Below are 72089 nucleotides of genomic sequence, written 5' to 3'. Positions count from 1 at the left end.
CCATTTCACCAGAAACATGAGTAAACACAAAGCTAAATTCTTAAGAGAATAAAAATACCAGTACTCTAAAAATAGGGCTATGTTTTTCTAGAACTCTGTAGGCTAAAGATTTGAGTTTCAACATTATTTGTCATTAAAAGTTTCTATTATTTTTTTTCAGAAATACTATGCTTGAATTACCACATCAACTTTCACTAAAAATTAGCATAGAAACAATGTTTTTCACAGAAAGTTTTCTTGTCTTCCAGAAATGTGCACAGAAAGGAGGTAGAAAACAAATATAATCACAGAACAAATGGGTGAAAAGGTCACTTGAATTAAACTGACTGAAAATATACATATACAAACTGTACAAAATATAGCTATACACTGGTACACAATTAGGATTTTTCATTGCAGCAAAACTTATCAAGTTATCATTTCTGCAATATTACAAATCACCAGCTTATTGAGCACCTGTTACATTAAGCACTTCAGGGACCATAAGAAAACATAAGGCGCTATCCTTGCCTATAAAAAATTTACAAGTTAGCTAGCAAAATAAGTTTATATACACCTGAAAAGTCAACTAGCAATGCAAGTAGTATATATAATTAAGTACCCAATGAACTGCACAGAAAATGAATATAAGAGTTCAGTGAAGGAAGAGACTGGATGTGATGAGAAAAGGCTTCTAGGTGTGGACCTTAGGTTTTAATTTGAAAGAAAGGTAGAATTCTGATAAACAGGTAATGGGGATGGAGTGAATGTTCCAGGAAGGGAAAATTATAAACATACAAGTGAAAATAGAATGTGAAAAACAATAGTAACAAAGGGAAAGAAATGGAATACACAGGCAGGCACATGGGAGGCAAAGAGTAAACCAGACTGGTTTATATAAATTAGAAGAACTGTAGCAGATAGATTTAAAATATAATTGTTAGGCCACAATGAGACACTAAATTTTCTGAGTATGAAAGTGGCTGTTAAAAATTATGTTTGTTGTGAAGATTAATCTAGAAACAGTACATAAAGTGAATTAGATGGGGTAAGAGGTAAAAGCCAGGAAGCATGATGACAGTAATGGGAAAACAGAAGAACGGGAGATACCAAATATAACTTTAGAATCAGTCACAGTTGGTGATGAATATATACAGGAGATCAGGAAAGAATGGTTAACCAAGAGGACTAGATATATGGCTTGGGTCAAATTATTTAACTTCCTGTGCCTCAGTTTCCTTATCTATATAATGAGAAGATTCTATAGAGTTCACCCAAATCCAAAGATTCCATGATTTGATAGCTTCAAGATTTCAAGACTGGGTGACTAGAAGAATGATGGTACTAATGGAAGAAATTGTTTTATTTAGAATACTGGTTCTCAAATTTAGCTTGAGTCAGAATCACATGGAAGGTTTCTTAAAACACAGATTGCTGACCCCACCCCCAGAATTTCTGATTGGGAAGGTTGAAGCGGCATCAGAGAATGAGCATTTCCAACTTTCTAGGTGATGCTGATACTGCTAGTCCAGGGGCCATACCTTGAGAATCCCTGGTTTAGAAAAAGAGGAGAAATCCATCAACATGGAATAAAGACACAGACATAGAGAATGGACTTGAGAACACGGGGAGGGGGAAGGGTAAGCTGGGATGAAGTGAGGGAGTGATATGGGCATATATCCACTACCAAATGTAAAATAGAGAGGGTCATTTGCAGAGAAGTGGATGGACCTAGAGAGGAAATTCGTTCCTTTTTATGGCTAATATTCCACTGTATATATGTACCAGATCTTCTTTATCCATTCATCTGTCGATAGGCATTTAGGTTGCTTCCATGACCTGGCTATTATAAATAGTGCTGCAATGAACAGTGGGGGGCATGTGTCTTTTTGAATTATGGCTTTCTCTGGGTATATGCTCAGTAGTGGGATTGCTGGGTCATATGGTAACTCTAGTTTTAGTTTTTGAAGGAACCTCCATACTGTTCTCCATAGTGGCTGTATCAATTTATATTCCCACCAACAGTGCAGGAGGGTTCCCTTTCCTCCACACCCTCTCCAGCATTTGCTGTTTGTAGATTTTCTGATCATGCCCATTCTAACTGGTGTGACGTGATACCTCATTGTAGTTTTGATTTGCATTTCTCTAATAATTAGTGATGCTGAGCAGCTTTTCATGTGCCTCTTAGCCATCTGTATGTCTTCTTTGGAGAAATGTCTATTTAGGTCTTCTGCCCATTTTTTTATTGGGTTGTTTGTTTTTTGGATATTGAGCTGCATGAGCTGTTTGTAGATTTTGGAGATTAATCTTTTGTGTTTTGATTCATTTGCAAATATTTTCTCCCTTTCTGAGGGTTGTCTTTTCATCTTGTTTATAGTTTCCTTTGCTGTGCAAAAGCTTTTAAGTTTCATTAGGTCCCATAAGGAGGCAAGGATATACAATGGAGAAAAGACAGTCTCTTCAATAAGTGGTGCTGGGAAAAGTGGACAGCCACATGTAAAAGAATGAAATTAGAACACTCCCTAACACCATACACAAAAAAAACTCAAAATGGATTTAAGACCTAAATATAGGACCAGACATTATAAAACTCTTAGAGGAAAATATGGGAAGAACACTCTTTGACATAAATCACAACAAGATCTTTTTTGATCCACCCCTAGTGTAATGGAAATAAAAACAAACATAAACAAATGAGAACATTTGTATTTGTTGTGAAACATTTCTTTCCTTTTAGTCATAACATAGAATGAATCATGTTCATACCATGAAAAACTTCCTTTTTAAGCTTCCGAAAACAGCATTCAAATAAAATAGGACACTACTTGAAAAGTCCAAGCCCTCCAAATCACTCATATCTAATATTATGAGATAACTGGAGCAGAATCATCACTGTGTATACAGAAGGGGAAGTCCATATACCTTTTATATCTCTGGGTTCCCTCAATAGCACCTAGTGAAAGGTCTGGCAAAAAATAAGAGCTCAATTAACACTGACTGAAATAGCATAGCTATAATAAATATTTAATTATTACCATTCATTAGTGCCAGTAACTGGTCTTTTACGAAAAAGAGGTTAATATAAAGAGTAAGTTCTGAAACTGAGTTATTTGTAGTGAGGTGGATGGACCTAGAGCCTGTCATACAGAGTGAAGTAAGTCAGAAAGAGAAAGACAAATACCGTATGCGAACACATATATATGGAATCTAAGAAAAAAAATGTCATGAAGAACCTCGGGGCAAGACAGGAATAAAAACACAGACCTACTAGAGAATGGACTTGAGGATATGGGGAGGGGGAAAGGTAAGCTGTGACAAAGTGAGAGAGAGGCATGGACATATATACACTACCAAACGTACAATAGATAGCTAGTGGGAAGCAGCCGCATAGCACAGGGAGATCAGCTCGGTGCTTTGTGACCACCTAGAGGGGTGGGATAGGGAGGGTGGGAGGGAGAAAGACGCAAGAGGGAAGAGATATGGGAACATATGTATATGTATAACTGATTCACTTTGTTACAAAGCAGAAACTAACACACCATTGTAAAGCAATTATACTCTAATAAAGATGTAAAAAAAAAAAAGAGTAAGTTCCAGCTTTCCATGATTTACAATACAAGATAATAGTCCCCCAAGCTTCTGAGTATGAAGACACCTTTTTTTTTTTTCTTTTTTTTTGTGGTACGCGAGCCTCTCACTGTTGTGGCCTCTCCCGTTGCGGAGCACAGGCTCCGGACGTGCAGGCTCAGCGGCCATGGCTCATGGGCCCAGCCACTCCGCGGCATGTGGGATCTTTCCGGACCGGGGCACGAACCCGTGTCCCCTGCATTGGCAGGCGGACTCTCAACCACTGCGCCACCACGGAAGCCCAAGACCCCTTTTTAATACTGAAAATATTCCCAGAATCCCACATGACAGTAGTTGTCATGTTCAATGTCACTAACTGAATAACTATATAATAATAATAATTTTGAAAAATTCAATAACACTTTTAAGTAATTGTGTATTTAAATTAAATGCACAATTTAAAAATTGTGTATTTAAACATTGTGTATTTAAAAAATTGTGTATTTAAAAAAAACTATGTCAGTTTTTTTTTGTTTTTTTTGCAAATAAAGACAGAGATCACCTGCAATGACTCAAAGCTCTTGATTCCTTAGGGAATCACTGCCCAAAGGTATAGCTTTGGCAAAGATAAAAGCAGCTACGTAGCATAGGGATAACAGCTCGGTTCTTTGTGACCACCTAGAAGGGTGGAATAGGGAGGGTGGGAGGGAGGCACAAGAGGGATTGGGTATGGGGATATCCGTATACATATAGCTGATTCACTTTGTTATATAGCAGAAACTAACACAACATTGTAAAGCAATTATACTCCAATAAAAATGTTTTAGAAAATTAAATAAAAAACCAAACACACACACACACACACACACAATAAATCAATTGACTACAATAAATATTTTTGAAGTACCACCTAGAGAAGTACCACTAGGTGGTACTTCAAATGAATTATTATAACAGGCTCAGATAAATAAAAGTTAAATAGAGTCACTACCTTCAAAAAGTTCAATATAGTGGGAAGCACTAACCAAAAAATATAAATCAATCTGTCTGTACAAAGAATGCTATAATTATACAAGGAGGTAGTGAGGTGGCCATGAAAAGGTTTCTAGGGATGACATCTGAGCCGAGTCTTAAACTCTGGTTTTAGAGAAGATGGAATTCCAGGCTGAATAAAGTCCAAAGCAAATCCACAGAAGTGATAAATAGCATCATATGGATTTGGAGGCAAAGCTCTGGATTGGTATAAAACAATGTATAAAGCAAATAATTGTAGAATATAAGGCTAAAAGAGAAAGGAAGAGGCCTAATCATAATGGATCTTATGTGACTATGTTAAAGAGAGTGAATCTTATGCTGCAAATGATAGGGAACCATTAAAGGGCTTTAAGCTGAGGTGTGGCATCATAAGACTTCTGCTTCAGACAGAGCTTCCTGGTAGCTGTAGAGTAGATGTATTTGAAAGGGATAAGAATAGAGGTAAGGAAAATATTGTTGAATAAAATGACTGACTGAATGAATGAAGCTGTAATAGTTCAGACAAGAGATGGTGAGAGGCTGAACTATGTGGTAGTAGAAGTAGAAAGGGAGGAACAGATTCAAGAAATATTTATATCAAATCAGCAGGACCTAGTGACTGATTAAATGTAAAATATGAAGGAGGAGGAATAAAAGATAAATCCTGGTTTGAATAACTGGGTGTAAATGGTGTCTCTAAATGAGACTGAAAATACTGAATGAAGAGCTCTTTTGAGAGAAAAATGATGAGGTCAATTTTAGATATGCTGAAGTGCCTATGAGACAGAGATATCTAGCAAGAGTTGAATAATGGAGTGTGAAGCTAAAGTGAGAGAAATGTGAGCTAGACATATAGATTTTTGAGTCATCATTATATAGGTAACAGAAGATAAATTGTAAATTAGTTAACCCAAGGAGAGAGTGTGAAATCAGGAAAAATGTTGCATAACAGAATCCTGGGAATACCTACATTTAAATGGTGAAGAGGAGTCCAGGAAATGCATAGAGAAAATACAGTTAAATATGTACAAGGAGAGCCAATAAAAATGTTTGTTTAAGAGGGCTATGAAGTAGAAAGTTTCAAAGAGAAATCAACAGTGCAATCAACATTGTGAAATGAAGTTGTGTTATCTAGTAAAATAAGACGTTTAAAAAAATGTTCATCAGACTTGGAAGTTAGATAAATAACAACACTGATAAATAACAATAGCAATTTCTGTAGTGGAAGAGAAAATCAGAACGCAGTGGGCCATAAATTCCTTTATTCATTCAACAGATATCTTATTGAGTGCCTTCTATTTGCCAAGAATAATGCTAAAGCATAGAGTGGTGAACAAAATAGACATGCGTTTCTCTCCTTATGGAGCTTTTACCATGTGAGTAGGTGTCTATTTCATCAATGCTGTGGACAGTGGAGAAGAATAATTTGAATGAGGAATTTTTAAAAATTAAGAAAATGACTTGTGACCATTTTCCTGGTTGGTGAGAAAAAATACATTATATTATATTCTCGATTATGAGGAAGATAGATTATGTATTTACACACACACACACGCATGCACACACACACACGCACACACACACACACACTATGCCATGATCCTGAATTAGCTGAGCTCAAAGAAAACTTGCAAATAACCTGAATATTGTTTTTGCTTCCACTTCTTTTCCCCCATTTTAACAAATGACAAGAGGAAAAGAAAGAGATTTAAAATAAAGTTGTACTGTACAAAACAAAGAAAAGACTACTTGGCTGCCAAGGATATTAAACAATGTAGAAAATAATCAAGATGAAAAACTATTGCCCACAGAGTTTTGTTTTGTTGTTATACAAGATTACTGATCACATTGTAGATGAGATTGCTACTGAATTACCTAAACAATGGGCTAAATCAGAGTGCAGTTGATCCTTGAACAACACGGATTTGAACTGCTTGAGTCCACTTATACACGGATTTCTTTCAATAAATGTACTGGAAAATTTATTGGATATTTGCAACGATTTTTAAAAACTCTCAGATGAACCACATAGCCTAGAAATATCGAAAAAATAAGAAAAAGTTAGGTATATCATGAATGTATAAAATATATGTATATACTAGTTTATTTTATCATTTACTACCATAAAATATACACAAATCTATTATAAAAAGTTAAAATTTATCAAAACTTATGCACACACAGCTCATACATGATGCCATTTGCAGTCAAAAGAAATGTAAGCAAATGTAAAGGTGTAGTATTAAATCATAACTGCATAAATTAATTGTACTACATACTGTACTACTGTAATAATTTCATAGCCACCTGCTGTTGCTATTGAGGTGAGCTCAAGTGTTGCCAGTATCCACTTAAAAGGCAGTGTGACACTAATAATTTCCATGTGAGCAGCTCCTCTCTCCAGCAAATTGCATATTTCAGTAAAAAGTCATCTGTCTTGAGTCTCGAGTATTTTTCATCATGTTTAGTACAATATCGTAAACCTTGAATGACACCATGGAATCCATACAAAGTGCAGCTAGTGATGCTGGAAGTGCTCCCAAGAAGCAAAGAAAAGCCTTGTAAATGACACACAAGAAAAAGTTGAATTCTTTATATATACCATAGATTGAGGTTTGCAGCTGTGGTTGCCTGCCATTTCAAGATAAATGAATCCAATGTAAGGACCACTGTAAAAAAAAAAAAACTAATGGAAACTTGTGAAGACTTCACTGCAGCTACACTGGCAGGCATAAAAACTTTGCACTTTTTGTGAAATACCTTTTTATGTCATATGGACAGTCCAGTCTTTATGTGGTTCAGGATTGCTATAAGAAATGCATAGCTATAGACTTTAACATGATTCAAGAAAAGCCAGGTCACTATATGGCAACTTAAAGCAAAAGGAAGGTGAAGGCGCTAAAGCTGGAGAATTTAATGCCAGCAAAGGATAGTTTGATAATTTTAGAAAGAGATTTGACTTAAAACTGTCAAGATAACGGAAAAGCAGCTTCTGCTAACCAAGACGCAGTAGATGAGTTCTCAGATGCCATTAAGAAAATAATTGAGGAGAAAGGATATTTGCCTGAACAGGTTTTTAATGCAGATGAAAGTGCCCTATTCTGGAAAAAAAATGCCACAAAGGACATTTATTAGTAAGGAAGAGAAGCAAGCACCAAGATATAAGGCAGGAAGGGATAGGCTAACTCTAATGTTTTGTGCAAATGCAGTCCGGTTTATGATCAGAACTGCCCTTATCTATAAAGCTGCTAATCCCTGAGACTTGAATGGAAAAGATAAACACCAGCTGCAAGTCTTTTGGTTGTACAAGAAGGCCTGGACAATGAGAACCCTTTTTCTGGATTGGTTCCATTGATGCTTTGTCTTTGAAGTTAAGAAATACCTTGGCTGTAAGGGACTGCCTTTTAATGTTCTTCTTGATATTGAACAATGCCCCTAGTCACCCAGAACCCCACGAATTCAACACCAAAAGCATCAAAGTGGTCTACTTGCCCCCAAACACATCTCTAACAGCCTCTAAATCAGGGAGTCATAAGGACCTTTAAGGCTCATTACACATGGCACTCTATGGAATACTGTGTACAGATGTTGTGCATGGCTTCACAGAATTTGTGACAGAGCCAATCAAGGACATTTTGAAAGAGATTGTGGATATGGCAAACAAGATAGGGAGTGAAGAGTTTAAGATATGGATCTTGGAGAAATTCAAGAGCTGATAGACACCACACCAGAGGACTTAACAGAAGACAACTTGATGGAGACAAGTGCTTCAGAACCAGTGCCAGATGATGAGGAAGAATTCGTAGAAAAAGCAGTGCCGGGCTTCCCTGGTGCCGGGCTCCCCCCCCGCCAATGCAGGGAACACGGGTTCGTGCCCCTGTCTGGGAAGATCCCACATGCCGCGGAGTGGCTAGGCCTGTGAGCCATGGACGCTGAGCCTGCGCGTCTGGAGCCTGTGCTCCACAACGGGAGAGGCCGCAACAGTGAGAGGCCCGAATACCGCAAAAAAAAAAAAAAGAAAGAAAAAGCAGTGCCAGAAAACAAAGTGATTTTGACAATCTGGCAAAAAGGTTCTGATTATTCAAGACTGCTTTTGACTTACTTTACAACATGGACCCTTCTATGATACAGGCACTGAAACTAAAGCAAACGGTGGAAGGAGGATTGGTACCAAATAGAAACATTTTTAGAGAAATGGAAAAATGTCAGACAGAAATTACGATGTATTTCCATAATTACACCACTAAATGTGCCTGCCTCTCCTGCCTCCCTTTCCACCTTCTCCACCTCTTTCCCTTCTGCCATCCCTGAGACAGCAAGACCAACCTTTCCTCTACCTCCTCCTCAGCCTACTCAACATGAAGACTATGAGAATGAAGACCTCTGTGATGATACACTTCCACTTAATAAATAGTAAATAATCATCATTTCATACAGGTAATAAATTTATCTGTTGTGTATGTGTGTCTGTGAAAATCTAATAACTGTATGGCAAGAACTGTATGAGATATCTTTGTGTCACCATCAACATCATCATTGCCTAAGCATTCATCATGTGGAACATCATGTGCATGATGTGTATTGAAGTAGATAGCCTATCATTACATAGGCATAAAGTGAGTGATATTTAATATAACATTAATAATGTGTTAGTTTCCTTACTGATTTTTAACTTAGCCTTAGGCTACAGTATGCCTCTCTCTCTCAATGGTAGAAACTGCATATCAGCCTATAATCATGGTTAAGTGGTTCTTAAAAAAAATGTAACAATGTTCCTAATACTGTATTATGAATATGTCTGTAATACTGTATGCCATAAAAACTTTATAATGATTCATTCCTTAGTGTACAGGCTAGGCTACTGTAAAGCAATTGTATTATTAGGCTAACCATAAATCAATCATATTGCTGCTTCTTCATTATCAATGCATGAACTGTTATACCTATAAATAAATATGAATTTGTTTCACATTATCTTTTCACTTTTGATGCCTTGTGTTAGTAATATGTAAAACATCTACAGTGTTTTCTATCATATAAGACAACATTGATGTGGGTACTAACAAACAGATGATTCATCTTGTAAATAGACAACTTAAACTTTGGTATTGATAAATACAGTACAGTACTGTAAATGTATTTTCTTTACGATTTTCTTAATATTTTCTTTCCTCTAACTTACTTTAAGAATACGGTATATAATACATATAACATATAAAATATGTGTTAATTGGCTGTTTATATTATAGGTAAGTCTTCCGGTCAACAGTAGACTATTAGTAATTAAGTTTGGGGGAGTCAAAAGTTATATGCAGATTTTCAACTGCACGGGGGTTTGGAATCTCTAACCCCCACACTGTTCAGAGGTCTACTGTGTCTTTAAGATCGCTTCAAGTTTGGAGACTGAGTATTCTTTCTCCTTTTATTCTGAATGCCATGTATTACCATAATGTGTAACTTGAAATGGTGCTGTTCAACTAAATAAAGCAGGCCCCACAGCAGCTACATACATGAGCTGATTCCTACAAAAACGACTTTCCAAAGCTGCATTAGATTATACCAAGAGTTAGAAAATACTTAACTTATACTTACAAAATACATATTGATTCATTTGACTTTTTAGTCTTACATGACATCAGTAATTTTAGACCTAATTTCTCTGGTTACGAGATGAACCAAACTATGTAGTTATGATTATTATCCTGCCCAATTTTTATGTGCTCAGACCTCAATATGAAGTTCCATCAGCATTTATTGACCAGTTAGTCCATATAATTCTAGCAAATGTTAAGGCATTATTTCATGTTTCATACCTGTTTTCTTGCCTCCTCAATTTGGAAATGTTCTTTCCTGAGCCTATCTAGAAAACCAAGCCTCAGGTTCAGCATATCATATGCATTTATATCCCTATAACTTTTGGACTTTTTCACCAAGAACCTGGGTTTTCCATTGTTCTTTCTAAATGTAAGACTTTCCATATTTTCCAATCATATTTTTGTTTTTCAGCCTGGGCACTTCTAACTTGTAGTCCAGTTTAATTCCTATCCTGCTCTTTATGGGTAAATTTGAATAAAAGCTGTAGCTACTTCTGAATACTTCTTTGTTTTCCTATTGATACCCTATTTTTGTTGTTGTTATTCTAGTACCAAGTGGATTCTCTGATATCAATTTGATATTTTAAAATCTTTTGATCTTTCTAGACATTATCAATTTTTACCACTATTCTTTGCCACTTTGAAAATATTGTTAGGTGCCTGTACTTGCCACAAAATGTGAATAAAATACTCCTCTCATTACTTTGTTTTTAAGGGAAATCTTATTTTAGCAGGTGTATTCTTCAAATCCTTGTTATCCTCAACCTTTCACTGTCATTCTTTATACGAAATCCATAGTAAATGATAATTATAGCCAACAAAAATACAGTTATAGAAGCTTACATTTAGCCTGGGAATCCCTTTTTAGCTATTATTATCAGCTGTTATAGTCATGCTTGTAAAAGAGTATATTGTACTATCAAGCAGAATAATTTTCCTTAATCAGAAAATGCAGAATATCAGAAAATTAGCATATACCTCAATGACCATTTGACCTTGAGCAATTTTTTATATGTCAAAATTAAATTACTGGTTGGGGAAATGTCAGTGTGATGCAACAATAGCAAGTATATCAGAAAGCCAGAAAGCACGGAAACATGACAGACCAAATGTGTATCAGAGCACTAGACATACTTTGGCATTTAAATAGATAGTCTAGAAAATTCTACTGACTTTTAAAATCCACAGTAATCTATGTCCATGCCACTCTCTCACTTTGTCACAGCTTACCTTTCCCCCTCCCCATATCCTCAAGTCCATTCTCTAGTAGGTCTGTGTCTTTATTCCCGTCTAGGTTCTTCATGATATTTTTTCCTCTTAGATTCCATATATATGTGTTAGCATACGGTATTTGTCTTTCTCTTTCTGACTTACTTCACTCTGTATGACAGACTCTAGGTCCATCCACCTCACTACAAATACCAAACGTAAAATACATAGCTAGTGGGAAGCAGCCACATAGCACAGGGAGATCAGCTCCGTGCTTTGTAACCACCTAGAGGGGTGGGATAGGGAGGGTGGGAGGGAGGGATATGCAAGAGGGAAGAGATATGGGAACATATGTATATGTATAACTGATTCACTTTGTTATAAAGCAGACACTAACACACCATGGTAAAGCAATTATACTCCAATAAAGATGTTAAAAAAAATCCACAGTAATCAAAAGAAAAGCAGGTTAAAAGAGCTTATATTTTTCTTGGGTATGCTTTTAGCCTTGTTTACTTTGTGATTCCAAATTTCAAGGCCAAGAAGGATAAAGGGTATTAGGAATTCGTTCATTCATTCTCTATCTCCTGTATTTTTTGTACTTTTATACTGGATTTGCTTAACAGGTGTTTCATGATTGTGCATAAGACATTTTGACTACTATGCATAACACATTTAACAACATTGGAAAATACTGAATGGGTTTTAAAATAATCAAAACATTTTGTAAATCAAAAGAACCTCTAGATATATTTGAGAATCCTTCTGGAACCATTTTTCTTAAGGTATTATTAATCTCTATACTATGTCAAATGAACTAAGGGATATAAAATCAGGATTCTACCCAGAATTGAACTGTTAATGTGAGATAAATATTAAAATTCACAGTAAAGAGTATCATGTTACATTATTATGAGCAATACAAATAATTACTGAATTGTGATGACTTCTCATCAGCTATCTGGGTTAAAAAATATGATATATTTTAGGCTCTGGAATTACTAAACTGATACAAATTCAAATTCAAGCTCTGCCATTTAATAGCTATGGAACCATGAGTAAATTAGTTAAATTCTTAAAGTCTTTCATCTTTCATTTATAAACTGTATATAATTTCTATCCACATCAATGCTATGAAACTTAAGATGAAAGAATGTACTATGTAAAGTGCCCAGCATGGTACTTAAAACATCATAGAGTCTTCGATAAACATTGAAATCAGCATGATATAGCAGATAAAGATTATGATAGTCTCAGAATCCTAACACACCAGTGCTTAAATGTGTATCTATAATTTATAAACTACATTATGATGAATAAGTTACTTAATATTTGTACCTTAGTTTTCTTATCTGTGAAATGGGGGTAATAATACACTTCATATGTCTATTTGATGATTAAATGAGAAAATACACAGTGAGCATTCAGACATCCATTCTCTTAACCTTTCCTAAAAATCAAATGGAATATATATCTATATCTTTTAGAAAAATGCATAGGTGGTATGCCACTATAAAAATATTTAGCTCTTGTGTCTTCTATGAGACAAAGGATAACTGAGAAAGTCCTTATTCAAAAAAAATGAAATAATAAACTGTAGATAAAAATACTATGTTTTACCTTTTTTGGAAAGTATTACTACTTTAAGTGCATTATAATGAACGGGCAAAATCCTAAAGTTAATTTATACAGTAAACGATATAAGATCTATGTTAAAGCCGAAATGCTAGAAAAATAAAACATTTGTACTATTTTCTCAATAAGAACACTTTTTCCATTATTAAGGTTGTGGAATAAATTCCATACAGAAGACACACACACACACTCTCTCTCTCTCTCACTCTCACCCACCACTAGAGAAACTTATTTAGCTTTATAAATAATGAAAGTCACAATACTTTCAACTTTTCTTAAAATCTCATGGGAAACTATCAAACAGCAAAAATGAGACTTATGAATTAATCAGTGAACTAAGTGTTAACATTTGCTATGACACAACATATTGCTATGACAAAACAAAATATAGTGATAAGAACAATTACTACTGTTAAAATTATTCTACTACTGCTGCTGCTCAACAATAAAATATTAACTTTTTATTGAACATTAGCTGTGTTTCTTGTGGTCTGCTAAATACTGCAAAGTATATTATCTCATTTAATCTTTACAACAGATGTATGAAGAAAATAAAACAATCTTAATTTTATAGATGAGGAAATTAACCTTCCAGAAGTCAAAGGTGGCAGAGTCATGATATAAAAAACAAGCCTTACTCTAGAAACTCTGGAGTGATACTTACATACCAGAAAGAAATTTTGAGGAATTTTTGTTTGATAGAGTAAATGAGGCCAGGCTGAAGGAAGGCACTAAAGACTTCCTGATAAAGATAAGTAGCATCCAATCGAAGAACATGGTATATTTCTCCATCTGTTTATGTGGGTCATATGGTAGTTCTATTTTTAGATTTTTAAGGAACCTCCATACAGTTCTCCCTAGTGGCTGTACCAATTTACATTCCCACCAACAGTGCAAAAGGGTTCTCTTTTCTCCACACCCTCTCCAGCATTTATTGTTTGTAGATTTTTTGATGATGGCCATTCTGACTGGTGTGAGGTGATACCTCATTGTAGTTTTGATTTGCATTTCTCTAATAATTAGTGATGTTGAGCATCTTTTCATGTGCCTCTTGGCCATCTGTATGTCTTCTTTGGTGAAATGTCTATTTAGGTCTTCTGCCCATTTTTTGATTGGGTTGTTTGTTTTGATGATATTAAGCTACATGGGCTGTTTGTAGATTAATCCTTTGTCCGTTGCTTCATTTGCAAATATTTCCTCCTGTTCTGAGGGTTGCCTTTTCGTCTTGTTTATGGTTTCCTTTGCTGTGCAAAAGCTTTTAAGTTTAATTAGGTCCCATTTGTTTATTTTTGTTCTTATTTCCATTACTCTAGGAAGTGGGTCAAAAAAGATTGTGCTGTGGTTTATGTCAAAGAGTGTTTCTCCAATGTTTTCCTCTAAGAGTTTTATAGTGTCTGGTCTTACATTTAGGTCTTTAATCCATTTGGAGTTTACTTTTGTGTATGGTGTTAGGTAGTGTTCTAATTTCATTCTTTTACATGTAGCTATCCAGTTTTCCCAGCACCACTTATTGAAGGGACTGTCTTTTCCCCATTGTATGTTCTTGCTGCCTTAAGAAAACTAGAAATAGAATTACCGTATAACCCAGCAATCCCACTGCTGGGCATATACCATGAGAAAAGCATAATTCAAAAGGAAACATGTACCCCAATGTTCATTGCAGCACTATTTACAATAGCCAGGACATGGAAACAACCTAAATGTCCAATGATGGATGAATGGATAAAGAAGATGTGGTACATATATACAATGGAATATTACTCAGTCATAAAAAAGGAATGAAATTGGGCCAATTTTAGAGATGTGGATGGACCTAGAGTCTGTCATACAGAGTGAAGTAAGCCAGAAAGAGAAAAACAAATAACATATATTAACACATATATGTGGAATCTAGAAAAATGGTACAGATAAACCTATTTGTAGGGCAGGAATAGAGACATAGGCATAGAGAAGAGACATGTGGACACACTGGGGGAAGGAGAGGGTGGGACGAATTGGGAGATTAGGTTTGACATGAATACACTACCATATGTGAAATAGACAGCTAATGGGAACTTGCTGTATAGCACACGGAACACAGCTCGGTGCTCTGTGATGACCTAGATGGGTGGGATGTGGGGGTGGGAGGGAGGTCCAAGAGGGAGGGAATATAGGTTTACATGTAGCTGATTCACTTCATTGTACAGCAGAAACTAACACAACATTGTAAAGCAATTTTACTCCAAGAAAGAAAGAAAGAAAAAAAGAAAGAAAGAAAGGGAGAAAGAAAGAGAAAGAAACAAACTCTGGCTATCATGCTCCATTTTGTGTTAAGGATGTTAATGTAATAAGAAACTTTGGTTTTATATTCAAGGCCTTCTAAGTTCATGCCAGAAGTTAGGAATGCACAGCATTATGAATTCAATAATTATGTATTAAAATGTCATAGTATTTTAAGATATTCAATTAACAAAGTACCTATTGTAAGCTTGTCAAGAACAGAAAAGCAATGCTAAAGCTGGTTAAAATAAATATGATCCAGCAATCTCACTGCTGGGCATATATCCAGAGAAAACCATAATTTGAAAAGATACATGCACCCCAATGTTCACTGCAGCACTGTATACAATAGCCAAGACATGAAGCAACCTGAATGTCCATTGACAGAGGAATGGATAAAGAAGACGTAGTACATATATACAATGGAATGTTACTCAGCCATTAAAAAGAATGAAATAATGCCATTTGCAGCAACATGGATGGACCTAAGTGAAGTAAGTCAGAGAAAGACAAATAGCATATGATATCACTTATATGTGGAATCTAAAAAAATGATACCAATGAACTTATTTACAAAGCAGAAACAGATTCACAGACTCTGAAAACAAACTTATGGTTACCAAAGGAGAAACGCAGTGTCTGGGAGGGATAAATCAGGAGTTTGGGATTAACATACACACACTACTATATATAAGATAGATAACCAACAAGCACTTACTGTATAGCACAGGGGACTCTAATACTCTGTAATACCTATATGGGAAAATAATCTGGAAAAGAATGAATACATTTGTACATGTATAGTTGAATCACTATGCTGTACACCTGAAAGTAACACAACATTGTAAATCAACTATACTCCAATAAAATTTTTTTAAAAGTTAAACAAGAATCTTAAAGACCCATGTTTTCCTTCACATTGCCAATGGTTTAATACTTTTTAACACCTCCAAAATTCCTGATCATAATTACCTGGCTTTTATTAAATAACAGCTGAAGCAAAATGAAAACCTTACTGCATAACTAAACTGGTTCACATAGCAATATATGTTTATCCATATGTTACCCATCTTGAGACAGGTTTGGAATTTTCATTCAATCTTACCTTTTTGTATTTACCTTTACCTAGAAATGCTGTCATTCTTTTTTCTGACAATGAAGATAATATATGAGGGTACTGACACTGATTAACTGCATATTAAGGATTGTCTAAGGCATTTGGCTGATTCATGTTTTACTTCATAATCCCATAACAAATGCTGTGGGAATTTCCTGAATGAAAGGAAGAGAAAAGGAGCTCTTGGACCAAAAATAGCTGTATTATTATTTTTAGTCTTTTAAGGTAGAGGTTCTAAGAAGGACAGGCTCAGTTGACAAAGAGCTAGTTAGATGTAGAAAACTGGCACAAGAGAGCTAAAGTGAGGGAATCAAGAAGGCCAAGGGCAAAACTCTTGGAATGCTGAAAGTCCACTACTAGGAAGGGAGTAGAAGAGAACAAAAATGCTTACTTTAAAAATATGATTGACCTTTTTGACTGCTGTAGACACATGCTCAAAGGTGTATTTATACTATATGACACTGAAATATTTAAAACATCTGACACAAGTCAGCTTACTTACATGGTCACATAACATTATAAATTTAAATCTTTTTGGATAATTTGTATTTAATTCCACGACAAAGACATACTGAATAAAATGATCTTCAAAAAATTTTTTTTATCCTGAGAAGACAAAATATAAAATGAAGAAATAACTCCACAGATGTACTAAAGATTCAGAGAAACTATACGTCATCAATTGGCCAGGAGATAAAAAGCATACAGAAGACTCATTTCCCATTGAAAGCACTACAAACACAGTAAGAATACACACAGAAGCAACTGTATATTGATTCTGTATGTATTCTTACTGTATTCTGTATGTATTCGAAAGCACAACAAAGTAAGAATACATATAGTTGATTCTCATTATTTGCAGTAATTATGTTACATAAAGTCACCACAAACACTTAATTAGCAAATAATGAACCATTATTCCTAGGGAAAATAAAGGATTAGATTTCTGCAAGCCTCTGGTCACAACGTTTTGTTCAACCAATTAATACATAACCTTGTTTGCATGTTTTTCTGTCTTACCAAACCTTTATATATGTATGTGTATATATATACACATACATATATGGTTGATTAATTAGTATTGACTCACAGCCAGCAGCACCATAACTCTTGCCTGAATGAAGTTTATTTAACAAATGTATTCTCTCTATAACGTATATCAGTTTTCTTGTGCTTAGAAACACTAGACGACACTTTAGCACTACACTTGGGGGCATTTTAAACAAAAAAATCTCAAAAAAAAATGTGGCACTAAATAGATGATGAAAAGAACACTTGAGAGCTGAAATAAGGCCTTATTTGACCTCATCCGGAAACCTGCATTTCAGGCAAATCAAACTTTTCACTGTTTTATTCGTGTCAGCAATGTATGAAAACAAACAAACAAACAAAACACTGCAAGCATTGATTTGAGGTTGCAAATAGATTTTAATGAGTAGGCGAATCTTCAAATATGGAATCCATTGAATAAGGAAGATCTACTATACCTGGAAGTCATCACTCTATTTCACTAAGGGCATGTTGGGTCATATGCTATACCTAAACCTGGGATCTCAGGATAGTAGCAGGTTTATGAAAAAAATTCTGGCTTAGGACCTATACCCAGTTAATTAGTCCACATAAGTAATGCCTAGTGTCATATTTAAGGCCTTCTACAGAGGGCACACACTATAAATACAGCCACTTACCAATAACTTCATCAATTAAAAAATAGCAGACAAGACTACGTTTTTTTCATTTTTCAATTATTACAGAAATCAACACTGTAATTAAAAGTAGATAGGGCTTCCCTGGTGCCGCAGTGGTTGAGAGTCAGCCTGCCGATGCAGGGGGCACGGGTTTGTTCCCCGGTCCAGGAAGATCCCACAGGCCGCAGAGCAGCTGGGACCGTGAGCCATGGCCGCTGAGCCTGCGCGTTCGGAGCCTGTGCTCCGCAACGGAAGAGGCCACAACAGTGAGAGGCCCGCGTACCGAAAAAAAAAAAAAAAAAAGAAAAAGGTAGATAACTTGATTTTGTAAAACGAAATAAATTTTTGATTATATATAGCATGCCCTGACAACAACTCATTGTACTTATGTCAGAGCCAAGGGAAAAGAATAGGAGAACCAAACTATTTCTTTTTTGCTCATTCATTTAGCTAATACCATTCAGTTATATACCATGCCATAAGATTTTATTTTCAAATTATATTATTCTATAAAAACTATATATGAAGACCCACACGGTTAAAATATAAGGCAATCTATTCCAGCCAGGAAATGGATTTCTTAAACTTAGATAGACCACATATTCTCCTTAAAGAAAAGGAAACAAAGGCAGCATATCTGAGACTCATTTTGCTAGAGAGAACTGAAATTCAGTATTCTTAGTCATTTCTATGAAACTCTGTTGTAGAAAACACTTTCTTTCATTACTTTGCTTATGCCATTAGTTTTCTCCTTCACTTTTAGGAGCACAATAACATATTATTTTTTTCCCTTTTTGGAAACAAACTTTTAATTTTTTTATAAGAAAAGGGGTTATGTAACATAATATCATGGTGAGTGGAAGGGGAGTTAGGTAAAAAGAAAAAAAAAAGTTCAGTTGTTCATTCCTTTGTAACATCCAAGTAAAAAAATATGTATAAAAATACAAAATACAACTACGGGCTCTTTAATAACAAGCACCCATTCCAAATATACGTTCAATCTAAAATTTGGAACTTGCCCTTTTTGCTGTTTGGGTAGTTCTTTTTTTTCCATTAAGCCCTGTATAGTTGTCTCATTCACTTCTATTAACTGAAAAAAAAGTCATTCATATATTGTTATATAATTCTATGTATAGCATCCCTGTCCTTTTCCCTAAACCTACTGCCACACAGCTTGTCCAAAACAACAGGCTATTTTTTTTTTTTTTTTTTTTTTTTTTTTTTGCCATATGTGGGCCTCTCACTGTTGTGGCCTCTCCCGTTGCGGAGCACAGGCTCCGGACGCACAGGCTCAGCGGCCATGGCTCACGGGGCCAGCCGCTCCGCGGCATGTGGGATCTTCCCGGACCGGGGCACGAACCCGCGTCCCCTGTATCGGCAGGCGGACTCGCAACCACTGCGCCACCAGGGAAGCCCCAGGCTATTTTTGAGACAGTGCTTGTAATAAAAACTTTGGTTGTGCAAATGGTTTTGCTTTTTTTTTATTTTTCTCTTAAACCCTTACTTATCTTCTCTCTCATTTGTGAAGGAAATGAACTTTGTGTTAAGTGCAATACCACTCCCACTTCCCATTTCCACATACTACCCTCTTTCAATGCTCCACTCCTATCCTACTCCTAGGGAGATACCAAGGTGTAATTTCCCACCCAGGCCTGCCCTGTCTGGACACCATTACATCTTCCAGACCTTTTTCCTTTCTGTACTGAAACTTACCTGTGCTCTATCGCCTCTAGATTTTGAAGCACTTAGCCCTTAATAAACTAATTTATGCTAAATAGTTGCTGGCTATAATGTGTTATTCTTTTTAGGGAATATTAAAACAGGATTACATAAGAATCACTGATATTGAAAATTTCTGGTGTATGAGTGGATGGTGATAAGATTTACTTTAACAACAACCTTCTAATCATACTATGTCTCATATAGGCAATATGTTATAGGAAAAACTAAAAGGACTAGATTAGAAGGGAGGATATGTATATTTTAATATTGATTCTAATATTGTGTGTGGGACTTGACAGTCACCTCACCACTTTGCACCTTAGTTTTCTCCTCTGTAAAATGAAAGGGTTGGACTAGATCACTACAAGCCTTAGAATCTCTAACTTTATATAATTCTATTCTACATCTACAGAAGGTTAGCTATACCAAAGACACTGCATAAAACTACTTTGCTTAATTTGGAGCTATTAAAATTTTCAAAATTTTTTCAATATGTAGGATTATCAATGGTTCTTCTAATGTACATATCTTTGTCTCAAATATCCAGAGAAGTTGAGCTACTGCTCTGTAACCTCTCTGAACACAAACTATCAAATGTCACACACTGTTCTCCCATGTCATGAGCAAACAACAATCTGCAATCTTCCTAGGTAACTTCCAAAGACCAAGAAATTGTGTTGAACTTTATTCTGTACTTAAAGGAAAACAATCATGATTTACTAAAACCTGTTTTCTAGTTCTAGTTTATACCAAATCTAAAATTAATTTTGTTAACACCAACATTCTGCTTTAAATCACATACAGTTAACCAGTCTGAACAGGAACCAATGCTATCAATTTCTAAAATGAATGATTCAAACAATCAAAATATTCTCCAAATATACCTGAACGAAAATGGTATTTCTTTTGGTTCAGATGCCTAAATTGGGTTCACCTTCACTCTTCTATTAGAATTGTGTGGTAGTTGATATCCCATCTAATAAGATGGTATTAGTTTAAAATTTATTCAAGAGAACAAATGAAAAGAATACACCTTTCAATACTAACAACCTCAGTTTTATTCACAACTTGCAAATTGTCTCATTATTCACATGCCATTGAGTTCTTTAGTAATAATGAGACCTTACTGTGGCATCATTGTTTTTGTGTTATATTAAGTGCAAAGTGATAAAAATGTTGATGTAACTATACATAATACAGTAAAATATCTAATGATTTATGTTTGTTTATGTGTAAAATAGTGCAATGATGCCATAAATGTCAACTGATAAACAAGGGACAACTGATTTCTCAGGCTCACTCATCTGGTTCTGAAACCTGTAAAACTATTTTAATATCATACAGCTCTGAACTATACTTTAAAAATTGCCATCTTTAACCTCTACTACTTAGGACAGAGTTAACTGGGGAAGTGGTACTAAGATATTATCCTTGATATGCTTCTTTGATTGGTAGTGTTTTCAGTCAGTGAATATATGCCATGGAATAAACAAGAAATACAGTACTTAATTATATAAAAACTAGAGTTTTATAGTGTCCCAGTTAGGATTTAAGGTGGAGTTATTGACTAAACCAGCACAGGCATACCCCTGAAGTGGAAATAGGTATTAATCCTTACCCCTGTATCTTCAATATTGTCATTCTACCAATCTGGAATTACTTTCCTTTTCCCCTTGGCCTATCCTAATCTTTTAAGTTTAATGTCTTCCATAAAACCTTGAGCATTCTAATCAACACTGATCTCTTCTACACCAGTGCTGCAAAGTTAACACTTAATGTTATCTAATTGTTTAATATAGGCTGGATTGATTCCTACAACTGAGTTGTAACTTCCTTGAGGACAGGATTCATGTCTTACATTTCTTTTTCATACAGAGTGTGGGGAAATAGAAGGTATCAATAAATGTGTGATAACTGATTAATTAGATTCAACAAAGATATCCCCTATTATGCCATTAGTACAAAGACATTATGGGGAGAACCTATCTACAAAGAAAAATTCTCCAAAAGTAATTAAAACCATGGGTCTGGGCTTCCCTGGTGGCGCAGTGGTTGAGAGTCTGCCTGCTGATGCAGGAGACACGGGTTTGTGCCCCGGTCCAGGAAGATCCCACATGCCACAGAGCCACTGGGCCCGTGAGCCATGGCCACTGAGCCTGCGCATCCGGAGCCTGTGCTCCACAATGGCAGAGGCCACAGCAGTGAGAGGCCCGCGTACCGCAAAAAAAAAAACAAAAAAAAAAACATAAGTCTGCTTCATGAAGAAAAGGAAACTGTTGGTTGCAATAAAATTGGTGTGTTCTCTCTGGTAACTGACTATACTGCTGAACTGAATGAATAAGGATTTTTAGAACTCTAATGGAAAACTGATGAATTTATAAAAGTGATAACAAAAGATCAAGATAAAACAAATTAATTACATACGACTGAGTGAACTGATGAGGATGATTATAATTTTTGTGACTTTCTGTTTGAATAGTAAAAAAAATTGGTGTGCTCTCTGTGAAGTTTCTGATCGCAACTTTTCCTATGATTACAAGCTTGAAGATAGTTCTTTGTCTATTCCATTTTATAGAGGGCCAGTATTTAAAAGTTCTTACTATATTTCTTTCTATCACTAAAATGCTTCATATATAGTTAAAAAATAATAATAAAACAGGACTTGCTTGCTGTAACACTTAATAACATGGTATTTTGACATGGTCTTCTTTTTAGCAATTCATAATGAAAATTGTCTTGTATTGTCGGGGAGGACACACTTCTCTTGAAAGGTATCCTAACCAGAAGGGCACTTTACTTTTTCTAATTAATTAATTAATTTATTTATTTATTTTTGGCTGTGTTGGTCTTCATTGTTGTGTGGGGGCTTTCTCTAGTTGCCGTAGCAGTGGCTACTCTATGTTGTGGTGCATGGGCTTCTCATTGTGGTGACTTCCATTGTTGTGGAGCACAGGCTCCAGGCACGTGGACTTCAGTAGTTGTGGTACATGGGCTCAGTAGTTGTGGCTCGTGGGCTCTAGAGCACAGGCTCAGTAATTGTGGCACAAGGGCTTAGTTGCTTCATGGCATGTGGGACCTTCCCGGACCAGGGCTCAAACCCGTGTCACCTGCATTGGCAGGCAGATTCTTAACCACGTGCCACCCAGGAAATCCTAGAAGGGCACTTGATTATATGATATTTAATAACTGCAAAATTGCAAGATCATCAGTCAATTAAGCTGTAATTACATCATTCATAAAATCAGGAACAATCTTGCTAGCACCACAATTGATAATTTTTTTTATCACTATCAGCCCAAAGACACCTAAGGTTCATAAGAGAGTATTTTCCACTGCTAACTCTGTGGGATATTGATTCAAGCTCAGTTTCTGACTGGTATCAAAAGTATCTAATATGTTAAGATCTAAAGAATCTGATATTTGTATTAAACAGGGAGTTCTCAACTTTAGATATACTATTCACTTAAGGAGGAACATGATTTTAACAGACATTTTTGGCTATTGAAAATAGCGTAAGAGTTTCTCTTTTCTTTTCAGCCATTAATCTGTTCTAAATTTCTTACTCCTCAAACATTTGCATATCTCGTTCAATAAAAGATATGTAGGGTAATCGGGCACCACTGAGAAACTGTGAGGGTGTGGAAGTGGCTGACATGTGGTGGCTTGAGGACCAGAAGACGAGGGCCAAAAAGAGCCTGAAACTGCTTCTGACAGAGGAACCAAGATGGCGGAGTAGAAGGACATGCTCTCACTCCCTCTTGTGAGAACACCAGAATCACAACTAGCTGCTGGACATTCATCGACAGGAAGACACTGGAACCCACCAAAAAAGATACCCCACATCCAAAGACAAAGGAGAAGCCACAGTAGGAGGGGTGCAATCACAGTAAAATCAAATCCCTTAACTGCTGGGTGTGTGACTCACAGACTGGAGAACACCAATACCACAGAAGTCCACCCACTGGAGTGAAGGTTCTGAGCCCCACGTCAGGCTTCCCAACCTGGGGGTCCAACAATGGGAGGAGGAATTCCTAGAGAAACAGACTTTGAAGCCTAGTGGGAGTTGATTGCAGGACTTCTACAGGACTGGGGGAAACAGAGACTCTACTCCTTGAGGGCACACACAAAGTAGTGTGTGCACTGGAACACAGGGGAAGGAGCAGTGACCCCAGGGGGGATTAAACCAGACCTACCTGCTAGTGTTGGAGGATCTCCTGCAGAGGCGGGGGGTGGCTGTGGCTTACCGTGGGGAAAAAGACACTGGCATCAGAAGTTCTGGGAAGTTCTCCTTGGCGTGAGCCCTCCCAGAGTCTGTCATTATCCCCACCAAAGAGCCTAGGTAGGCTCCAGTGTCGGGTTGTCTCAGGCCAAACAACCAACAGGGAGGGAACCCAGCCACACCCATTAACTGTCAAGCAGATTAAAGTTTTACTGAGCTCTGCCAACCAGAGCAACAGTCAGCTCTACCCACCACCAGTCCCTCCCATCAAGAAACTTACACAGGCCTCTTAGATAGCCTCATCCACCAGAGGGCAGACAGCAGAAGCAAGAAGAACTACAATCCTGCAGCCTGTGGAACAAACCACATTTGCAGAAAGATAGACAAGATGAAAAGGCAGAGGGCTATGTACCAGATGAAGGAACAAGATAAAACCCCAGAAAAACAACTAAATGAAGTGGAGATAGGCAACCTTCCAGAAAAAGAATTCATAATAATGATAGTGAAGGTGATCCAGGACCTCAGAAAATGAATGGAGGCAAAGATCGAGAAGATGCAAGAAGTGTTTAACAAAGACCTAGAAGAATTAAAGAACAAACAAACAGAGATGAACAATACAATAACTGAAAGGAAAACTACACTAGAGGGAATCAATAGCAGAATAACTGAGGCAGCAGAACAGATAGGTGACCTGGAAGACAGAATGGTGGAATTCACTGCTGTGGAACAGAATAAAGAAAAAAGAATGAAAAGAAATGAAGACAGTCTAAAAGACCTCTGGGACAACATTAAACACAACAACATTCGCATTATAGGGGTCCCAGAAGGAGAAGCGAGAGAGAAAGGACCAGAGAAAATATTTGAAGAGATTATAGTCGAAAACTTCCCTAACATGGGAAAGGAAATAGCCACCCAAGTCCAGGAAGTGCAGCGAGTCCCATACAGGTCACACCTAAGGTGAAACACGCTGAGACACATAGTAATCACATTGGCAAAAATTAAAGACAAAGAAAAATTACTGAAAGCAACAAGGGAAAAATGATAAATAATATACAAGGGAACTCCCATAAGGTTAACAGCTGATTTTTCAGCAGAAACTCTACAAGCCAGAAGGGAGTGGCATGATATATTTAAAGTGATGAAAGGGAAGAACCTACAACCAAAATTACTCTACACAGCAAGGATCTCATTCAGATTCGATGGAGAAATCAAAAGCTTTACAGACAAGCAAAAGCTAAGAGAACTCAGCACCACCAAACCAGCTCTACAACAAATGCTAAAGGAACTTCTCTAAGTGGGAAACACAAGAGAAGAAAAGGACCTACAAAAACTAACCCAAAAAATTAAGAAAATTGTCATAGGAACATACATATCGATAATTACCTTAAACGTGAATGGATTAAATGCTCCAACCAAAAGACACAGGCTTGCTGAATGGATACAAAAACAAGGCCCATATACATGCTGTCTACAAGAGACCCACTTCAGACCTAGGGACACATACAGACTGAAAGTGAGGGGATGGAAAAAGATATTCCATGCAAATGGAAATCAAAAGACAGCTGGAGTAGCTATACTCGTATCAGATGAAATAGACTTTAAACTAATGTTACAAGAGACAAGGAAGGACACTACATAATGATCAAGGGATCAATCCAAGAAGAAGATATAACAATTATAAATATATATGCACCCAACATAGGAACACCTCAATACATAAGGCAACTGCTAACAGCTCTAAAAGGGGAAATCGACAGTAACACAATAATAGTGGGGGACTTTAGCACCTCACTTACACCAATGGACAGATCATCCAAAATGAAAATAAATAAGGAACAGAAGCTTTAAATGACACAATAGACCAGATAGATTTAATTGACATTTATAGGACATTCCATCCAGGAACAGCAGATTACATTTTCTTCTCAAATGCACATGGAACTTTCTCCAGGATAGATCACATCTTTGGTCACAAATCAAGCCTCAGTAAATTTAAGAAAATTGAAATCATATCAAGCATCTTTTCTGACCACAACGCTATGAGATTAGAAATGAATTACAGGGAAAAAAACGTAAAAAGTACAAACACGTGGAGGCTAACCAATACGTTACTAAACAACCAAGAGATCACTGAGGAAATCAAAGAGGAAATCAAAAAATACCTAGAGACAAATGACAATGAAAACACGATGATCCAAATCCTATAGGATGCAGCAAAAGAAGTTCTAAGAGGGAAGTTTATAGCTATACAAGCCTACCTCAAGAAACAAGAAATATCTCAAGTAAAAAATCTAACCTTACAGCTAAATGGACTAGAGAAAGAAGAACAAACAAAACCCAAATTTAGCAGAAGGAAAGAAATCATAAAGATAAGAGCAGGAATAAATGAAACAGAAACAAAGAAAACAATAGCAAAGATCAGTAAAACTAAAAGCTGGTTCTTTGAGAAGATAAACAAAATTGATAAACCATTAGCCAGACTCATCAAGAAAAAGACAGAGAGGACTCAAATCAATAAAATTAGAAATGAAAAAGGAGAAGTTACAACAGACACTGCAGAAATACAAAGCATCCTAAGAGACTACTGCAAGCAACTCTATGCCAATAAAATGGACAACCTGGAAGAAATGGACAAATTCTTAGAAAGATATAACCTTCCAAGGCTGAACCAGGAAGAAGTAAAAAATATGAACAGACTAATCACAAGTAATGAAATTGAAACTGTGATTAAAAATCTTCCAACAAACAAAAGTCCAGGACCAGAAGGCTTCAAAGGTGAATTCTATCAAACATTTAGAGAAGAGCTAACACCCATACTTCTCAAACTCTTCCAAAAAATTGCAGAGCAAGGAACACTCCCAAACTCATTCTACGAGGCCACCATCACCCTGATACCAAAACAAGACAACGATACTACAAAAAAAGGAAATTACAGACCAATAATATTGATGAATATAGATGCAAAAATCCTCAACAAAATACTAGCAAAAACAGAATCCAACAACATATTAAAAGGATCATACACCATGATCAAGTGGGATTTATCCCAGGGATGCAAGGATTCTTTAATATATGCAAATCAATCAATTTGATACACCATATTAAAAAAATTGAAGAATAAAAACCATATGACCATCTCAATAGATGCAGGAAAAGCTTTTGACAAAATTCAACACCCATTTATGATAAAAACTCTCCAGAAAGTGGGCATAGAGGGAACCTACCTCAACATAATAAAGGCCATATACAACAAACCCACAGCAAACATCATTCTCAATGGTGAAAAACTGAAAGCATTTCCTCTAAGATCAGGAACAAGACGAGGATGTCCACTCTCACCACTATTATTCAAGATAGCCTTGGAAGTCCTAGCCATGCCAATCAGAGAAGAAAAAGAAATAAAAAGAATACAAATTGGAAAAGAAGTAAAACTGTTACTGTTTGCAGATGACATGATACTATACATAGAGAATACTAAAAATGCCACCAGAAAACTACTAGAGTTAATCAATGCATTTGGTAAAGTTGCAGGATACAAAATTAATACACAGAAATCTCTTGCATTCCTATACACTAATGATGAAAAATCTGAAAGAGAAATTAAGGAAACACTCCCATTTACCATTGAAGCAAAAAGAATAAAATACCTAGGAATAAACCTAGCTAGGGAGACAAAAGACCTGTATGCAGAAAACTATAAGACACTGATGAAAGAAATTAAAGATGATACCAAGAGATAGAGAGATATACCATGTTCTTGGATTGGAATAATCAATACTGTGAAAATGACTATACTACCCAAGCAATGTACAGATTCAATGCAATTCCTATCAAATTACCAATCACATTTTTTACGGAACTAGGACAAATAATTTTAAAATTTGTATGGAGACACAAAAGACACCGAATAGCCAAAGCAGTCTTGAGGGAAATAAACTGAGCTGGAGGAATCAGACTCCCTGACTTCAGACTACACTACAAAGCTACAGTAATCATGCCAATATGGTACTGGCACAAAAACAGAAACATAGATCAATAGAACAAGGTAGAAAGCCCAGAGATAAACCCACGCATCTATCGTCAACTAATGTATGCTAAAGGAGGCAAAGATATACAATGGAGAAAAGAAAGTCTCTTCAATAAGTGGTGCTGGGAAAACTGGACAGCTACATGTAAAAGAATGAAATTAGAACACTCCCTAACACCATACACAAAAATAAACTCAAAATGGATTTGAGTCCTAAATGTAAGGCCAGACACTATAAAACTCTTAGAGGAAAACATAGGAAGAGCACTCTTTGACATAAATCACAGCAAGATCTTTTTTGATCCACCTCCTAGTGTACTGGAAATAAAAACAAAAATAAACAAATGGGACATAATGAAACTTGAAAGCTTTTGCACAGCAAAGGAAACCATAAACAAGACGAAAAGACAACCATCAGAGTGGAAGAAATATTTGCAAAAAAATCAACAAAGTATTAATCTCCAAAATATATAAACAGCTCATGCAGCTCAATATTAAAGAAACAAACAACCCAGTCCAAAAACGGGCAGAAGCCCTAAATAGACATTTCTCCAAAGAAGATATACAGATGGACAAGAAGCACATGAAAAGCTGCTCAATATCACTAATTATTAGAGAAATGCAAGTCAAAACTACAATGAGGTATCACCTCACACCAGTTAGAATGGGCATCATCATAAAATCTACAAACAACAAATGCTGGAGAGGGTGTAGAGAAAAGGGAACCCTCTTGCACTGTTGGTGGGAATGTAAATTGATACAGCCACTATGGAGAACAGTATAGAGGTTCCTTAAAAAATTAAAAATATAATTACCATATGACCCAGCAACCCCACTACTGGGCATATACCCAGAGAAAACCATAATTCAAAAAGATACATGCCCCCCACTGTTCATTGCAGCACTATTTACAATAGCCAGGTCATGGAAACAACCTAAATGCCCATCGACAGACAAATGGATAAAGAAGTTGTGGTACATATATTCAATGGAATATTACTCAGTCATAAAGAGGAATGAAATTGAGTCATTTTTTGAGATATGGATGGATCTAGAGACTGTCATACAGAGTGAAGTAAGTCAGAAAGAGAAAAACAAATATCATATATTAACCCATGTATGTGGAACCTAGAAAAATGGTACAGACGATCCGGTTTGCAGGGCAGAAGTTGAGACACAGATATAGAGAACAAACTTATGGACACCAAGCGGGGAAAACCGCAGGGGGTGGGGTGGGGATGGTGGTGTGCTGAATTGGGCGATTGGGACTGACATGTATACACTGATATGTATAAAATTGATGACTAATAAGAACCTGCTGTCTAAAAAGTAATAATAAAGAAAGAAAGAAAGAAAATGTAACTGGATATGAAGACAGCTCTCTGAATGAAACGAATAATTCTATTTTTAAAAGTAATAATAAAACTTCATCAACATTAAAAGTGTACTAAGTTTCAAATATATGCAAGTAAATCAGTTGGTTCCAGGGGTCAAAATCATATAAGGAATAAAATAACCTGGTCCTAAAGAAGATTATAAATTAATAGACGAGGTAAGGCATACATAAAAGGAGATAATAACAATTTATGTAAGTAACCAAAGTTGTTTACCAGTGTGATTACCACAGTGATTGTATCACTCTGAACATTTGATACCAAATTTTTAAGGGGCATCTTTTTAGAAGTTGCTGGGCTTCTAGGACACTTATACACTCATGCACCTGTCATAAGACTATTAACTAAATCTTCATCTTAACTGCAATGCATCCTATGAATTCCAGTAGACCTCTTTGGATCTAAAGTATAGAAATCTAGGATGAGCTTGAGTTTCCTTGGTCAAGCATAAATTTTAAATTATCCAAAAGAGTTGTACTGAGGATGAATATGAGAATTAGTAAAAAAAAAAAAAAAACAAAAAAGCAAAATTAGAGAAAGGTTAATAACAAAGGAGAGAGGAACACTAATAGAGTAATACAACTTTAAACAAACAAACAAAAGAAATGTAAAAGAATAATATATTGGAGCATAGGCTTGTCAAATGTATATCTATAATCTTTTTCCTTTTATCCAAAGCTGAACAACTATTTATGCAAATCATACTTTATTTATTAATATAATTATCAAAGGGAATTTTCAAGATGATCCTTTCTACCCTGTTCATAAGTGCACCTTAAATGATGGGTTATCTGAAGGCTGAAATAAAGAATGAAAGGCATAATTCACACTAAACTGATAAATGGTCTTTATCAAGTTATATAACCCCTCTTTTTCCCTCTAATTTATAAATTTGTGTCTCTTTAAACTTTATCTCTTACCTCCAAATAGTGAACTTCAGTTAGATAGATGTGAAATATTGGATGATTTCTTTTTGACAAAGAATTAAATCTGAAAAACAGAAATAGAAGGTTATTACTTTTTCTGTCTGGATAATTGCCTAGTTCTGATTAAGCTTCAGCTTAGGACCTGACTTAAAAATAAATTCTTATTTTTCGTTACATTCTTATCAGAATTTGTCTTTTAACTGGTTGCCTCTTTTATTCTAGTTTTATCATGGATCAAGTGATACATAAGTATATTTCCCTCTATATCTTCACATGCCTTACCCAATACCCATTTTAGGAAAGTACTATATACATGGAAGTGTTAAGTTTTAGTATATCTCAGCTACAACTGACTAACAATTGTCTTTAAAACCGTGAGGTTCAGAGAGGATGGAAGTATATGACAAACCTTCTAGACCAGAGCTATGCAAATCAAATAGGCACTTAACCTGATATATTTATCCTTTGTAGAATTTTGCCTGATACATTCATCTTGTCCTGTAGATAGTCTTTCCTTCTAACTGAATAAGAGCATAATAAAAGCCATTCTAGATCAGACTCAGAGTCCATCCAGCTCAGTATTCTGCTACTGATAATGTCAGCTGTGTAGTGCTGAGCACACAGGAGGCAATCTATTTCATTGAATTGTTCTTGAAATAAGCAGGCATGTCTGGCTTCTAAGGCACCAGTTCCCAAATAAAAGCCAGCTCTTCCACAAAATGCATGCAAATTTAACTCCTTTTTGAATCTTCATTTCTCAGTACATAAAACCTTTTAACATATAAAATAGTACTTCTTTTATTTTAAAATAGTTATTTCTATCCTATGTCCCAGTAATTCCACTTCCAGTATATACCTTAGAGAACTCTTGCAAATGTGTACAGTGAGACACAGTGAGTCACAGCAGCATTGCCTATAAGTGAAAGAAAAATGAAAGCAGTCTATTAATGTCCATCAAGAGGGGAATAGATAAATAAAATGTGGCATATTAATATGATGGGTTATTATATATACAAATGTAGATACATCAACACAGATAGATCTCAAAAACAATGCTGAGTAAAAAGTATGGAACCTGGGGGCTTCCCTGGTGGCGCAGTGGTTGAGAGTCTGCCTGCCGATGTAGGGGTCACGGGTTCGTGCCCCGGTCCGGGAAGATCCCACATGCCGTGGAGCGGCTGGGCCCGGGAGCCATGGCCGCTGAGCCTGCGCGTCCGGAGCCTGTGCTCCACAACGGGAGAGGCCACAACAGTGAGAGGCCCGTGTACCGCAAAAAAAAAAAAAGTACGGAACCTGGACATATACTATATGTAATATTTATGTAAATTTAAAAAACATATACAAAATATTGTATATTATACATGAATGTATATTTATGCATGTAAAAGGATACACAATACCTCATAAAATAGTTGTCTTCAAGAGGGAGTATAAAGTATAAGATTAGTAAGTGTGGTAAAGGGAGAATTCAACTTCATCCATATTGTTTATTTTATTTTAAAAAGGACTTGAAAGAATTGTGACAAAATCTTGACTGCTGTACATTCTTGGAGGAGGTGGAAACACAGGTGTTTACTATATTATTCTTTATATTTTTTAATTTAAAAAAATTCTCATAAAAATAAAATTTCTAAAACTATAAAAAGAATCATTTAATATTAGAAGCATGTTTACTGTTATTTAACTTATTAAAAATAAAAAACAATGACTATTTCCTTCTAACATTGAGTTGGATGAGTCATAGAAAGATCACCTCTTCTTAGTTGCTCAAGATTCTAGAAGCAAATTCATATTTACTCTACCCATACACTCTATGATTGTACACACTGACTCAATCAACATTTACCCATTGTTTCTATACAGAAGAATATTAAAAAGTATATTCTGATCAAAGCCCCTCTGGCACTTGTAACTGTCTTTCTCTAGCCCTTCTCTTGACATTAATTCTTTCTCAAGGAATGGTTAACATAAATGCCTAAATTTTTCCAAGCACCAAAGGCATGCTTTTAAATCAATCAGTATGGTTTTCTCTTTTGTTTCAGATACTTTCCTTGATGATGTTTACTCTTTGTTGAGGGGAGGGGGTTGTTTTGTTTTGTTTTTGTTTTCTGGTTTTTGTTTGTTTTTTGGCTAGAGAGGACATTACTTAGTTACTATGTCTAACTGTCTGAGAGCCTCTATTCTAACTATTCCAACATTCAAGATAATCTCACAATAAACCTAGGAAATAAATACTATTATCCCTGTTTTTGCAACTGAGGAAATTGACACATAAAGAGGTTAAATAACTTGTCCAAGATAAGCAGCTATTCAGTATAAGATCCAGAAAGTCAAACCCAGCTCTGAATGATTCCAAATGCCTTGCTCTTGCCGCTGCCTCCAAAGTGAAAAATTTTGCAATGATTTAAAAATCCTTTCCTGGGTATAAATTTTACTAATTATAGTAAAATGGTTTGAAACTTAGAGATGTTATGTTGCTTTGATCTTGCTATGGTTATTCCTGAAAAAGAGTAAGCTTAAAGATGTTTTTGTTGCTGTCATTGTGTGTCTATCAGTTTAATATAAAGGCAGTGCTAGATCATTCTAGAGCTAGAGCAGTGGTTCTTAACTGGAGGTGATTTTTATCCTCTAGAGGATATTTGGCAATCTCTGGAGACATTTTTGGTTGTCACAGGTTGAGGGGCAGGGGCTTACTGGTATCTAAGGGGTAGAGGCCAGGGATACTACTAAACATCCTACAACATGTAGGACAGCCCCTAAAACCAAATAATTGACCAGACCAAAATGTTTATAGTGCTGGTTGAGAAACCTTGATCTAGAGGTAAGAACAGTGGACCACACTATAGCTGATTTTGAAGAAAATAAAATTCAAAAATCAAAGAATATAAGTACTAAAATATAGAGGACTTGAAAAATGTACAAAGCATGCTAACTCTGTTTTAAACAATCACTAGATAAATTTCTAAAACCAGGGGAAGGACTTTGACAGAATTTTGACTTGTGATTCCAAAATTGATCTGGGATGAAAAGTAGTAAGAAAGTAATACTAAATAAAATTAGTATCTGGAGCTAAGTGTATAGGTTCTGTGGCCAGTAAAATGGGGTACAGGAGTAGAGGATAGTCTTTTAAGAGAGCTAGTATTTTTTTGTTTGCTTTTTACCTTGCATTCACCTGCTCTTCTGATAAAAGTCTCTTATTTTCGCTTTCTCTTCTTTTAAGAGTTTTTTTCAAACAGCTCCTGGATGGTAAAATAATAGAGATAAGGAAAAGCTTTATTAAAAATGAATTTCTAAGCTTTTCTTCTAAAATCAGGAACAAGACAAGGAGGCCCACTCTCTCCCCTTCTAGTTAACATAGTACTGGAAGTCCTAGTCATAGCAATCAGAAAAAAAAAAGAAATGAAAGGCATCCAAAATGGAAGGGAATAAGTAAAACTGTCACTATTTGCAGATGACATAATACTATATATAGAAAACCCTAAAATCTCCACCAAGAAACTACTAGAACTAATAAGTGAATTCAGTAAAGTTGCAAGATACAAGATTATTATACAGAAATCTGTTGCTTTTGTATACACTAATAATGAACTATCAGAAAGAGGAAGCAAGAAAACAATCCCATTTAAAATTGCATCAAAAAAAAAAAAACCTAGGAATAAACTTAACCAAGGAGGTGAAAGACCTACACTCTAAACACTATAAGACATTGAAGGAACTTGAAGATGATACAAAGAAATGGAAAGATATCCTGTGTTCATGGACTGGAAGAATTATTATTATTAAAAGGTCCATACTACCCAAAGCAATTTACAGATTTAAGGCAAGTCCTTTCAAAATACCCATGACATTTTTTTACAGAATTAGAACAGATAATCCTAAAATTCATATAGAACCACAAAGGACCCTGAATAGCCAAAGCAATCTTGAGAAAAAAGCACAAAGCTGGAAGTATTACGCCCCTGAATTCATTCTATACAACAAATCTACAGTAGTCAAAACAGCATGGTACTGGCACAAAAGCAAACACATAGATCAGTGGAACAAAATAGACAGCCCAGAAATAAACCCAGGCACTTTTGGTCAATTATTTACAACAAAGGAGGCAAGAATATACAATGGAGAAAAGACAGTCTCTTCAATAAGTGGTGATGGGAGAAGTGGACAGCTATATGTAAAACAATGAAATTAGAAAATTTTCTCAAACCATATAAAAATAAACTCAAAATGGATTTAAGACCTAAATGTAAGACCAGAAACCATAAAATTCCTAGAAGAAAACATAGGCAGTACACTCTTTGACATAATTCTTGGGAATATTTTTTTGGATCTGTCACCTAAGGAAAGGGACACAAAAGCAAAAATAAACAAATGGGATCTAATTAAACTTAAAAGCTATTGCACAGCAAAGGAAACCATCAAGAAAATGAAATGACAGCTTACTGAATGGGAGAAAATATTTGCAATTGATATGTCTGATAAAGGATTTATATCCAAAATATATAAACAGCTCATACAACTCAACATCAAAAAATAATTAAAAATAGGCAGAAGAACTAAATAGACATTTTCCCCAAAAAACTCATACAGATGTCCAATAGGCACAAGAAAAGATATTCAACAACTCTAATCACCAGGGAAATGCAAATCAAAAAAAAAACAATGAAATATCACCTCACACCTGTCAGAATGACTGTCATCAAAAAGACAACAAATAACAAACGTTTGAGAGGATGTGGAGAAAAGAGAACATTAGTACACTGTTGATGGGAATGTAAATTGCTTATAGCCACTATGGAAAACAGTATGGACGCTCCTCAAACAACTAAAAATAGAACTACCATATGATCCAGCAATTCCACTCCAGAGTAAATATTTGAAGAAAAGGAAAACAGTAATTCAAAAAGGTATATGTACACCAATGTTCACAGCAGCATTATTTACAATAGCCATGATATGGAAGCAACCTAAGTGTCCATCAACAAATGAATGAAGAAGATATATATATATATGTGTATATATATATATATATATATATATATATATATGCAGTGGAATCTTCAAAACATAAAAAGACTCACAGATACACAGAACAAAGTAGTGGTTAACACTGGGTAGAGGGATGGAGGAAGGGGATTAAAAGGTACAAACTACTATGTATGAAATAAATAAGCTACAAGAGTGTAATGTATAGAACAGGGAATATAACCAATATTTTATAGTAACAAGACAAGTAACATCTTGTCTCCTTTTGCTCATCTCTCACTTCCTAATTATAAAATGGATAATTTTTCAGGTCACCTATGGCAGCCACTCAAACCAATTCCTCTTGTCTTTAAACTTCTATTCCCACCTCGTCTTCTATTTGCCTCAGCTAAAAGAGCTTTACCTCGTCTATAGCTCTAATCTCTTTCACCTGCCACTTAAAGAGTGCTAGATCATGAAATTTTGAAAATCAAATAAAACACAGGAGAACAATGAAACCAGCAAGGTGTTCTTTGTCTGCCTAAGAAAATAGTTTTTCCATTATGAACAGGAGAGACCCTCGTCTATACCTTGCTAGGATTTCCAAGAAACTGAATACTCTGCTTATAGAAATTAGAAAGACTGCCAGCCAACTGGAATAATTCTTCATTTTACTCTTATGCTAAATGGGTACTTGAGCTATAGAAAGCAAGGAGAAGTGGTCTTATTCATGATTCTTCCTTGCCAATCTGCTACGTACATTCAAAAGTACTGGATTAGGAATCAAAGGGTCCTGAATTGAATACAGACTCCATTTGCTCAAAATTTGCTTAGGCTGGGGCTTCCCTGGTGGCGCAGTGGTTGGGGGTCCGCCTGCTGATGCGGGAGACGCGGGTTCGTGCCCCAGTCCGGGGAAATCCCGCGTGCTACAGAGTGGCTGAGCCTGCGCATCTGGAACCAGTGCTCCGCGGCGGGAAAGGCCGCAGCGGTGAGAGGCCCGCGTACAGAAAAACCAAACAAACAAACAATTGCTTAGGTAAATCATATAATCTCTCTGAGCTTTGTTTTTCTTTTTTTTTTAATTGGTAAAAAGGATAATAATACCTGCCAGTTTGCCTCAGGTTACTTTAAGTATCAAACGAAATGATGTATAAGAAGCACTTTGTAAACCATGAAGTTCCATCCAAATTGAGTTATTTTAGGCAGAATAATAAGATTTATATTTCTCTATATTAGAATTTTCATTTCCAGTACACAAACAGACGCAAAATATAGACTTCTGAGCCCTGCTACAAACTTATTCTATCAGAATCTATAGAGGTGAGGCCCAACCATCTGTATTTTTAACAAGAACACTAAAGTTTGAGAGGTACTATATAATGCACCATTCTCTTTTCTGATGTATTCCTTTCTTTCTACTTCAAGGAAAGTTTAACTGTTATGTACCATTTAATTTTCTAATCATCTTGAAATTGTTTGCTAAAATATAACAAAAACGTTGTGTTGTCACAAAACAACCTAAATTAAATTTTAAAAATTAAGTAATTTAGATTTTAACTGCAATTGTTTTATAAATGTTTTTAACTTTAAAAAGGAAAGCTTGTTCTTTGTAATACAATGGATTGCAAAATATTTAGAGAACTAAGAATGAAGAATCATGAAAATAACTCAATTTCCTGGGAGAATTATAATTACCACATTAGCTTTATTCATGCTGAAGTTTAACACATTCAATAGCTGCTGAGTTAAGACACTATATTGGTTCTTTACATCTCAATTATCCCAGTAAAAATTCAAGGTCTCTTAAAACACACCTAAGTTTCAATAGGTGAATTTTACCATATCTGAGTTTATCAATATGTGACTTATTTTGTTTCAGTTAAACCTTCTTATTTAGAGTTAACTAAGTCCACAAAGAACAGTTTGGGAGGTCCTATACCTATCATCTTTATCACTATAGCCCTGTTCTAAGAGTGAAAGAAGAAAAAGGTAGTTGCCTATCTAGGTTAGACAGGGTAGGTGGTATTACTAAATCTGGTAGAGTGGAAGAAACAAAGCCAATATCTAAGATAACTCAAAACAACAGGAAATATGACTAAATGCAATGAACAATGAATGAATAATTGTGCCTAGGGTGAGAGAGTAAAATTATATTTTAAAGACTACATCTGGCTTTAAAAACACTAAACTTAATCATCACTATGATAAACTAAACATTTCCATATTTCATACTAACATGTTTAGGAGACTAAAATAAGTTATTGATCTTAGTGTTTAATCAGAGTATGTGTTTATATAACACCAATATATTCTTAGAGGCTATATTAATGTGGAAACAACCCAAATAACCACCATCAGGAGAATAGATGAATAAATTATGATATATTCATACAGTAGAATACCCTATTTCAGTGAAAATGAATGAACTATGGTTATATGTAGCAACACAAATAAGGAACATTATGATGAGTTACAAAAGCAAGTCAAAGAAGAAAGAAAAAGTTATGATTTCATTTACACAAAGTTCAAAAACATGCAACACTAAAGAACATATTGTTTAGGGATGCAAATACTATTGGTAAAAGTATTTAAAAAACAGAGAAAATATATATAAATTTGAGACAGTAGTTGCCTCGAAAGAGGGAAGGAAAGGAATGTGATTAGGAAAGGAGTACATAAGGGAATTTATAGGGAATGGTAATTTTCTTTTCTCATAATGGGTGATAAGTCACAGGAGGTTGTTGTATTGCTTTTGTTTATTCTGTACTCATGTTTTACAAATATTGTTTTATAGGCATTCAATGTTTAATAAAAACAATTAAAATTTGATGTATTTCCTTTCTCTGTAATATATTTGCTCTGCCATAAAACAAGTTTATGATTTTAACAGATTTCAATTCTTTGCTTTCAACAGCAGCAGTTACAACTGAATATGCATATACATTCAATAGTTCTATTACTGTGCCTAAGATCAAAAGAATTATTAAATCTAACTTTAAGAAATAAGATGTTCAAGGAATAGGGCAATTTTTGGAGTAAAAATTAGTTTAGAACTCATAAAAATAAAAACAACTTCTTAATCTTCTAAGTGGTTAGTAAATCAAAGATATAGGCTATGTATTTTTTTTTTTTTTACTTTAGATGGACAGCAATAACAAATCCCTAACTGGACAAATCTCTTCAGATTTTAACTTTACTAAAAACCTGATCCCAACCTAAGAAGTTCTACAATTTGCAAAAACACTTTAAAAACACTTTTTAAAAAAGGCTTATTCTTTTAAAAATGAATATAACTATAATACATAAAACTTGGAAATGCTTACGCTTTAGTGGATTGTTCTATCAACATGTGGATTTATTGAAAGAGCTGTGTTAACACATATTAAAAACCTAGGGACGAACTTGTTAAAACATTCTTTTTTACCTTTTTACCAAAAAAAGAATTCTCAAACTGTGAAATACAGTTAGTTGTTTACCTAGTATGGAAAGTGATGAAACAATAATGAAATCTGTCAACTTTTGTCTGTCTCCATAAAAGTAAATCTTGCATCCCAAATATATACATATGGAGAGATATAAATAAAAATCTTTATACAGTTTTATCTATGGATGTGGTTTACAGATTGTTCTTCCCCAGAACTATACTCAAAAAGGTTTTTCCAGCATTAAGGGTTTTATAATTCGATAAGTCTGAAGCCTACCAATAGTCAACACAAAAGAGTAAAACACTAGCTTTTTGAACCATTTTAGTTTTCAACAGGAAATGATCCTAAAGGTAAAAAGAGGCTTAGCCAATTATTTACTCATTCTTTTACCCACATATTTAAATATTAACGATAAGAAAAATTTAAACGCCAAGCTTATAAAATTCCTCCATAAGGGTATAATTATTCTAGCTATTTTTCCCCCCAAAGTAGTATCTCTGAGCTCTTTCTTGGAATGTCTAAGAGTTTTGAATTGAAATGCAGCGACACCAACGCCAAAGATCCCCTTCCTTCCCATAAATCTAGAGATTCAGCGTCTAATTAATTACCTTTGGATATATTAATAACTCACATATAAATGCTAACCGCTATTTAGTATTTTTATTAACGTCCCGTCCATTAAAGATTTGGTAGTAATTTTCATATTTTACACCATCTATTATAAAATAATAATAAACTATTTATTACGAATATATATTTCACGGCAACTTCACCTCTTAAACCTAGGCTTAACTTTTTTCGTCCTCCCCATCTAACCAAAAACTTTAGGATCATATCCTTTTTAACACTTTAATTGAACCTCACAACTCAAAACTACCAACCCCGCTAATCCCTTATTTCATACGATTATAACTTTTTTTAAAGTACTTTAAAAGCCCTATACCTTTTTCCTTCATCCGTAAGACAAGCTCTGAGAACAAAAGTGAGGGGTCAAGGATAGTGTGAAATCTGAGGGAAGAGGTGGGGCAGAAGGTTAAAGAGAGTTTGGAGTAGGACAAAAGAAAGAACTAGAAAAGTAAGCTGGGTGACGAAAACCGTTAGGCGCTGGTTAGGCTTGGGTGCAGCTAAGGACACGAAGGGGAGGGGCTTAACCTCTTGCGCTCTAACCCCCAACGCACGGAAGCGACTGCCACACACCCTATCCGCCTCTCAGAGCAGCAGCCATTTTGGCTTTGCCCCAGCCCCGCCCCTCGGACGCGGACGGCTCCATCCCCCCACGCGCACCCCACCCCCGCCTTCTTCGCGCAGAAACAGGAAGTGGGATTGCGGACCTAGGAGCCAGGCCGGCAGCAGCTCAGGACTAGAGTCGCGCTCTGAGCGCACTGCAGTCAAATCCTTGCCGCTGCCCCTGCCTGTCGCCTCCCAAGAAAAGTCGTGGGACCATGTCGAATATAGAGAGTATCCTTTCCTTTCTTAAAAGCTGCTGCTAGGGCTTAAAGAGGTGGGAGAGAGGAGGGCCTGGAGCCCTGGAAGGTGCCTGGTGGTGACCTTTTAGGTCTAGTTGAGGAGGGATGAGGGTTCTGACTCCGATTGGTAGGCTTTGGCAGCTTATTTTGTTTTGTTTGTTGTTGTTTTCCTGGTAGCCACAAGCATCCTGAATCAGGGGACGTGGGGCTGCTTTGAGAAGATTACCGAACACGAACCCTCCCTTGTTGAAGGCTACTGTCACCTGTTCTTTCAGGGAATTTATCCACTTCTGAAAAATCGAAGGAGAGTGGTGTGGAAGCAGGCGACAGTTTGCCAGAGGTTTGGGGCAGAGGTATAGGTTTTGAATGGGTAACGAGGGCAAATAGTTTTTGTGGAACTTCTTCCTTTTTCTGGATGGAGGTGACTGGTAATGAGTTCTTAATACCAGCCCTCCGAACTAAGTTGATTGCTTGCTTGTTAATAATCTGATTTAGCACGTGAGGAAACTCATAGTTTCCTAAAGCCACAAAAATCCATCAGTTGCACCTGTGTTACCACTTAAGTAATGTGTTCAAGGTTAGGAACCAAACTGTGTGAAGCTCTGAATTGAAGAAGGATGAGGTGGTTTTTTGCAAGTGAAATACCATCACAGGATTTTCATGTCGTTGTCCTTCTTCCAGAAATTGGCATTACAGAAATAGAGTAGTTTGATATCTTGCTATTGAATGAAACTTGGCAAAATAACAAAATTGGGTCATAGAAATTCTCTGATAGCTCATATTGAAACTATTTTTATTCATTAATTTGTAAGTCTGAAATATAGAAAGACATTTGGTGAGAGAATTAAATTATGTAAACTGTACTGAGAATATTGGTAACATATTTGGTGCTGAACTGGCCAAGATAAACCAAGAATAAAATGTGAACCTTTGTGGAGGTGCAGAAATAGGTCATTTCATGAACAGAGTAGATGACTAAAAGGCCCAGTTTAAAGGATATAATTTATAGAAGTGTAGTTGTGTTAGATGATTTTTATTAAAGCACCATCATAAAAGAGCACTGGATTATGAGTCAGAAGATCAATTTCCAATCCCGGTTCTGCCTTTTAAGAAACATGTGAGTTAGAACAACTCATATAGCCTCTGTTATGCAATGTTTACTCATCTGTAAACATACTAACTGACCTGTCAGCCTTATAAAGCTCTTGTGAAGGTAAAATGAAATGTAAGGGATTACTAAATTACGAAGTTTTGAACATGTTAAATATTAAGAAGTGGAGTACAATTTGCTATCTTTTTTGCCAGATCTTTTGGAAGGGTTTGAGGTAATAGCTCTAAAACTGCTTTTATTTCCTACTTTAATAATGCAAATTACTTTTGCTCACCTAAAAACCTACTCTATGTGATTTCCAATAATAAGATAGTTACTAATTTTCTTTCACTGAAAAGTATGTATGCCTGACTATAATTAAAATTAATGGTACTATTATCAGTAGTTTAATACATAACAAAAATGAACTATAACTACTCTTAAGTCCATCAAAGGAAGTGAGGACTTCATTCATACCGTCTGGCAGTGGTTAGTTCTCTTGGTCCTCTTTTTAGAATCCAGACCTTTTCCTTTGAGTATAGAGGAAGAAAATGACATATGGACTCAGACCTGTCTTTCATAAATAAATAACTTGAACTGAAACTTGAGTAACATTTATTTGTCACCTATTTGAAATGCAGAAATCTCATTGTTACAGTATGTAAGAAGAATAAATGTGCTAACACAATTGAATTAGCATAGTAATTGTGACTTCTGTCCTTGGGCAGATAGATACACTGAAGTTATGTTGGATTAGATCCAATATCATTTTAAACAACTGATGGAATAGCCAAATTTATTTATTTTTAAAAATTTTTATTACAGTATGTTTGCTTTACAATATCATGTTAGTTTATGCTGTATGGCAATGTGCCTTTTCCTGGGGAAAATATTTGTCGCTGACATCTCTTTCTCTAGGGGATTCTAACCTGAAAAAGGTTGAGAAGCAACGAAGTAGATAATAGGTACTGTAGACATAAGAGTAAAGAAAGGGATGTTGTGAACTGGACTGGTATCATTGTCTCCTTTTGTAGTCACCTAGACAGATGAGACTGTGTTATAGGCAAAAATTGCCAGCTACCTTAAAAATGCTCTCCATTGTGAATGGCTTTACATCCTAAAGCAGAATTACAGATCAGAGTCCCTGAGGCTTTGCTAGTGTTGACAAATGTATTGTGATATTTTAACCAAGATATTAATAATAGTTCAAATTTTGTTTTTTAAATATCACCTGACAGTAGTCTTACAATGTATGTCCTGGCTTGCTAGTAGAATGTTGTCTTACAAGAAGTATTTTATGTAAGGAATGCTTATCGTTCATCATTTGATGCTATTTGAGGATCACTTCTGAGCAATTCACTATGAAAGTTAAAATACAAAAAGAGAAATAAGAGTTGAGCTGGCTTTGAATTCCTTCTTGTTCTTCTATTCACAGTTAATTACCCATCTCTAGGCTTCAGTTTTCACATCTGTACAATGAGGGAAGTTGACAAGCGATCTCTAAGGTTTCTTTCAATTCTGAAGATCTCCCTGAGTTTCTGTGTTCCCAAACTCTACCTCCCAGACATACACAAGGGATGATGAAGATGCTGGGAGCTGAAAAAGAGGAAAGTTGGGTATATAATGCCACTTTTTCTCATCAAATGTATGAATAACCATCTATGGTATGGCACCACTGCTTTATTCTGGAGCAGGCAGGTGCTAGTAGAACATTCTTATTCCTTCCTCTTACCTCCTTTGTTTTCAACCTTTACTTCTATGTAAAGGATTGTAAAATCCTACTGTTGGCACTTGGAATCAAATAGCTTTCTGCCCTACTATGTTGGGATAACTTACTTTCCCTTGGTGTTGCTCCACCCACTTCAGAGAGGTAGGCAGGATGTAAGAGTTCTACTATGAATTTCTGCTAGTAAACTGACTATAACCATTTTTCTTGAGGAAGCAGATTGAAATCTTAGAGCAAGGTTTCCTTCTGTATGCATATTAAATATGTGGAACCCTAATGATTGTTATTTAAATTTTAAAGCAATAATCTATTAAGGCATAGGTGATTTCTCCCCTTTGCCTGTCAGCAGTGTGATTGCTATTAAATGAAATCACACAGAATGTTTTTTTTTTCCTTTTTAAATTTATTTATTTTTGGCTGTGTTGGGTCTTCGTTGCTGCGTGTGGGCTTTCCCTAGTTGTGGAGAGAGGGGGCTACTCTTTGTTGCGGTGTGCGGGCTTCTCATTGCAGTGGCTTCTCTTGTTGCAGAGCACGGGCTCTAGGCGTGTGGGCTTCAGTAGCTGTGATGTGTGGGCTCAGTAGTTGTGGCTCGCGGGCTCTAGAGCGCAGTCTCAGTAGTTGTGGTGCACTGCCTTAGTTGCTCCGCAGCATGTGGGATATTCCTAGACCAGGGCTCAAACACGTGTGCTGTGCATTGGCAGGCAGCTTCTTAACCACTGCACCACCAGGGAAGCCCAACATAGAATGTTTTAAAGACACATTGGGATTTTTTTTATTCCCTGACTAGCTGTATTGCCCAGTTAAGATAGGTGACTTATCTAAATCATGAGGTGGTAATGACAATTTATTGAACATCAACTATGTACCAAACTTTGTGCTGGGGATTTTATATATTATCTCAAAACCTCAAAACAACCCTGGAAGACGGGTGGTAGTGTCCTCATTTTATAGAACAGGCAATTAAAGCTAAGAAAGCTACAGAGCTTGTAAGTGTAAAGGATCTGAGCTCGGCTCCAAAGTCTCTGGTGTGTTCACGTTTCCATAGTGCCTCCAGAACTTACAGTGCACTTCAGTTATATTTGATCAAGTCCTAGGGTTATGCAGAGCTACTCTTTCTATATATTGACATTGCATTTGAGATTTTTGCTTTAAAAAGAGTTTGGAAAACGATGAATCAACACAATCACTTTAGGGAGGACCTAGCTTAGATTTTCTCGAAGACAAGTCTATTCATAGATATATTTCCTATTAAGAGGTACACCTGGGCTTCCCTGGTGGCACAGTGGTTGAGAGTCCGCCTGCCGATGCAGGGGACACGGGTTCATGCCCCGGTCCAGGAAGATCCCACATGCCACAGAGTGGCTAGGCTCGTGAGCCATGGCCGCTGACCCTGCGCGTGCGGAGCCTGTGCTCCGCAACGGGAGAGGCCACAGCAGTGAGAGGCCCGCGTTCTGCAAAAAAAAAAAAAAGAAAGAGGTACACCTGTATGATGTAATGTTTTAAATTTTAATTTTATAGAGTTAGAAGATAGGGAATACTACTTTCTGAAAATTTGAAATAATTGTTCAGATGATTCATTGATTTTTCTTATTTATCAATCCCAAGGGCTAAGTGAGTTAGTGTTTTCCTTTTGCATGGATTTTGGCAGGAGGAGGGAAACCTACTGCCATTAATGGAGATCTTTGAGACCAATTTTTCGGAGTCAGTGTTTATGTTAGCAAAAAAGCAAGCATGGTGGTGTATAATAAACCTCATAGTGGTTAAGAGGAAGATGGTAGGGAGGGGAGGAAGAAGGGTACACTGGACAAAGGAGCTGTATGTGAAGACATAGAGTCAGGTAACTGGTGGAGGCCATCATCACTGAAGCACAAGTTGCTGGAGCCTGGGATTACCCAAGATCTAGTTTAGGGCCTTATGCATTATTCTATACATGTTAATATGTATTACTCTTCAGCCTTTCTAAACCTTCAATCCATCAAAAATAAAGTATTTCAGTCATTGTCTTTTCAGTTGGCAAAGAAAAATAAATACTGTCTTAATAGCAACCACTTTGCCAAATTGAATTTATGATTAGTCAGTGAAGGAGATTATTCTGCCAGTTTTATTTTTTCCAAATAGAAAAATACTCCAAGGATTTACAGCTAACTAAAATATCTAAAATATTTCACAGTATATCAACTCTGGTTCATAGTTCAATTTAGTGGTTGAATCAACGCCATTATTTTCCACATTAGCAATAGAGGATATTCACTTATTGTAGTGTATACAGAGGGTGATTATTTGAATAGCAGGCACCTGAATTTAAGAATCGCCTACCCTGGTTGTAGAAGGTACCCGAGAGTTAGAGGCAAGGTTTTAGACGGAGGAGTGTTTTGATTTCTGGCCTAGGACAAAAGATACATCATCAGAAAAACACTGGTTTTACAGGTTGCCTGGGATACATAGACACATATGAATATATTTGGCAGGGGTGGTAGTCTAAGGTATGTAGTCCACCTCTATGGAATCATGTGCTTTACACTATATTTATGAGTCAAAATGGGAAAAATAAGAAGAGACCATGTAAAAAGTATTTTCCAAAACCAAATGTCTTCAATTTTAAAAGCCGTCCTTTATTGTGAGACTCTCCTTCCTACATTTTTGGTGCTGCGCTATTCTTTCTGTTAATTATACCAGTCCAAGGATTTTTTAAAAAGTCTGGGATCTGCTATGACATTGGTTTTCTCACTCTTAGCCACAGAGCCCTTTTTTTTCCTGAATGGAATCATATAGAATCCTAATATACTACAGAAATAAACATCATTGTATTAGAGTAAACTTATTCTTAAGCTTATATGTGTAATTGAGTCCTCTTGCCCAACATCAGTGATGCTTTTTCCCCAGTATATCAGGTACCATTGCAAAACATTTTTTTCTACTATTCATTTACTTAAAACTATTGAGTACTTCCATTAATCACTGCACTAAGCTGATGGTATAAGGATAATTAGGGTTCATCCATATTCTCAGGGTGTCCATAGTCTAGTTAAAGAAGTAGACATGTAAACAAAGAATTATAATGAAATACAGAAAAGTACATCATATATAAAGTAACATGGGAATACAGAGTAAGTAGCTACTGACACTGTAAATTTCAAATTAGTGTTTCCACAGAGTATACTTAAAATTTAGGACCAGAATGTTTGAAGACAGCCTTGGAGAAGAGCTATTTTATATTAAATTTATATCAAGCACAAACAGGTTCAGTGTATCCAAGTTATAATACTACTACACATTCCTAACAGTGTTGTCCATTTACCAGTATTATTTAATACATGCTTTTGGGTTTTTTTCTTTTAATTTTCAAGCAACCCTCTTTTTTAAATTGCAAGGATACCATCTCATGGAACAGGACTATAAACTCTCAATCTAACCTTTTATTTGAAATGAATTTTTTACAAAAATCATGTAACTTTAATCCTCACCTCCCCAAGAGCAAGTACAAAAAAGAATAAAAGACCAGTTACCTGCCACTGGGCTTAAGAAATAAAACATTACCAACTCATCTCCCTTATTTCCCCACCAAAGGCAACCACTGTCTAAAAGTTCATATTTATCATTTCCATGCATTTGTTTATATTTGACCACATACGTGTACATTCTTAGGATATAATTAATGCCTTGCATATTTTCCAATTTTATGTGTGTGGTATAATGTTTTCTTTTTTATTCAAGATGGTTCTTCAGATTCATTCATTATGTCATTTTCACTTTCACCTCTATGTAGTTTTTTTTTTTTAACATCTGTACCTTTTCTTTTTAAACATCCAATAAAGGAGTATAATTGCTTTATTGTAGAAATATCATACAATTTATCCATTCTATTTAGTGATGAACATTTAGGTTGTTTCCATGGTTTTCTGTCATTATAAACAATACTGCTATGATCACTTGTACATATTTGCTGTGTCAGCTGGGGACAGTTTCTCTATGGTATATACCTAGGAGTGGGATTGCTGGGTTGGAGACTATGGGTATTTTCAAGTAATGATTTTTTGATGATTTCCATTGTAATCTATATACCTTTTATTTTTCTTATGCTTGGTAGGACTCCAGAACAATGCTTAATTTAAAAAAATATGTGTGTGTGTGTGTATATATATATATATATATATATATATATATATCATAATCACTTTCTTGTTACAGTCATCCCTGGGTATCTGCCTGGGATTGGTTCCAACACCCCCTCCCCTCACAGATACCCAGATCTGCAGATATGCACATCTCTTAGTTGGGCCTCTATTTGCAGATGCAAACCCATAGATACAGAGGGATGACTGTACTGATTTTAAAAGGAATTCTAATTATTCACTGTTAAGGTTGATGATTGCTCGAGCTTTTGTTTTTGTTTTCATGTGAAATTTTTTTTTAACATCTTTATCGGAGTATAATTGCTTTACAGTGGTGTGTTAGTTTCTACTTTATAACAAAGTGAATCAGTTATACATATACATATGTTCCCATATCTCTTCCCTCTTGCTTCTCCCTCCCTCCCACCCTCCCTATCCCACCCCTCTAGATGGTCACAAACCACCTAGCTGATCTCCCTGTGCTATGCGGCTGCTTCCCACTAGCTATCTGTTTTACGTTTGGTAGTGTATATATGTCCATGCCACTCTCTCACTTTGTCACAGCTTACCCTTCCCCCTCCCCATATCCTCAAGTCCATGCTCTAGTAGGTCTGTGTCTTTATTCCCATCTTACCCCTAGGTTCTTCATGACATTTTTTTTCTTAGATTCTATATATATATATGTGTTAGCGTATGGTATTTGTTTTTCTCTTTCTGACTTACTTCACTCTGTATGACAGACTCTAGGTCCATCCACCTCACCACAAATAACTCAATTTCGTTTCTTTTTATGGGTAAGTAATATTCCATTGTATATATGTGCCACATCTTTATCCATTCATTTGTTGATGGACACTTAGGTTGCTTCCACGTCCTGGCTATTGTAAATAGAGCTGCAATGAACATTTTGGTACATGACTCTTTTTGAATTATGGTTTTCTCAGGGTATATGCCCAGTAGTGGGATTGCTGGGTTGTATGGTAGTTCTATTTGTAGTTTTTTAAGGAACCTCCATAGTGTTCTCCATAGTGACTGTATCAATTTACATTCCCACCAACAGTGCAAGAGTGTTCCCTTTTCTCCACAGCCTCTCCAGCATTTATTGTTTGTAGATTTTTTGATGATGGCCATTCTGACCAGTGTGAGATGATATCTCATTGTAGTTTTGATTTGCATTTCTCTAATGATTAATGATGTTGAGCATTCTTTCATGTGTTTGTTGGCAATCTGTATATCTTCTTTGGAGAAATGTCTGTTTAGGTCTTCTGCCCATTTTTGGATTGGGTTGTTTGTTTTTTTGATATTGAGCTACATGAGCTGCTTGTAAAGTTTGAAGATTAATCCTTTGTCAGTTGCTTCATTTGCAAATATTTTCTCCCATTCTGAAGGTTGTCTTTTGGTCTTGTTTATGTTTCCTTTGCTGTGCAAAAGCTCTTAACTTTCATTAGGTCCCATTTGTTTATTTTTGTTTTTATTTCCATTTCTCTAGGAGGTGGGTCAAAAAGTATCTTGCTGTGATTTATGTCATAGAGTATTCTGCCTATGTTTTCCTCTAAGAGTTTGATAGTGTCTGGCCTTACATTTAGGTCTTTAATCCATTTTGAGTTTTTTTTAATGTATGGTGTTAGGGAGTGTTCTAATTTCATTCTTTTACATGTAGCTGTCCTGTTTTCCCAGCACCACTTATTGAAGAGGCTGTCTTTTCTCCTTTGTATATTCTTGCCTCCTTTATCAAAGATAAGGTGACCATATGTGCGTGGGTTAATCTCTGGGCTTTCTATCCTGTTCCATTGATCTATATTTCTGTTTTTGTGCCAGTACCATACTGTCTTGATTACTGTAGCTTTGTAGTATAGTATAGTCAGAAGTCCGGGAGCCTGATCCCTCTGATTCTGTTTTTCTTTCTCAAGATTGCTTTGGCTATTCGGGTTCTTTTGTGTTTCCATATGAATTGTAAGATATTTTATTCTAATTCTGTGAAGAATGCCATAAGTAGTTTGATAGGTATTGCATTGAATCTGTAGATTGCTTTGTGTAGTATAGTCATTTTCAAAATATTGATTCTTCCAATCCAAGAACATGGTATATGTCTCCATCTGTTTATGTCATCTTTGATTACTTTCATCAGTGCTTTATAGTTTTCTGAGTACCAGTCTTTCACCACCTTAGGCAGGTTTGTTCCTAGGTATTTTATTCTTTTTGTTACAGTGGTAAATGGGAGTGTTTCCTTAATTTCTCTATGTGTTTTTTTCATTGTTGGTGTATAGGAATGCCAGAGACTTCTGTGCATTAATTTTGTATCCTGCAGTCTTACCAAATGCATTGATTAGATCTAGTAATTTTCTGGTGACATCTTTAGGATTTTCTATGCATATTATCATGTCATCGGCAAACAGTGACATTTGTACTTCTTCTTTTCCAATTTGTATTCCTTTTATTTCTTTTTCTTCTCTGATTGCTGTGCCAGGACTTCCAAAACTATGTTGAATAAGAGTGGTGAGAGTGGACATCTTTGTCTTTTTCCTGATCTTAGTGGAAATGCTTTCAATTTTTCACCATTGTGTTTGATGCTTGCTGTGGGTTTGTCATATATGGCCTTTATTATGTTGAGGTATGTTCCTTCTATGCCCATTTTCTGGAGAATTTCTATCATGAATGGGTGTTGAATTTTGTCAAAAGCTGTTTTGCATCTATTGAGAAGATCCTATGGTTTTTATTCCTTAATTTATCAATGTGGTGTATCACATTGTTTGATTTGTATATATTGAAGAATCCTTGCATCCCTGGGTTAAATCCCACTTGATCATGGTTTTTAATCCTTTTTTTTTTTTTTTTTTTTTTTTTTTTTTTATTTAAATTTATTTATTTATTTTTGGCAGTGTTGGGTCGTCGTTTCTGTGCGAGGGCTTTCTCTAGTTGCGGTGAGCGGGGTCCACTCTTCATCGCGGTGCGCGGGCCTTTCACTGTCTCGGCCTCTCTTGTTGCAGAGCACAGGCTCCAGACGCGCAGGCTCAGTAGTTGTGGCTCACGGGCCCAGTTGCTCCGCGGCATGTGGGATCTTCCCAGACCAGGGCTCGAACCCGTGTTCCCTGCATTGGCAGGCAGGTTCTCAACCACTAGCGCCACCAGGGAAGCCCGGTTTTTAATCCTTTTAATGTCCTGTTTGATTCTGTTTGCTAGTGTTATGTTGAGGATTTTTGCATCTATGTTCATCAGTGATATTGGTCTATAATTTTCTTTTTTTGTGGTATCTTTTTCTGGTTTTGGTATCAGGGTGACGGGGGCTTTGTAGAATGAATTTGGGAGTGTTTCTCCCTCTGCAGTTTTTTGGAAGAGTTTGAGAAGGATCAGTGTTAGCTCTTCTCTAAATGTTTGATAGAATTCACCTGTGAAGCCATCTGGTCCTGGACTTTTGTTTGTTGGAAGATTTTTAATTACAGTTTCAATTTCATTAGTTGTAATAGGTCTGTTTATATTATCTAATTCTTCCTTGTTCAGTCTTGGAAAATTGTACCTTTCCAAGAATGTGTCTATTTCTTCATGGTTGTCCATTTTACTGGCATATAGTTGTTTGTAGTAGTCTCTTATAATCCTTTGTATTTCTGTAGTGTCAGTTGTGATTTCTCCTTTTTCATTTCTAATCTTATTGATTTGCCTCCCCTCCCTTTTTTTCTTGATCAGTCTGGCTAAGGGTTTATCAATTTTGTTTATCTTCTCAAAGAACCAGCTTTTAGTTTCATTGATCTTTGCTATTGTTTTCTTCATTATTATTTCATTTATTTCTGCTCTGTTCTTTATGATTTCTTTCCTTCTACTGTTTTTGGGTTTTCTTTGTTCTTCTTTCTCTAGTTGCTTTAAGTGTAGGGCTAGATTGTTTATTTGAGATTTTTCTTGTTTCTTGAGGTGAGATTGAATTGCTATAATTGAATTGCTATAAACTTTCCTCCTAGAAATGTTTTTACTGCATCCCATAGGTTTTGGGTCATTGTGTTTTCATTGTCAATTTTTTCTATGAATTTTTTAAATTTCTTCTTTGATTTCTTCAGTGACCTCTTGGTTATTTAGTAGTGCACTGTTCAGCCTCCCTGTATTTGTTTTTTACAATTTTTTTCCTGTAATTGATTTCCAATCTTATAGCATTGTGGTCAAAAAACATGCTTGGTACGATTTCAGTTTTCTTAAATTTTTTGAGGATTGATTTGTGACCCAAGATGTGATCTATCCTGGAGAATGTTTCGTGTGCACTTGAGAAGAAAGTGTATTCTGCCACTTTCGGGTGGAATGTTCTATAAATATCAATAAGATCTATCTTGTCTATTGTGTCATTTAAAGCTTGTTTCCTTATTTATTTTCTGTTTGGATGATTTGTCCATTGTTAAACTCCTCTACTGTTATTGTGTTACTGTCGATTTCTCCTTTCATGGTTGTTAGCACTTGCCTTATGTATTGAGGTGCTCCTGTGTTGGGTGCATAAACATTTATAATTGTTTTGTCTTCTTCTTGGATTGTTCCTTTGATCATTATGTACTGTCCCTCCTTATCTTTTGTAACAGTCTTTATTTTAAAGTCTATTTTATCTGATATGAGTATTGCTACTCCAGCTTTCTTTTGATTTCCATTTGCATGGAATATCTTTTTCCATCCCTTCACTTTCAGTCTGTATATGTCCCTAGGTCTGAAATGGGTCTGTTGTAGACAACATATATATGGGTCTTGTTTCTGTATCCATTCAGCCAGTCTGTGTCTTTTGGCTGGGGCATTTAATCGATATGTATGTTCCTATGACCACTTTCTTAATTGTTTTGGGTTTGTTTTTGTGAGTCTTTTTCTTCTCTTGTGTTTCCTGCTTCAAGAAATTTCTTTAGCATTTGTTGTAAAACTGGTTTGGTGGTGCTGAATCCTCTTAGCTTTTGCTTGTCTGAAAAGCTTTTGACTTCTTTATTGCATCTGAATGAGATCCTTGCTGGGTAGAGTAATCTTGGTTGTAGGTTTTTCTCTTTCATCACTTTAAGTATATCCTGCCACCCCTTCTGGCCTGCAGTTTCCACTGAAAAATCAGCTGATAACCTTATGGGGATTCCTTTATATGTTATTTTTTGTTTTTCCCTTGCTGCTTTTAATATTTTTTTTCTTTGAATTTAATTTTTGTTAATATGATTAATATGCATCTTGGTGTGTTTTTCCTTGGGTTCATCCTGTATGGGACTCTCTGTGCTTCCTGGACTTGGGTGACTATTTCGTTTCCCATGTTAGGAACGTTTTCAACTATAATCTCCTCAAATATTTTCTCAGACCTTTTCTTTTTCTCTTTGTCTTCTGGGACCCCTATAATTCAAATGTTGTTGTGTTTAGTGTTGTCCCAGAGGTGTCTGAGCTTGTTCTGAATTCTTTTCATTCTTTTTTCTTTATTCTGCTCCTCAGCAGTTATTTCTACCATTTTGTCTTCCAGCTCACTTATTCATCCTTCTGCCTCAGTTATTCTGTTATTGATTCCTTCTAGTGTATTTTTCATTTCAGTTATTGTGTTGTTCATCTATGTGTGTTCTTTAGTTCTTCTAGATCTTTGTTAAACATTTCTTGTATTTTCTCAATCTGTACTTCCATTCTGTTACTGAGATTCTGGATTATTTTTACCATCATTACTCTGAATTCTTTTTCAGGTAGATTGCCCATTTCCTCTTCATTTATTTGGTCTTGTAGATTTTTACCTTGCTCCTTCATCTGTGGCATATTTTTTGCCATCTTATTTTTTTTTGAGTGAAATTGTACTGCTGTTTTACTGGTTGTTTGGCCTGAGGCTCCCAACACTGGAGTTTGTAGGCTACTGGGTAGACCTGAGATGGGTCTTGGTGCTGAGATGGGGAGCTCTGTGTGACCTCACTCCTATGAATATTCCCTGGGGTCTGAGGTTCTCTGTTAGTCCAGTGGTTCAGACTTGGAGCTCCCACCGCAGTAGCTTCTGCCTAACCCCAGGCTTGCGAACCAAGATCCTGCAAACTGGTTCACTCTGGGGTTCCTCCTGTCTCCTTGGGCATTAGAATATACCACCAGCGGCCGGCAGGCTCCCTAGTTGTTGGGGGAGCTAACTCCACATCTTACCACACCACCATCTTGACTCTGCCTCTCTGGATTGATTTTTATATGTTCTGCTTGCGATTGTTTTTTTGTTTGATTTTTTGTTTATTTGTGTTTCTTGAGTCTAAAGATTTTATTCTCATCAGTTATGGAAGACTCTCAAGTATTATCTCTTTGAATGTAACATTTTGCACATTGTCTTTATTATATCTTTGTGGTATTGCAGATATTAGACCTTTTTATTCTGTTTTCTTTATTTCTTGTCCTCTCTTTCATATTAACCTTATTTTTTCACTCTAATCTTAATTCAGATCTATAGTCAGTTTGCTAATTTTTTTTTTTTTTTGCTGTACGCGGGCCTCTCCAATTTGCTAATTTTCTCCTCAGCTTTGTCTAATTTTCTTTTATCTAGTTTGCTCCACCCCCAGCTGTGAGCCAAGGCCCATAATGACAGTTAACCTTGTCATCTCATCTTCCTTTGCCAGCTGATAAGACTTCTTTCTATGACACCCTTATGCTAATGTTGTAGCCTTCAAGGTTCTAGGTTTATTCAGAAAATTCAGTTCCAGCGTCTCATCTCATGAGCTCCATAGGGGGGTTTGTCTTCAGGGGCTTCAGTGCTTACCTACTACTAATATTTACTTCTTCCTCCTTGTTTCTGTCTCCTGAGGATTTTCCTTCCATTTTTACAATCTAAGCTCTGTATTTAAAAGGGCATTTGTTGTAGTTTATCCAGTATTTCAAGGTGTTATTATAAATGTGTAGGCCTCCATATTAATGGAAGTGGTTCATGTCTTTTTAGGATGAAGGGGGGAAAGCTTTATGGTATTAAATGGACTTTAGTAATGGATCTCCTATTAATATTTTTGGCTAATATTTTATATCATGATCATTCTTAACCATTAATATTAAATTAGAGTTGGCTATAGTAGGTAGTCAGTCCTCAGTATCTGCAGTTTGTAGTAAATTTCAGGTTTAAGGGAAACTGAAATCATTCTTTAAAAACAACAATGAATATATAAATTATATGAATTCATCTAAAATAGTTGGCTTCTTAATTCAGCTTTTAATAGTGACTTTTTCTACAGAGACAGCAATTCTATTTGGGAGATGATTTGAAAAATAAAAAAATCATTACCTTTTTCTTTATTTCCATCTATCTCAGTGATTCAGGTTCTCTGCAGGGTTCAATTTTGCCCCCCTCCCCAGGTAGCATTTGACAATGTCTGGAGAAATTTTTGGTTATTGTAATTCGTAAAACAGAGGGGTTGCTAGTGTCATCTAGTGGATAAAGCCAGGAATGCTTATAAACTTCGTAGAATACATAAGACATCCCCCACAACAAAGTATTATCTAGCCCAAAATATCAGTAGTGCTTAGGTTAAAAAACCCTGTTTATAAAAGGAGCTATAATTTTCTCAGTTACCTAGCTGAAATTGATAAATCTTACTTAAAAATGTAACATATATGATACATTAAAACTACCCAGAAATTCATACACATATACTTATTTTCTTAACAATTCTAGTTATATCTGTTGATGAAAAGTACTCATGGTAGCAAGTCTTCCCTCTCATTATCCATAAATATAAGGTGTTAAATTAAAACTATGAAGCCTTTGAGAGATGAACAAGGTTAATTTATGGTTTAGCTTTGGTAAATAATCGAATAATGCTTATTTTCTGATAGTGATATAATCAAACTAACAGTTAGCTTTTTAAACTATATAGTGTATGTGTGCCTTTCAAAAAAATGAACCCTGCATCCTTTATAAATGTCCCAAAGAAATACAGAATCAGGGTTTAAAAAAATAGATTTTACCTTTTTCTAAAGGGCAGAAAACACATAGCATCATTCTTAATAGTGATTTAATCATGATATAAAGCAGTTGGTTTTGAAATAATCCACATTGCTTTGTCAGATTCATGTGCATTACTTCATATTTGTTTTTGCTTGTGTCATGAAAATGAAAGATTTGTGGTATTGCTTATTTGGGTCTTATTCCCATTATATTTTTGTCGTTTTTAATTAAAAATGTTTAATCTTAAAATAGTTTTAGACTTAAAGAGAAATTGCAGAAATGTACAGAGATTTCTTTTATTCCCTTTACCAAGCTTCTCCTAATGTTAACACCTTACATAAACATAATCATAAGCCAAAGGAAATCCACATCACTACAATATTAACTAAACTACAGATCTTATTTGGATTTCACCAGTTTTTCCCCTAATGTCCTTTTTCTGTTTCAGAATCCAATCACGCATTGCATTTAGTTGGCATGGCTCCTTCGTCTTCTCCATTCTATAACAGTTCTTCAGTCTTTCTTTGCTTTACATGAACTTGATGCTTGACAAGAACACTGGTCAGTTATACCTTACATAGAATATCTCTCTCAGTACAGGATTCCCTGACGGTTTCTCTGGAGTAAATTGAGGTTATGTTTTTGACAACACCACCATATAAGTATGCTGTACTCTTCCCAGTTCATCATTTCAGAAGGTAAATGGTGTTGAAATGTTTTATTACTGGTGATATTATCCTTGGTAAGGTGGTATCTGCCAGGTTTCTCTACTATAAAGTTGCTCTTTTTCCCTTTGTAATTAATCTTTCTTGCCATTACTTTAATTTAAAAAAATTTTATTTTATATTGGAGTATGGTTGATTTAAAATGTTGTGTTAGTTTCAGGTATACAGCCAAGTGATTTAGTTAAACATATATTATTTTTCAGATTCTTTTCCCATATAGGTTATTACAGAGTATTGAGTAGATTTCCCTGTGCTATACAGTAGGTCCTTGTTGATTATCTGTTTTATATATAGTAGTGTGTATGTTAATCCCAAACTCCTAATTTATCCATCCCCCCACCTTTCCCCTTGATAACCATCAGTTTGTTTTAATAGAAATAATTAAGTTTCTTAAAATTATTAAGTTTTATTTATTTCTTTTATTTTCTTCTAAAATTATTTCTTAAAATAATTAACTTAATTTTAACAGAAAACAAATGTGGAAGAGATAAAAATTGTTCTGTTTCCTCAAATACTTTGTGAATATTTGGTTTAAATAGCATAATCTTATAAGTTTTATAATTTTAACATCTTGTTTTCAGTTAGGTTGGGAAATGACTTTTTTTTTTTAAACCTTAACATATAATTTCAGAACACCTATTTAACTTGAAGTTTGCTGCAAAGGAACTTAACAGGAATGCCAAGAAATGTGATAAAGAAGAAAAGGCTGAAAAGGCCAAGATTAAAAAGGTAAGTAATTTTGTGTGTGTGTGTGGTATGCGGACCTCTCACTGTTGTGGCCTCTCCCGTTGCAGAGCACAGGCTCCAGACACGCGGGCTCAGTGACCATGGCTCCTGGGCCCAGCTGCTCCACAGCATGTGGGATCTTCCGGACCGGGGCACGAACCCGTGTCCCCTGCATCGGCAGGCGGACTCTCAACCACTGCGCCACCAGGGAAGCCCCAAGGTAAGTAATTTTTAATCTTTTTACTTTTTTTTAAACTCATGAAATGAGCACAGTTATATGATGGAAGAGTGGTTGTTTTAGTTTATTTTACATTGAAGAAGGATTACTGGCTTTAGCATTTTAAGCCAAATATCTATTAAGTAAATTATTTATTATTTGACATAATTAATAATGGCTTTTTTGTTTATTTCTACTTATGTGTGCAAGTATGGCTCATAACACAGAGTATAACTGTACTGTTACCTAACTGTTCTGTTGCCTAGATCTAATGACTGTCCTTTGGTTTGTAGCCAGAACCACTGTTACTGAGAAGTATAAAGCCTGTATGTCAGAAAAATATTTCACATTTTTTGGCTCATTTGAATTTCTTTAGTCTCTAAAGTTTTTTTTTTTTTTGCGGTACGTGGGCCTCTCACTGTTGCGGCCTCTCCCGTTGCGGAGCACAGGCTCCAGACGCGCAGGCTCAGCGGCCACGGCTCACGGGCCCAGCCGCTCTGCAGCATGTGGGATCTTGCCAGACCAGGGCACGAACCCATGTCCCCTGCATCGGCAGGTGGACTCTCAACCACTGCGCCACCAGGGAAGCCCAAGTTTTTTATTTTTTTAACATCTTTATTGGAGTATAATTGCTTTACAATCATGTGTCAGTTTCTGCTGTATAATAAAGTGAATCAGCTATGTGTATACATATATCCCCATATCCTCTCCCTCTTGCGTCTCCTTCCCACCCTCCCTATCCCACTCCTCTAGGTGGTCACAGAGCACCCAGCTGATCTCCCTGTGCTATGCGGCTGCTTCCCACTAGCTGTTTTACATTTGATGGTGTATATATGTCAGTGCTACTCTCTCACTTCGTTGCAGCTTACCCTTCCCCTTCCCATGTCCTCAAGTCCATTCTCTACATCTGCGTCTTTATTCTTGTCCTGCCCCTAGGTTCATTAGAACCATTTTTTTAAAGATTTCATATATATATGTGTTAGCATACAGTATTTGATTTTCTCTTTCTGACTGACTGCATTCTGTATGACAGACTCTAGGTCCATCCCCCTCACTACAAATAACTCAATTTCATTTCTTTTTATGGCTGAGTAATATTCCATTGAATATAAGTTTTATATATACATAGTACATAGAATTAATGTATATTGTGACTTGTGCATTGTGTATTTTCTAGGATTTACAAGACTCAGCATATAGTTGGACTCATGGCTATGACATATTACACTAAAGGATACAAAGGGAAAACACATGGGGTGATGTCTGGAGGAATCCAGGCTTAAGCTTCCAAGAGTTCTCAGTGGAAACACACAGGACAAGCTTAATTCCTGCAGCAACAAATTGTGACAACATATGTTAAATGTTGTCTACCAAGTAAGTTCTCCTGTGACTAGGAGTCAAAGGCTTTTATTGGTAGTCACGCAGGGATCCTCTGCCTAGCACACACCAAAATTCCAGTCTCCCAGAAGGAAATCCATTGTTTGGCATAAACCACATTGTTTGTATAAAGAGTGTAGGCACAGTGAGCCATTCTTAACTGTTCTGGGAAAGATGGAAACCTTCCCCAAATCCAAGTTCCTAGATGCTAGTTACACGCCAAACTTGCAAATAGACGTTTCGAAGGACAGCAGACTCAGGCTTGCTGTGTTAACTCTTTTCTGCACACGTGTATTTTTGTATCTATTTTTAATATTTTATTAACTTACTCTGATCTTTGGTAATAGCGTATATCCTACCCTTAAATTGAGTCACTTTGGGTATTTTATGCTCTTAATAGAGAAAACTTTATGGGAAGAAAACTTTCAGAAAAGGAGAAAGAAATAGTTAGGCTGAGTTAGAAGAAAAAATACTTAAAATTAATGTATTAGCATCATCCTTTTCTAAAAGTATAAGCCCAACTATTTCAAGGAAAGAGAAAACATAAAAAAGATTTTGGTCTTACATTTTTGTATATTGAGGAAATTAGAAATAATCTAAAAATAATTTTTGAATTTTCAAATCTCAGGCAAGCACAGCAGTATTAAAACATGCATATTCCCAACAAACAAAGTCCAGGTCCAGATGTTTTACCGGTGAATTATACCAGACATTTAAAGAATTAAAGTACACCTTTGAACAACACAGGTTTGAACTTCACAGGTCCACTTGTGCACATATTTTTTTCAACCAAGATGTACTATAGTACTACACTATTCATGGTCGGTTGAATCCACAGATGCAGAACTGTAGATACAGAAGGCCAACTGTAAAGTTATACATGGATTTTTGACTGAGTGGGGTTTGGCACCCCTAGCCCCGTGTTGTTCAAGGGGCAACTGTAATACTAATCAACCTCAAACTCACTCATCCAAAAAATTAAAGAGGAGGGGACACATCCAAACTCACTCTATGAGGCCAGCATTACCCTGATACCAAAACCAAACAAGGAAACTACAAGAAAAGAGCATTATAGGCCAATAGCCCTGATGAACATAGATGTAAAAATCCTCAACAAAATAGTAGCAAACCAAATTCAACAATGCATTAAAAGGGTCATATACCATGATTAAATGGAATTTATTCCAGGGATGTGGGGATGGTTCACCATCCACAAGTCAATCAGGGTGATATACCACATTAACAAAATGAAGGATAAAAATCATATATTCATCTCAATAGATGCAGAAAAGGCATGTGACAAAATTCAACATTCATTCATGATAACAGCTCTCAACAAAGTGGATGTAGGGGGAATGTACCTCAACATAATGAAAGCCATAGATGACAAGCCCACAGTTAGCATCATACCCAAGGAAAAAAAGCTAAAAGGTTTTCCTCTAAGATCAAGATAAGGATGCCGACTTTTACCACTTCTGTTCCACATACTGCTGGAAGTCCTAGCCAGAGCAATTAGGCAAGAAAAAGAAAAGACATCCAAATCAGAAAGGAAGAAGTAAAACTGTCTCTATTAGCAGATAACATGTATTACATATAAAAAACCCATGGCATTATATATAGAAGAATCCACCAAAAAAAAATTAGAATAGATGCAATAAAGTTGCAGGATACAAAATTAATATACAAAAATCAGTTGTGTTTCTATAACTAATAATGAACTATCAGAGAAGTTAAGAAAACAATCTTATTTACAATTTCATTAAAAATAAAATACCTAGGGAAACTTAACCAAGGACCTGAAAGACTACACTGAAAACTATAAGACATTGATGAAAGAAATTGAAGAAGATGCAAATAAATGGAAAGATATTCCATTCTTATGGGTTGGAACAATTAATATTGTTAGAATGTCCATACTGCTCAAAGCAATCTACAAATTCAGTTCAATCCCTATGAAGATGCCAATGGCAGTTTTCGTAGAAATAGAACAAACAGTCCTAAAATTTATATGGAACCACAAAAGACTCTGAATATCCAAGGCCATCTTGAGAAAGAACAAGGCTCAAACATCATGCTTCCTGATTTCAAACTATATTACCAAGCTGTGGTAAATGAGACAGCATGATATTGACATAAAAACAGACACGTAGATCAATGAAACAGAATAGAGAAATCAGAAATAAACCCACACATTTATGGTAATTTATTTGCAACAAAGGACCCAAGAATATACAATGGGGAAAGGACAGTCTCTTCAGTAAATAGTGTTGGGAAAGCTGGACAGCCACATGCAAAAGAATAAAACTGGACCACTGTCTTACAACATATACAGCAGTTATCTCAAAATGGATTAAAGACTTGGACTTTAAACGTGAAGTCATAAAACTCTAGAAGAAAACATAGATGGTAAACTCCTTGATACTGGTCTTGGCAGTGATTTTTTGGAATCGACACCAAAAGCAGAGGCAACAAAAGCAAAAATAAAGAAGTGGGACTTCATCAAACAAAAAAGCTTCTGCGCAGCAAAGGAAGCCATGAAAAAATTTAAAAGGCAACTAACTCTATCCTAAGTTAAAACTGGGAGAAAATATTTGAAAACCATACAGCTGATAAGGCGTTTACATCTGAAATATGTAAAGAATTTATACAAGTCAAAAGCAAAATACCAAACAATCTGATTTAAAAATGTGTAGAGGATCTGAATATACATTTTTCATAAAAAGACATACCAATTTGCCAACAGGTACATGAAAATGTTCTCAATATCACGCATCATCAGGGAAATGCAAATCAAAACACAGTAAGACATCACTTCACACCTGTTATCAAATGACTGTCATCAAAAAGACAAAAAGTGGCTTCCCTGGTGGCACAGTGGTTGAAAGTCTGCCTGCCAATGCAGGGGACACGGGTTCATGCCCCAGTCCAGGAAGATCCCACATGCCGCAGAGTGGCTAGGCCTGTGAGCCATGGCTGCTGGGCCTGCGCGTCCGGTGCCTGTGCTCTGCAATGGGAGAGGCCACAACAGTGAGAGGCCTGCGTACCACACACACACACACACACACACATGCACACACACACACACAAAAAAAGACAAAAAGCAAAAAGTGTTGGAGAGGTTGTGGAGCAAAGGGAACCCTTGTGCACTATTGGTGGGAATATAAATTAGTGCAGCCACTATGGAAAACAGTATGGATGTTCCTTGAAAAGTGAAAATTAGAACCTACCATATGGTCCAGCAATTCCACTTCTGGGTATTTATCTGAAGGAAACAAAAACACTAACTCAGAAAGATATATACACCCCCATGTTCATTGCAGCATTATTTATAATAGCCAAGACATGCGGGGCTTCCCTGGTGGTGCAGTGCTTAAGAATCCACCGGCCAATGCAGGGGGCACGGATTCAAGCCCTGGTCCAGGAAGGAACCCACATGCTACAGAGCAACTAGGCCAATGTGCCACAAGTACCGAGCCTGTGCCGTAGAGCCCATGAACCACAACTACTGAGCCCACATGCCACAACTGCTGAAGCCTGCACGCCTAGAGCCTGTGCTCTGCAACAAGACAAGCCACCGCAATGAGGAGCCCGCACACCGTGATGAAGACCCAATGCAGCCAAAAATAAATAAAATAAATTAATTTTTTAAGAAAGACATGAAAACAACCTAAGTGTCCATCAATGGATGAATGGAAAAAGAAAATTTGGAATATATATATATGTATATATACATATATATATATAAAGTCGAATATTATTCACCCATAAACAAGGAAATCCTGCCATTTGCAACAACATGGATGGACCTTGAGCATATTATGCTAAGTGAAATAAGTCAGAGAGAGAAAGGCAGATGCCATGTGATCTAACTTATGTGGAATCTTAAAAAAAAAAACTCATGGATAAAGAGAATAGATTTGCGGTTGCCAGAGGAAGGAGGTGAGGGGTGGGTGTGTGTGAAATGGGTGAAGATGGCTGAAAGGTACAAACTATCAGTTATAAAATAAGTCCTGGGAATATAATGTACAGCGTGGTGACTACAGTTAATAATACTTTATTATATATTTGAAAGTTGCTAAGAGATCTTAAAAGTTCTCATCACAAGAAAAAAAATTGTAGCTATATGTAGTTATGGATGTTAACTAGGAAAAAAACTTGGAAAGTGTTTGAGGTTGCATATACTAACGTATTTATCACATTGGTGTTTATATTATTGAAGAATTGGAAACAAACTAAATACCCAGCAAACAGGGATCTTAACTGATCCATGTGCTCTAATTTCAGTCACTTATGTACCCTATCAATTTTGCTATACTGGGGTACCATCTGAGCTATTTAACATTTTTCTTTAAATTGACTTTTAACTTAATACCTGGCCATAGCTATTACAGTATAGCAGAAAGCATGGATCTGTGTTAGTCATATCCATTTCAGATATACATTTAAATAAATGCATGATTAAAATGAAGATACTTATGTCTGTGTAACATCTAAAATAATTTTATGTACTATCAGTAGTGTTTTTACCACACACGAGGAAAGCCCTGATTAATGGTACATCCATACAACACAGCCTTTTTTTTTCTTTCAACACAGTCTTTAGAGTGATGATGTAGTTATATATTTATTGACTTAAAAAAATTTTAATTAGGTGAGAAAACAGTATGCTCTGATGCATGTACTCTTGTAATTTATATTGTAATATTTCAATAAATAGGTTTATGTACTTGGAATACTTTATACTGAAATATTAATAGTGGTAATGGCTGAGTGATTATGGAAAAAATTTTAAACTTTATATTCTAATTTCTTAAAATGTTAATGAGTATATATCTTTTAGTCATAAATAAAAAATTAAAGGACTATAAATTCTCCTTTTATTTCCTAAAAATACTAATTGTAAAAGCTCTTAAATATTAAAAATGTTAGTTGGGCATTGTTTTCCTCTTTCTAAAATATCTACTTTTGCTCCCTATATTTACTTTTGGTGTTTGTCTTCACTGTTTACTTTTGCTGTGTTTAAAACAGGCCATTCAGAAAGGCAATACAGAAGTTGTAAGAATACATGCTGAAAATGCAATCCGCCAGAAGAATCAAACAATTAATTTCTTGAGAATGAGTGCTAGGGTTGATGCTGTGGCAGCCAGAGTTCAAACTGCAGTTACAATGGGCAAGGTAAGCCTTAATATCTGTAAATAATAGGAACTCTTGATTTAAGTTATTGGAGATATTAAGAATTGTCAGAAATCTAAATCTACTGCAAAGTGTTACAAAGGTACTCGCCTTCCTGGGCAGGAGAAAGATAGTCAAAATGCTTACTGAGGAAACCGATTTTGGCAGTGGCTTTTCAGCTAAGGTCTAATTAGTTGTCTTCCAATGAATAGTCAAACATAAAAGATAGTCGATGCCTAGACCAGAAATACATAGTGTACTTTTACTGTTAAGGAAACGGTAGATAAATTTTATAAGATGATCTACAAGTAATATAAGAAACTACATAAATTTTGAGGTTGTTTATATTATAGGATTCTCAGTCTTTTTTTTTATACTCCCAATAGGTAACCAAGTCCATGGCAGATGTAGTTAAGTCTATGGATGCTACATTGAGGAGTATGAACCTTGAAAAGGTGAAAAAGATAAATAAATATATTGATGTTCAGATAATATCTTTTCAGAGTAAGTTTTTTTCTTATGACCATATTTCTTTTTGCAAATTTCTGCCCTGATGGACAAATTTGAACAGCAGTTTGAAACACTGGATGTTCAAACGCAACAAATGGAAGACACAATGAGTAGTACTACAACCCTAACAACACCACAAGCAAGAATAGTTTCTCTACTTATACTAACTTTTAAAAATTACCCAAGTTCAAAATATAATGGCTTTGTGAACCTAAATCATCTCTAGAATGTGAAGTAAACATGGTGTATCCCCAAAATGCAAGTAGGAAGTTATGCTCTGACCCTGGATTCCTAAGGACATGTTAGAAGATGACATTTCCTATCTTGTTTTGAAGTTCTAAGAATTATTATAGGTCACATGTCTAGAGAGTATGGAACTTGATTCTGCCCTGCTGCCAGTGGTCCTTATTGATAAAAGCATTGAACTAGGGACTCACTGAGGCCAGTGGGTATTAGGTATTATCCTAACCCCAGTTAAGTCATCTCATTGCAGATATTCTGCTTCCTGCCTACTCTTTAGGTATGTTATTAGGCATAGATCACAGATGAACAAATAGTAAATTATAAGATCAATTATTTTTCAGAAAACTAGGATGTTTTCTAGGATATTGTTGCATCTGCAGCTTAGAGATGTGCTACAGAGAAAATTAAATTTGAAACTAGTTTGGATGTCATGTGAGCCAGAAATAAAGATTTTGTGAAACTTGAGTATTAAAATAGAAGATTTATATCATTACCAATCTTCTTTTTGATCCCAGCACCTACACATAGTTCATCAAATAAAAAACTTGTTATCACTACATAAGATGATAATATGGATAATTTACAAAACAGGTTAGGAGAAAAATCAATAGCCATCCATCAGAATTTTACTGAAGGTGATGCCTTTCACTAAGAGGTAAATAATAAGAGAACAAGCTTATATTCATGTTTTAGAGTTAAGAAGAAAGTATTTGTGTATATGTCTTATAGAGAGCATATATTTAGTCATTACGTTTATACCTCCTCCAGAGCCTTGCTTCCCCAAAGTGTGGTGCAAAAATCAGGAACATCTGTATCATCTGGGAGCTTATTAGGAATGCAGAAATTCAGACCCTATCCACAGATATATTGAATTGGAATCATTTTAATAAGATTTACAGGTGATATTTATGCCCTGATTTTGAGAAGCACTGTCCTAGAGTTTCTGATTCTTATTCAGGCACCTTAGGTGATTTTATGGTCAAGATTAGGAAAACACAAGGGGACTGGAAAAATGACTTGAAGTCAGGACACTTGGATTTCTAATCCCTACTCTGTCACTAATTAAGTTTGGGACCTTAAGATACTCACTACCTTGGGCCTCAGTATTCATAACTGTAAAATGTAGGGTTGGATTTGATGATATCTAAATGCCTTTTAGCTCTGAAAAATCTTGAGATTCATTCACCTAACATTTGCTAAGCACCTTCTCCTGTTTCAGGTATTGTGCTAGGTGCTGGGGATATTCAAGTATATACAAAACATTTTTCATAAAGAGTCAACCAAAATTTACAACAGAAATGGGCATGCTTAGATACCCAAATTCTCATACCTTGCTAATGAGTAATTAGAATTTAAATTAGCATATTCACTTTGGAAAAGCAATGCGGTAGTGTCTACAGTCCATTCTTAACATAGCAGCCAGAGCAATCCTGATAAAACAAGTCAGATCATGTCATTCTTCTGCTCAGAACCCTTCAGTGGCTCTGCATGTCTCTCAAAATAAAAGCCAAATTCTTTATGGTGGCCTATAGTGCCCTCTAGGATCTGCCTCATCCTGCTTCTCTGACCTTATCTCCTATTATTGCTCATCACTCTACTAAGATATTGGCTTCCTTGTTATTTCTCAAACACACCATGTACATTTCTTCCTCAAAGCCATTCACTTGCAGGTTCCTCTGCCTGAATCTTCTTCATCTGTCTTGCACTCATCCTCATTGCCCACTCCCCCACCTCCTTCAGTTCTTTGTTCAAATGTCATTTTCTCAGTGAGGTCTTTTAAGATCATCCTACTTAGAAGTACACCAGTGGCACATCCACCAAGTGCTGTACTCCCTATCTACCATCCCTGCTTTATTTTTCTGCATTGTACATATCACCTTCTAATAAACCACATAATTTAAAAAGTTTTTATTTGCCCCTCCCTTTCATGTGCACACACTAGAATGTAAGCTTAATGAAGGCAGGGATATTTTTAATTATTTTTGTTTACTGATGTATCCCTAACACTTAAAATGATATCTGGCATAAAGTAGGTGCTCAGTTAATATTTGTTGAATAAATCAGAGTATATGAAAATGCATGTGACCTATAACCTAGTACTTCTATTTTTAAATTTATACACAAAAGACCTACATGTGTATAAACATACTTCTACATAAGAATGTTCATTGCACTATTGTCTATAATCAGGAGAAATTAGAGGAAAATGTCTAAATGTCCAGAAATAAAATGGATAAATACAGTTGAGAGTATTTTATATTACAGTACTATACAGGAGTGAAAGTTAATGAACTAGAGCTCTAGATCTCAATATAATTAGATCTTATAAGGTTGAATTAAAAAAAACAAGTTGCAAAATAGTATACTTAGTATAATGCCATTTAAGTAAATTTTAAAAACACAAATAATGGTATTTTAGATATGAAGTAAAAACAACACAATCTAAATGCACCGAAGTATTTGATCTATTATTTTCTGAACTTCTTTATATTTTGAAGGTGAATGAAAGACAAGAGAGACTAAGACCCAACAACATTATTAGAGGTTTGCTTAAAATTTGGCACCTTGTGGTAGAGCTGTAACTATGTCTTAGAGCTCCTACCTGTATGTTCAAAATATTTTAAATAAGTTAAAAACAAGTTTTTTTTAATTAATTGGACTCTATTCCCTGAGAACTCCTGTACTGTTGTAAATATCTCAATACTTATATTTTATTCATCTCTAGATACTTTAAAAAGTAATCCTTAATATCAAATTTGCATCAACTAGCAGAAAGGACAGTTATGATTAATCTAAAATTTAAGTCTGTTACATTTTAAATACAAGCAAAGTTGGTTCACTCCATTAGAGAGCTACATTACTCAGATTCAAATTATATGTGAATATCACTGTGAATATTTTTCACATAACCTCATAGTTTAAGGCTTTATAATTTAACATTATTCATAAATAAATCATTTTATGAGATAATTCAGCTCCCTCTGGTGGTAAAATTTTTTTTTAAAACTTTCTTTTAAAAACTGTAGATCAGTTCCCCCTTTTTAAAGCTAGGTCAGAAGCAAAAACTACCCAAAAAGCAAATACCATTCAAATACAAATTCTTATTTTTTTATTCTAGAACCAGGTGGATATGCTGCTTCAAGAAATGGCAGATGAAGCTGGGTAAGAAATTATTCAGATGCTTTTGAAATAATCTTGATTTAATATCTACAAGTCCTACAATTATGTAATGTGGATAAAAATATCACCAATGGTCAGAGTTAGGTTTTTGACCCTAGAATTTAGTGCTTCAAGGACCTTTAGAACATCCAGTTCTTTGTCATGCTCATAAAAATATGACTTTGTTCCAATCATCTTAGTATTTTCTTAAAAATCTCTGGAGATAGATTCGGTTAGTGTGTGATAAGAAATGAAGGAAGGTGACTGAGGGAGGCAGGAGTGTTTAAAAAGTTTCCTCTGTACCGTTTGTGTTCAGCATATATCAAATGTTTAATTGTTTTTAATAGGATCTTCCAAAAGAATTCTACTATGATCAGGCCATTAAGTCTTAAGCCAAGTTTGAGTCCTGCAAACTGAGCAATATGTGCAAAACATCCAAGGAGTTCAAAAGATGGCAGCATTTCATTGTTGTAGATGGTTATTTGTTGTTTAAAAAAGTAAATAATTAACACCCTTTCTGGCCCAGCTATTAGAAATAGGGTATCTGTTAGGCTATTTATTTTAGGCTTTTCATGTTTGAGGGGAATGACTTGACTGTAATATTATCAGTGCTACAGAAGTCATGTTATATCAGTATTCTCTGGTATTTTACTTAGTTCAAGAGAACATTATAGTAAAGAATTAAAAATATTTTTTCAAAGATAAAGATTAAAACTGGGTGATACTAAAGTTTTATGCTTTATCTTCAAAGGTAGAGTAATAGGTTGAAATAAGGTTCTTAAAGACACCTGGAAAATAGAGTTGATTAATATTATTCTAGTGTTGAAACTAATGCTTAATTAGAAAGAACTTAATTAGTTACCAGCTCTTTAGTTCACTGTTGTATCTCTCATTAGTAGATTAAAACCTAGGTTAATAAATCAGGTTTGCAATATTTGAGAACAGGGCCAGAGGGTAGGTGGTACACTATTTTGCTTTGTTAGTATCTAATATAGCCCATATCCAACAAGGAGTTAGTAAGAAGGATGATTTTTAGGTATTATAGGAGAGACTAAGGCATGTGTAAAAAGACTCCATTTTATTAATATGAGGCTAAGAACTTGTTTCTTTTTGTACCAAAGACGAAATAAGAAGATTGGGCTTGAAAATAGAGCAAGGGAGGTCTTTCAAAACGAATATTGCCGTATCACAGCCTTACTGACTCTCAGTGGAAATCAAGTTCAGTAGACAACTTTTTTATAAGATTTAGAATAGGATTTCTCAAACTTGACACTGTTGACATTTTCGGCTAATAATCCTAGGGGCTGTCCTATGTATGTAGGATGTTTAGTAGTGTCCCTGGCATCTACCCACAAGTAATATCACCCCTCCCCCCCCAGGTGTGACAGCCAAAAATGCCTCCATACAATGACAAATGTTCCTTGAGTGTAGGGAGCCAAAATCAAGTGATTACTTCTGTCAATAATGGGTGGTGACTGGAGCAGTAGAAATAGGTAGAACCATTGATGTCGAAATACCCATCCTTATAGATGTTTAAGTATAGCAAAATTTTAGTATACTATATCTTTACCTTTTAAATAACAATCTGTCTCTAGAATCTCCTAATGACGAAGTTACTGTATTCACTGTAGTGTTTTCAAACTGGAGTTGGCATACACTCGTCTAGAGACAGGCAGAAAGAGTAGTTTGTATCCTCAGGAGTATTTATAATGGAGATTAAAATCGTGGCCTTGGAAGGAGACAAACCTGGATTTGAATCCTATCTGTCACTAGAGTGATCTTGGGCAAGTGTACTTAACTTTTCTAAACTTCAGTTATATGGGTAGATGCAAGTAATGATTTCTAGCAAGGGTAGCTCAGGATCTAAACACTGAACTTGTAGTTAGCTCAAATGTTAGATATGGATATTGATCCTGAGGCTACATATGTCTAGCCTGTTTTATCTTTTTTTGGCACATTAATTTTCTTTACAGTAGAAGACATATAGTAATCTCCAGTAAATTCAGTACATTGGATAACCATTGTTTTGGTCTTTCTTTTTGTTCAGATGACCAGATCATTATCCTATATTTTATTCACTTTTCTATCATAAGATTATCATCCACATGGGGTTGCCACTAGGGCTCAACAAAAACTCTTTAAAATTAGTAATTCATTTATCCTAAGATGGACATTCAGAATATGTATTATTATTATTATTATTTTGCTGTACGCGGGCCTCTCACTGTTGTGGCCTCTCCCATTGCGGAGCACAGGCTCCGGACGCACAGGCTCAGCGGCCATGGCTCATGGGCCCAGCCGCTCTGTGGCATGTGGGATCTTCCCGGACCGGGACACGAACCCGTGTCCCCTGCATCAGCAGGCAGACTCTCAACCACTGCACCACCAGGGAAGCCCAGAATTTGTATTTTTGAATTAATTAATTAATTTATTTTTGGCTGCATTGGGTCTTTGTGCTGTGCACGGGCTTTCTCTAGTTGCGGCGTTGGGGGGCTACTCTTCGTTGTGATGCGAGGGCTTCTCATTGCAGTGGCTTCTCTTGTTGTAGAGCACCGGCTCTGGGTGTGTGGGCTCTAGAGCGCAGGCTCAGTAGTTGTGGCACGGGGCTTAGTTGCTCCACTGCATGTGGGATATTCCAGGACCAGGGATCGAACCCATGTCCCCTGTACTGGCAGGCAGATTCTTAACCACTGCACCACCAGGAAAGTCCCCAGAATATTTTTAAGTTCTATTTGCATCTATAAAATTGAACCAGTATTATGTTTATTTAAATTAAGGTAAAATGCTAGGTAGAATATTCAAATTTGCAATAAGAATGTTTTTGTAATTTATAATAACAATTATAAGCTTGTTATAATTAGATAAGGAGAAAAATGCTTATATTAACATTCATTTATGTTAATTATTTTAAAATTGTAGCCTTGATCTCAGTATGGAACTACCACAAGGTCAAACAGTTTCTTTTGGCACAGGTGTTAACTTCCATGGAACAGGTAGAAGTTGGATTTTATCTTGATTTGTATGAACTTGATGAATGAATTAAATATATGTGTATTTATATGTATATATAAGCAAATATATTCTCCTTTTATCTATTATAAAGAGTATTTTTCTACTATAATATGACATCATCGTAAATAAGCAAGATGTAATTAGCCTTTAACTCCTTAATGATGGACATTGCATGCATATTTCATTTAACAATTGAATTTGTTCCCCTTCATAGCCTTCTGCTCTATTAAGTTCTCCATTTATTTTGAAATGTTTAAAAAAAGTAAATTCTTAATATTTTTGTGTGAATTTTTGAGACAAGATTTTAAATCTTATTTGAATATGAGCTATTTAAAATATTAGTGATTTATATTTGTCACAGCCCTGTGACTTTTAATTTTTGCTTTCTCCAGGATGAACTATCACAGAGACTTGCTCGTCTGCGTGATCAAGTGTAATTTAAAGAACTGGCGCTTTTGTTTACTTCACTGGCTTCTGAAATATTTTGTGTGTATGTATAGATAAGTTTCACTCCAATTACAATAAGAATGCCATACATTACAGAATGCTTAACACTATTTGTATATAATGCTTTCTTTTACCTTGCTGTACTTTCCAGTACTTTAATTCCAGAGAGTTTCCACCTTGACAGATTTTACAGTTTTGTATATTATGTTGAAAAGTGCAAGAGATGGGTTTTTGTAGGTGTCTTAGACTGAGCTAGCATTAACTTGTTGTATATGAAATATCTTCCTCAAAAATTACATTAAAAAATCTAGGACCAAAGTACTACAGAATAAAGTACTTTATACAGAATAAAGTATAGAATAAAAGTTTTGGTTTCTTTTTAACTCAAGGTAGTTTTAAATCTCTGTCTACATTCACATGTGATACATAAAAATAAAAACAGGGAAAATATGTTTACTTAATATGTTTACATAACCAAAAACACCTCATTTGGCATCATGCAATGGACGGTGCTACTTTTTGTGTTTTATGTTTGTTTTTGGTATTCAAGCAGAAATTCAGTTGACTTTTAATCTGTATTCATCAACTTTTAAATTTAGATTACTATGAGAATCTTTACCTAGTAATTTAATGACTATTAATTGAATTCCTTAAATAAAAAATTTTTTCATTGATAAAAAATCTGCAAAATTAAATCAAAGAAATTAAGGTTTGCTCATTAAATATTTTTCTCTTTGGTAAATATCACTGTTAAGACTCACCAAGAAATTCAACATTTCATACTTTTAAATGAAAGTGAAACATTTTTAATGATTACCCAATTTGCACTCAACCCTTGTTAGGTTGTATTTTAAAAGGAGATTAATTTGCATGGCCTTAACATCATTTACATTTCTCACAGAATTGTTGATTGGTTTTCAAAAATCTTGGCCAGTGTTTTTAAACCAACCAACAAAAAATAACAACAAAATTGAACCAACTCAAGTTACAACTATTGTTGATCCTTGAACAACGTAGAGGTTATGGGTTTCAAGCCCCCTTTGCAGTTGAAAATCTGCATATAACTTTATAGCTGGCCCTCTGTATCTGTGGTTCCACATTCGCAGATTCAACAAAACACAGGTTGTGTAGTACTGTAGTGTTTATTGAAAAAAATCTGTGTATAAGTGGACCCACACAATTCAAACCTGTGTTGTTCAGGGGTCAACTGTACTATAAGTCCTGGTTAAATGTGTTCATTCTTTTATCTTAAACAACTCTCATAACTGGAAGAAATAAAGTGGAAAATAAATAAATTGGAATAAAATGTTTTGCCCAGCTATGCAAATAGCTTCCAGCCTAATGGAGGTCAGGAGCATAACATACACGGTGGGCAGAAAACTCATAAGATTGTAAAGAAGACTAGACTCTTGAAGGCCAGGATTCTTGGGGGAAAGTATTTGATGACCAGCTGTACTACTTGCCATCTCCCCAGGAATATCTATATTTTACCCA

The 72089-nt window shown here is 35.7% G+C and overlaps 1 protein-coding gene across 11 annotated transcripts; it reads left to right on the top strand.

The window, feature by feature from the left end:
* Positions 1-39982: 39982 nt before the first annotated feature.
* LOC116747561 (charged multivesicular body protein 1b-2-like) lies at positions 39983-71045 on the top strand. Of its 11 annotated transcripts, none has more exons than XM_032619931.1 (10): positions 40033-40556; positions 42729-42909; positions 55603-55705; positions 56364-56678; positions 57853-58049; positions 63081-63227; positions 63611-63679; positions 67096-67139; positions 70056-70129; positions 70541-71045. In XM_032619931.1, exons 5-10 carry the CDS (start codon positions 58029-58031, stop codon positions 70543-70545), a joined length of 360 nt encoding a protein of 119 aa, XP_032475822.1. In that variant the 5' UTR covers positions 40033-40556; positions 42729-42909; positions 55603-55705; positions 56364-56678; positions 57853-58028; the 3' UTR covers positions 70546-71045. The 11 variants fall into 11 exon arrangements, 8 of the variants coding, with proteins under 8 accessions (XP_032475827.1, XP_032475822.1, XP_032475825.1 ...); XR_004348070.1 differs by having other exon boundaries at positions 40048-40556; positions 63611-63728; XM_032619929.1 differs by having other exon boundaries at positions 40048-41320.
* The last annotated feature ends 1044 nt before the right edge of the window (positions 71046-72089 follow it).

The sequence above is a fragment of the Phocoena sinus genome, chromosome X, assembly GCF_008692025.1.
Source record: "Phocoena sinus isolate mPhoSin1 chromosome X, mPhoSin1.pri, whole genome shotgun sequence".
In the NCBI taxonomy this organism is placed as follows: domain Eukaryota; kingdom Metazoa; phylum Chordata; class Mammalia; order Artiodactyla; family Phocoenidae; genus Phocoena; species Phocoena sinus.
The sequence above is the reverse complement of the archived record's forward strand: the minus strand, read 5'-3'. Positions and strand labels throughout refer to the sequence as shown.

Bases quoted from the DNA above. Each gene is read 5' to 3' on its own strand.
- LOC116747561 (XM_032619928.1), top strand. The intron at 63,874-67,095 runs GCAAGAATAGTT...TTTTTATTCTAG, and splicing joins CAACCCTAACAACACCACAA to AACCAGGTGGATATGCTGCT. The intron at 67,140-70,055 runs GTAAGAAATTAT...TTAAAATTGTAG, and splicing joins GAAATGGCAGATGAAGCTGG to CCTTGATCTCAGTATGGAAC.